Below are 72,089 nucleotides of genomic sequence, written 5' to 3'. Positions count from 1 at the left end.
CCTGGATCTATGAAGTGCTAGAAAAGCACTAGCCTGCTAAAATCTGGTTACTGTAGAAATCAGCCTGCTAAAAGTCTGGTTACTATAAATATCAATAGTTTAGTCTGCTTGTACCCTAGGGGGAGCAGTGGTACATTCTAGTGTTCAGAATTTATTGTATGTTTTGTAATTCAGACTTCTTTTTGTTTCTCTCTCTCTCTGCTGTAAAGTTAATATGTGTTAGTGCTTGTGCTCTGAAGGCCTCTTTGACACCTTAAAGAAGTGGTTCTCAACCTTGGGGTCCTGATCGCAGTTAGGGTTGCCTGGACCCTTCCCTGGGGTCGCCAGATCAGTGGCCACTATGGCAGCAGCCGACAGCGGTGGGCGGAGGCTGACGGCGGCAGTGGGAGGTGCTGCTGGCCCAGCACGGTGTGGTTGTAGCTGCCATCTGCAGTGTCCAGTGTCGCTGCCATGGCCATCCCCGAGCCTTGCCCTGCTGTGCCGTGTGGCCGCCTGCTGCTGGTGCATACCGTCTGCCCGCGCCGTGCCGCCGCCAAGCCTCACCCTCAGGCTGGCCTCTCCAGAGGCTCCTCTCAGTGCTGTGGTCCCTCCCTCGCCTGCCCCACCTGCGACACTCACCCACCTGCCGGCTGTTCCCCATGGCTGCCCCGATGGGTACCCTGTTACTTTGAAGCAGCCTGAAAAGTGGCGGTAGCGGGTGGAAGCAGATGGTGGTGGCTGGTGGTGGCGGCTGGTGGCAGAGGAACCATGGCAATGGCCACCTCCACACCGCCCTGACTGTTGTATGCCTGCACACACACGTGTGAATGCGCAGACACGCTCACACATGCACACTGCCCATGCATGTGTACATGCCGCCCCTGCCACCCCTGCCACTGCCGCAGTTGAGGTCTCCAAGACAAAGTGATTGAGAACCACTGCTTTAAAGGCAGTCAGATATTGTCTTTTTGTTTTGTTTTGCAAAATCCTGTCACAGTAAATTCATTAAAAGGACATTCCAAAGCTTGGATTAAATTATTTCTTGAACCCTGCCAACATCAAGGAATTACTTCTGCAGTTTGATACATTTTTAGGAATTCTCCTGCACTTCTGGCTCCAATACGTACTCATACTTAATCACAAAATATGCAGATGGCTGCAAGATAAATCTTTTTAGCCAGAAGTAGCCAAAGCAAGGTTTTTTTACTCTTGCACACACAAACATGACTAATGAGACTTCATCATAATCAACCTCCCAGCCCTGCTGCCTTTTCCTACCTTCATCTTTGGATGAAACTGCACCGTGCTTTGCTCTGTTGTTTTATTTATAATGGTTAGGATATTAGGATTTTTAGCATGGCCAATGTTTATTGATAAGTTAGTGACACTGGCTTTTAACACAGCTGAGTTGCCTTTGTGTGGTCTCTAGTAATTTACGCTTTGGATGCACAGCAGGCAGCAAAATCCCAAACATATCCAGTTGACAGATGAGCTTGATCCTTTGGTCTTAGGTAGGCAATGCAACAAGCTTTTACCCACAACACAGCACTGGCAAGCAAGGATGTAATGAACTGTATTAATCATAGAGAAAAAGAGGGATTGCTTCAGTAAGTTGTTTCCCCCCAAGCACAAATATTAGCTTTCCGGCATTACAATATTTTACAGAGGCTGTTTTCAAAGGCTGCAATGTGGCCTTCTGTCCAGAAAACTGGCTTTCCGTTGCTCCATCGTGGAAAAGATAAAGGCTCCTCAATACACCCTCCATCATAAACTCACGGTTTCAAAGGTTGCCAAGTTGAGGGAAGTGGGGGCCATGGAAGGTTGCCAAAGGTGAGATGCCCCCTCCAAGGAGCCTCCCAGACTACATATTCTTCCTCCTGTTCCCAACAACTCTGAAGAGTGTTTTCTATCTTCCATGTCTCTGCAGATCTCAACTTGGATGATCCCAGAACATCCCCCTCTCTTCACTCTTTTGAGCAGCACTTCTCTACTGATGGGGCCTTGCCAGGTATAAGAGCAAGTTCAAGGCATGAGGACTCCGATTTATTAAACAAAGAGAGGAAACATCCAAGTGGCAAGAGAAAAAACTGTTGTAAAAGGGCAGAAGTTCTCCTGGTTGTTCCCAACAAGTAGGGCCAAGCTGAGAATCAAAAGAGCTGTCAAGAAAACACTGAAGCGTCCTTAAAGTGGAGACATCATTAACCTCAATTCTACTTCCATATATGACTCTTCCATAGTTAATAACACCCTCCTTGGGTGAAAAATCATCTCCCATTGATGATAAAATTGTTTTTTTTTTAAAAAAGGATTCTGTCTTACTGCAGGCTACATGCTATCATAGATGACCCCTTTTCCATTTGTACTGAGAACTAATAAGTGGCCATCTTTTTTTACCCCATTCTTATTCCAAATGGAGACCCAAATATATTGTCACCTCTCCTCCATTTTAACCCACAACAACACTCTGATTAGGCTGAGAGCTTGTGACTGGCCCAAGGTCACCCAGGGAGCTTCTGTGGTAGAGATTCACATCTTGGTTTCTTGGCTCCTCTCATCCTCTAGCCACTGTGCAACACCAGCTCTTATTTTCAAGTACAAAATGGATCTTACTGTCACTGTGAGCTTTGGAAAGGAAAGGCATAGTTCCCCCTCCCAAAATAAATATGTTCTATTTCGTAGAATCAGCCATATATGCAGATCAGCAACAAATTCTTTGATCTTTTACAAGCACTCTCTCTTACACACTCACCACATGTACTTTCATTCCCTGCCTGGGACTTTGCTTTCGTACCTAAAGTTTACTCTGCTTGAAGAAATCATAAAAACACCATGAAGCTTTTCCTCACTATTGAAGAGTCCCTTTTACTTTTTGCTGTCCCTTACAAAACTGTCCTGATACATGTCCATGTACAGTAGAAGCAAAGACAAGAAAATCTTTTTTTTTTAAATCCATTATCAGTAAGGCAGGAGTGAAAAAGGCGTTGGGGTCAAACCATCAATTTCTTATTTATAACTTTAATAAATCCGCCACACTGTGGCCTATTATTCATAATATAGACGCACACAACCCCCCTTTTATAACATAAAACCAAATTACAAATTTGAGCTTCCTGGCCTTTAGAATTATAAAAGGGTACAAACACACATCAATGTATCATAAGCATTTAATAAAAACAGCTTGGGGCTTTTTGTGTTTTATATTTCATTATAAAATGGGGTACATCTGTAACAGATGGCCTTAAAATTTGATCAGAATGCCTTCAACAATGGCATTCCCCTCCCCCCACTATAAGGTAGACTGAAGTGAACTGGTTATAGCCATGATGGCATCTGGAAGGCATTTTGCTAACTGAAGCATCAGCCAAATATCACAGGAATGAAACATGTGGACTGAGTGTGTTAACTTCAGTTAAGTGACAAAGTAACTACCTTTCTGCATTAAAGTCCCCAAACTTCCCTTTGATGTACAGTCCTACCATTTGGAGGTGGAATGTGTTCACACGGCATGAATTTCTTTCTAAAACATTATTATAACTCCATCTGTGTTCCAGAACCTTAAGTAGGCTTGATTCCCTTTCAGAGTACAGGACAGGAGTAGCCTTTTAAAATTTGGCTGGAATACAACAATGTTTTCAGCACTCCTCATGTGAAAACGAACAGCCTGTTCACTTAGCGGGACTTTGGTCTGCCTAATTGGGAACAGGATCATCGACTGTTCAACTGTTGTGTCAAAGCCCAAGCTAAGTTCTCTTTGACCATCCTTCATACCTGTACAGGGAGCATGTGCTCAGAGTAATCTAGACAAGTAGGATTGCCAGTAAAAGTATGGTATTTTCTGGTCTGGGTACCTCTGGGAACCTCAGGCAGTCCACCCTGCTTGATTTACTTCACTTGGCGTCACCAGGCACAAGGACTGTAAACTCAGGACTTCAACAACATCTATGGCCCCTCTAGGAATCCATAATCACTCATTGCTATGCTTTCCAATTAAGCAAATGACTAAAGTGAGAAATTATAGATTAACTAGAACGGCCTTTCCTTCCCTCCTTCCTGTGCAGATGGATGAGTTATCAAGGTGATCTCAGGAGAGAAAGAAGGCCATGGAGGAAGGGGAATAAAATCACACTACACCAGTGTGGCTACTTGCTCTTTTTCTGGGTGGTTTCTGTGGCAGAGGCCATTTTATTCTTTTTCTGCTGCAGCCAGCTTGCTGTCTTCCCAGCAGGGCCCAAGTGCTAGAATAATAGCATGGAAACTGTAGAGAAGAATGGGATAGACATCATTGGAGAGCAGGGGTGGCCCACCTGTGTCTCTCCAGATGTCCATGGACTACAATTACTGTGGCAATTGTAGTCCATGAACTTCTGAAGAGGCACAGTTTGGCCACCACTTTTGGAGAGGATGGGCCATTTACTTCCATCTCTCCCTCTAGCAGTGGCTTTCAAAGCAGGAACCACCAGCCAACCAATGCCCTTGCTCACTTTCCAGACATGTAGTAAATGCTATATTGGAGAACGGTGGCCAGAAGAGCCACAAATGGCATGTCAAAGACTCCCAAACAATAAAGTGTATATTATATGGTACAATAAAGAAATCAGTCCATGGACTTTCATTGTCCATTGTCCTTTGAGTTTCAAAATATGTCCACTTATTTTCTGACCAGCATTCCCCCCACACTGTTTTTTTTTTTTTTTGCATGATATATATTTCCTGAACATCTATTTATGCAGCATAGAAAAATTATTTGAAACAGAACAATATGTGTTTTCTTATTTGGTTTAACCAAGTATAAAGTCAATAATAACTTCATTTTCTCTGTCCAATTGTAGGCTTGAAAATTTCCAGTATGGAGAATAAAAATATTTGAAGTTGAGTTAGTTGTAGGTACTCCAACAGCCAAACCAGTTTGGATAGTCACTAAACTAGATTATCACAGGTATCTTGCTGGTTTGGAAGGATTCATTAAATGTATACCCTTATGTCACGGTGGAGTTCACCATAGTCTCTCTTTCTCTCTGTATTATGTTCAGAGCTTAGCACTGCCTAGAAACATTATTGTAGTACTTAGAATACTCAGGAATAAATTTGCTGGTAGAAATAGGTAATTGCAAATTAGAGTGGATTCAAAGGCATTCAGCGGAACATGCATCAGTAATCTTATTCTATTTAACTCTTTCCAGAGGAGAAGAAGAAGAAGAAGAAGAGTTGGTTCTTATACGCTGCTTTTCTCTACCAAAAAGAGTCTCAAAGGGGCTAACAATCACCTTCCCTTTCCTCTCTCCACAACAGACACCCTTGTGAGGTGGGTGAGGCTGAGAGAGCCCTGATATTCCTTCTTGATCAGAGCAGTTTTCTCAGTGCTGTGGCAAGCCCAAGGTCACCCAGCTGGCTGCAGGTGGGGGAACATGGAATCAAACCCAGCTCACCAGATTAGAAGTCCACACTCCTAACCACTACACCAAGCTGGCTCTCAAGATTCAAATTTTTCTGACAATATACCATTTAATTCAAACAGCCCAGACTTGTGAAAATTACACAGAGGGACTAATTTCAATTAAATCCTCCGTAGACTGGTCCATTAAAAAATAGACTTACCATGCTTGTAGGTACATTCATTTTATCTCTTTTTTATTCATATACTAGTTCTTACATACATTTTCCAGGGATAATTATGAAGGGATTTAAAAAAATATATATAATCACTCAAAATAATTTGAATATAAAGGGAGGGGGGGGAACCACAGTGTGTACATGATTTAATCTTAATGGCTGTTTTTTTGAAAGCACACTGGGGGCTTCAAATGGACAGAAGGGGATAAATGCTAAGACTTTAACAAGCAAACTTCAAATGGCTCCAGATCTGTTCTGCTAACTGGGTTGGTATGTCACAGATGCCCATGTGCTGTTGACAAAAGCCAAAACATTTGCATTGAGCTAAGGAATAATAAACACAAATCCCAAATGAAGTGCATGACATAAGAGCACTTTGAAAAGGATTTTTGTAGAACCAGTTTATTTTAGCTGCACTTCTCCAAACACAGCCCTGCATCATTTGGAAAAGCAATTAAAAAGGTAACCTGCCATAGATCATAAGCCTTTGTTGTGAGCATCAATAGTCAGTTCACTCACTGTTATTTGAGTGTCTGACTTTTGGGATCTAACAGTTGTCTGAATGAGGAATGTTATCCCTTTTTTAACATTAATATTTTAACAAAGATTTATTGTTCTCATAAAGACAATGGAGAAAACAGATCATGGTGCAAAGCCTTCTGCTATATCTGTTCAAGTTGCATACCCATTAGAAGCCAAGATAAAACATTCATGAAAGTAGTGCTTTAGCATATATGTATTAATAAAACAACATGTTTTATCGTGTCTGATTTGAACATCATGTCAAGAAGTAAATTCTGCGTTGTCTAGCAGCAGGGGCACAAGCACCCCCACCCCAACTCCTTTTTATTGTCTAAGCACATGCTAAAATACTATTTTTTCTCATTATCATATGGTAATAGTTCACACATTTGCTACCTTGGCTTTTTCTTTATAAATCAACCAGTCTGTCAGTTTTATGGAGCTGTCTCTGTTCTCTGGGGCATACCTCCTTTCAATTTGCAAATCATTTCTGGTAGCAAACTGGTTGCACCCTTCAACACTAGCATTCTCAGAGGAAACTTCATTTTGCTGAAATCTTCCATCCTAATTTCTGTCAATTTCAGCATAAAATTGACAGAGACAATCGATGTAATTTTTTCTTACAAATTGTATAAGTTTTTTTCTTTTAGGTCATAATCCTTTAAACTGGAGTTGATTCCTCATTTGTTTCTTGAAATTCACTTTGAGCTAAGCTATATGTTTGGATTCTAACATTTATCGATTTACTGTATTTCTATAATTTTTTTCTTTGTTGCTCAAAGAGATTTACTGCAAAGCAAACAAAGTCCAGTCAGAAACTTGACATATTAATATCAATACAGTTAAACTTCCTTAAGATCCAGGAATACAATGGACACTAGCACAAATACCTGCACTGTGACCTTACTGGGTTCTGGCCTTCTTCCCCCTGCTCCCTGCTTGATCTTGAGATCCAGTGTAGTGAAGTAGGAGACTCTAATATCAAGAGCTGGGGTTGATTCCTGAGTCTGCCTCCATATGCAGCCAGCTGGAAAGGAAGGAAGGAAGGAAGGAAGGAAGGAAGGAAGGAAGGAAGGAAGGAAGGAAGGAAGGAAGGAAGGAAGGAAGGAAGGAAGGAAGGAAGGAAGGAAGGAAGGAAGGAAGGAAGGAAGGAAGGAAGGAAGAAAGAAAGAAAGAAAGAAAGAAAGAAAGAAAGAAAGAAAGAAAGAAAGAAAGAAAGAAAGAAAGAAAGAAAGAAAGAAAGAAAAAGGGGTGGGCTGCCACCTTCCTGCCCCCCCCCCACATCTCCCAAAGGCTAGGCTGCTTGGGGAAAGCCATAGGGCAGTGGTCCCCAATCCTTTTATCACTGGGGACCGGCCAACACTTGACAATTTTACTGAGGCCTGGGGGAGGTAATCTACTCCTCTCCTCTCAACCACTGCCATAACGCTCTCCGTTGCAAAGACATCTGTTTCTTACTCGTTTTGCTTGCATGTGGGTTCAATGTGCCTCACTATTTCTACAGTGGGGTTGAAGCGAGCTTTTTGCCTTTTGCCAAGGCACATCATCACCGCCTGAGCCCCTCCTCCGCTTGCTTTCCCGCCGCCGCCCCTGATTTCCCACTGCCCACTGGGGGGCACTGCCAGCAGCAGCTGCGCAGTGCCAGGCCAAGGGGGAGCCCCAGCCATGGCGGCCACTGGAGAGCACTAAAGGTAAGCTGGCAGCAGAGTGGCAGGGCAGCCCCCAAGGCAGCAGCTGGGGAGGAGGACGAGGAGGAGCCGCAGCCCAGTGCTGACTGATTCACGGACCGGTACCGGTGTTGGGACCGGGGGTTGGGGACCGCTGCCATAGGGATGGGCTGCCTTCTGCACACACACCCCATCTCCCAAAAGGCATGTCACATGTCACAAAGTCCAAGATGGATGGGGAAAGCCATAGAAGAGCTGCCTCTTTTTGACCTACCCCCACATCTCTCAAAGGCCAGAATGTTCATGGAAGGCCATAGCATTCTTCCCACCATCCCCAACCCTCAAAAGGCAGGCTGAGTAGGAAGGCCATGGGGGTGGGCTGCCTCATTACCACCCACCTCAGATCTCCCAGGTAGGGAAGGTTATGTGGGGGGTCTACATTCTGTCTGTCCCTTGGCATTCTGTTTTTGAAATACTAATTCTCTCTGCCTTCTCGTGTCACCTCATCTGTGCTTCTTTCCAGCAGGGAGCTAGAACCTGAGACCAAAACAGGAGGCAAAGGAATGAGTTGACTTCCCTTCCTCGCTTGGGGAAGATGAAGATTAGGAAGAGGCTGAGAATGGGGCAATTTACCAGCAGCAGGGCCTTTCAGAGAGGCTGGCTCCTCTTCTGTCTAGCAAGCAGCAGGAAGAAGAGGACAGATAAATGGGAGAGTGATCCTTCTCTATTTGTGGCACACCCCAAGGGAGGCCAATCAGATAGGCAGTGAGTTGTCTGCATGCAATTTGAACTGATTGGCCCTCATACAGACAATGCTCTCTCCTTATCTGCATACACTTTGAACTTATTGGCTCTCATTGAGACAGTGCTCACTCCCTAGTAGTAAAAGAGTTGGTTCTTATATGCCCCTTTTCTCTACCCAAAGGAGTCTCAAAATGGCTTACAGTCGCTTTCCCTTGCCTTTCCCCACAACAGACACCTTGTGAGGTGGGTGAGGCTGAGAGAACCCTGATATCACTGCTCGGTCAGAACAGCTTTATCAGTGCTGTGGCAAGCCCAAGGTCACCCAGATGGTTGCATGTGAAGGAGCGCAGAATCAAACCCAGTTTGCCAGATTAAAAGTCTGAAATCCTAACCACTACAGCAAACTGGCAACACCCCAGGAAGGGCCAGTCATTGCTCTCTCACTGTTTGCAATTTGAACTTATTGTCCAGCATGGCATAGTGATTAAGAGCAGTGAATTTTAATCTGGTGAACCAGGTTTGATTCCCCACTGATCCACATGCACCCAGTTGGGTGACCTTGGGCTCATCACAGCCCTGATATATCTTTCTGACTGAATAATAATATCAGGGCTCTCTCAGCCTCATCTACCAAGGGTGTCTGTTGTGGGGAGAGGAAAGGGAAGGTGACTGTAAGCCACTCTTAGACTCCTGGCAGAGAAAAGCAGCATATAAAAACCAACTCTTCTTCTCTTCTTCATTGGAACAGTGCTGTCTCCCTATCTGCATGCAATTTGAACTGATTGGACCTCATTGACACAGTGCTCTTTCTGTATCTGCATGCAATTTGAAATGATTGGCCCTCATTGGGACAGAGCTCTCTCCCTATTGGTGGCAAAACCCCACAGAGGGCCAATCAGGTAGGGAGTGAGTTGTCAATTTTAGCTTTATTATGTTTAGTGATGGCATCCTATACTGTTCAGAAGATATACCCCCAGCAAAAGGAGACTCTAGCATAACTATGTCCTAAGCCTATGGTAAGTCATAAAAAGATATATTAAAATGGTAGCAATGAAGCTGCTCATTTTGTCTGATTCTTTTGTGTGTAATCTTCATAGCCTTTATATCATTATTGGAAAAGGTGAATCACCTTTTCTAAGTCAGTGGCAATTCTAATACTGGGTGTGACAGTTCTTTTTCTTGAAAAGGAATGTCCAAAACTTCAGTGTTTTTACTTGAGGTTTTATGGCTGTCTTAATCTTCTAAATGAAATTAGTCAGCATGATGCATGCTACAGGAAGAGTTCCAAAGATGAGATGATACTAAGAGGACAGAAACAGCCCTTTCTAAAACTAGCTTCTTTTAAACAAACAAAATATGGAACTGATTCACATATTTAGAAATCACCACTGGACTTGGCTATTTTCATGACTCATTTCTTTCACTAACCACAGCCTCTGACCTTACAACAGCAAGCAGCCTGTAGGAAAACACAGGCTTGATGTAAGGGGGCATGCTGGAGCTCATGTGCCAAATCCCCCAGGGCCTGTTAACTATCTGCACACACAAAAAGTACTCCAGGCCAAATGAAGTTGTCAATTCCTAAACATAGTGAACAGAACCCAGGGACCACAAAGGCAATAGGCAATGGGGGGCAGGGAGAGAAGTTAGATTTAATTACTCTGAAAACAGTGCTAAGGCACCTTGTTATATGCAACCCTGCAGCAACTAGTCTTGAGTTGGGGGGGGGGGGATCTGCAATAGAATAGCTAGATTCAAGTCCAGTAGCACTTAAGAGGCCAACAAGATTTTCAGGGGATCAGCCTTCCAGAGTCAACATTCCTGGTTGTTGTGGGTTTCCCAGGCTACGTGATAATTTCAGTCCCTTTTTGCCAGTAATTGTGACCTTGGGGAAATGTCGGGCACAGCTTCAGCAGTGTAGAGACCGAACCTGGATCAAGTCAGAAGCATCACACTTGCAGCAGGCCTCCCCATGATGTCAATCCTCCTCCCTTGGGGCCAGGAATCACCTGCACTGTTGCAAGCACTGGCTCTGGAGCCATGGAACAAAGGGAAGCCCTCCCACCCCTGACACCTGAATGAAGCTCTGGGAAAGGCTACCCAATGCATTACCAGTGGTGCAAGAGAAAAGCTGGCTTCACAGCCCAGTGACATCTTCCACACATTCAGCAACAATTTATTAGATTTGGAGGTGACTAAAACCTGCTGCCAAACATTCTGTACCCACAAAAGATTGGCCAAGTGTTGCAACAAACCTAATTAAAGGCTGCTTCCAGGGCCCTGAGACTGAACATGAGACAACATCTGTGGGTGTTATGTCTCACAGCCTGGGAAATGATTGGCCATGCACGGCAGTGGGGCAAGTGATCAGGACTTTGGACTGGCTCTTTGAGCCTTTAAACAAATTGGAGACTCACTCACGCCAAGAGCAAATACAGACAATGACCGTTTATGCACTGGGAACTTCAGTGCCCCAGCTCTCATGCAGGAGCACAAATTGGAGTCGGATTAGGTGCCCCAGGCCAAGTATTCCCCCATGTGGGTGCAGGAAGAGGTGGGGCAACCTGCTATGACTAAAACTCCAGCCTGCAGCCTGGCATGAAACCTCCAGTGCATAAATGGTCAATGTCACACCCATCTCAGTTTCTGCCAAGGCTGTGCCACTGACTCAAACCTGCAGCCAATGTCCTATGCTCAGGAAGGATTAGCCATGCACTGCCATCTTGTTTCCAGCAGGGCAAGTAAGAGAATGGCTCAAAGTCCTACATCATCTACCACCAAATCCCCCATGGGAAAGAGCAAAACAAAAACAGTCCTTTCCTGGGAGTACAACCTTGGCAGAAGCCATCCTTCTCTGCCTCTTTCCTGTTGGGCAGCTGGTTTTATGTCAGCCAGAGCTTTGAGACAACCTTTCATTCACCTCACTGACAAGATGATCACAGTGCATGGTGTACTTTTTCTGGGAATATATTGATGACCTGGCAGCAGGTTCAAGACACCCCTTCTTTTTTTGTTTTGCTCTTTCCCATTGGGGATTGGGTAGTAGATGATGTAGGACTTTGAGCCAGTTCCACCTAATTCATTCCACTCTCTTGTTCAGGAGATATTCGTAGAATGTCACAGATCAAGCAACGGACCATTGGTAGACATGCTCTGAAGAATACGACCAGTAGTAAAGAACCCAGGACAACCGTTTTATCGATCAACCGTGCACATACAGTGATTAAAATGGGTACAAATAATGCTCCAAAGAGCAAAGCCACAGGAATAAATGCCTCCTTGTGGAAGGAAACATTGAATTATGCTGGAGTCTCCCATCAGGGTACATCCTGACAAGAAGTTAATTTATGCGTGTGGAAAACAGAACCACATTGAGACAGTCAGAGATAATCAAAGATGCTTTCATGTCTTTCTCTTTCTTCCTTTCTCTCTCATTCTTTTTGAGCCAAAAGACAACTGAAAAATTTTAAACTGTCAACTGGGGAATTTTATATGATTTCGGTGGAGCAAGACTACTGTTTGAAAACTGTAAATACACTGCTGTTTTCCACATCTGGATTTTTGGCTAGCATTGTTAAGAAACTGGCAAAGAGCACAAAAAAGTTCCCTGTGTCTGGAGACCACAGCAGCAGAAATGCCACGGAAATTAGTTTGATGGCTTTGAGGAGCTAAAATTAAACATTAATTTTATTCTAGGAGGGTGTGGTTACACACTTGAATCAATGGAAGTCACAAAAATCTGCAGATCAACACAAGGAAAAAATGAATACTGACAGAGAAAGACTCTATGCTGATCCTTATTTGGTGCCTGCTATATCTGTGAATCCTGAGCAGTGATTCCGTCTCAATTACTTCTCAAGCATCTCCCAGCTCTTGACAGAACCCAACTAACACCGGTGCCTTCTGTCATGAGCTTGGGTGTGATTTTGGATACTTTGCTTTCAATGGAGGCCCAGAGCATGAATGTCACTCACCTGACGTTTTCGCACTGTGCCAGGCATTACAGTTCACACCCTATCTCTCGGTGTCAGACTTAGCTAGGATGTTCCATGAAACAGTCACCTCTAGACTAGATTTCTTCAACTTGTTCTAAATAGGGTTTCCCTTGAGACTGTTCCAGAAACTCCAGCCAGTCCAAAATGCAGTAGGGCTGGTCCTCATGGGAACCCAACAGCGAACACACATCACACCAGTGCTCTTGTAGCTGCATTGGCTCCAGATTGGAGACCAGATCAGATTAAAGCTTTGGCATTAACTTTTAAAGTCCTAAATAGTCTTGGACTGGCATATTTCTGGGACCACCTATTTGTTATGATCATCAGACCAAAAGCTGCTCAGAATCCCCAGTCCAAAAGAAGTGAAACTGGCCTCAATCATGTCCAGGGTCTTTTCAACTTTGGTCCTGGCCTGGTGGAACACTCTGCCAAAGGAAATCAAGACCTTGCAGGATCTTAACTATTTATTTATTTATTTATTATTTATTTATTTATTTATCATACTTATATACCGCTTATATATGAGAATTCCTTACTGTGAAAGATTGTGCCCATGTACAAGGGGAAAGATAGAATCTACAGGGCATGTTCTACTTCGCTGTCCCTTCCATAAAGAGCCAAGGGCTAAGTTTATTCTCCCACTCCTGGATGAACTCCATGACTGCTCAGAAGAGACTTGCTTGGACAAATTATTAAATGGCAAAAACCTGTCTTTTTCAAGCTAAGTGGCAAAATTATGTGCTTATTTGAGCCAAGTCTAAAATGAATTCAAGCCTTGGAGGCCTACCATGAGAATAATAGGTTGAAAGAGTTTATTATTATTATTATTATTATTATTATTATTATTATTATTATTATTATTATTATTATTAGAGGAGGACACATCCAGGAAACTTCCCACAATAGTAAATCACCAGTACCTTAAGTCTGATATATGCGTCTGCCACCTTCATGGATTTCCATTTTGTGGTGTAGATGCAAGTAATTAGCTACCAGTAACAAGTTACTGATAGGACTCCAGATCAATGTACTTTAAAAGACAGCCTATGGCTCAACTTTAGACAGGGCTGCCAATCTCCAGATTTCCTGAAATTACCATTAATCTTTAAAGTAAAGTTCCCCTAGGTGTCCAACATCTACCCCTCAATCTCTAGGAATTTCCTAAGCCAGAGTTGGCAATATGCAATTTTTTTTTTTAATTAGAGGCCTTCATTGATCTCTTTCTTTGCTAAGTTACAATCTGTTCTTTGGAACATTTTTTTCCTCTAGCAATCTTTTCTTGCTTGGGGAAGATAAATGTTGTAGAAGGATTTCACATATAATGAAAAACAAACCTGTTATGCTGTGGCTTCATACAAAAAGATCTCAAGATAGTCCACTATTAATAACTGCAGGACATCAAGATAATCAGCTAATTAAAAAAGACAATAACATTCCCATGAGAAAAAAAAAACTATTCATTTCTACTATAGGGATTATTCATTGTGTCTGCTGAGATGGATAACAGAAGATCCTCACCGGATCCCTTACGCTATCAAAAAAAAAAAAAGGAAAGGAAAACTGTGTCTCTGCCCACAGTTAAACCCTCTCCACAAGCATTAGCAACTGATCACAATAGCATTAACCTAGTTGTGGCTTTTGGAAGGGTGTTGCAAGGTTGCCTTCTGGCCAGTGGCTATAAAAGGAGCAAAGGTATTCCTACCACAATGACTGATTTTAGCTCCCCCCCCCTTCAAGTTTCAGATGAACCCACAATTATTGCACCAACTAGGGGTCTAATTGTGAGGCCATGGTCACCCCAGGGGCCCTTGGACAAGTTCAAGTCATGTGATTTCTCTTTGGTTTTTGAGGTAGGGCTGGATGGATAGGGAGAAAGGAACTGAACATTTGTCTGTGGGGGCTAGGGCAGCACCTGTAGAAAGTATCTGAAATTCTAATAAAAGGTAAAGGTATCCCCTGTGCAAGCACTGAGTCATGTCTGACCCTTGGGGTGACGCCCTCTAGCGTTTTCATGGCGGACTCAATACGGGGTGGTTTGCCAGTGCCTTCCCCAGTCATTACCATTTACCCCCCAGCAAGCTGGGTACTCATTTTACCGACCTCGGAAGGATGGAAGGCTGAGTCAACCTTGAGCCAGCTGCTGGGATCGAACTCCCAGCCTCATGGTCAGAACTTCAGATAGCATGTCGCTGCCGTACCACTCTGCGCCACAAGAGGCTCTTCCCCAGTCATTACACAGTCCTAAAAAACATTGCACCCTTTTCGGTTTGCTGAATGGCTTGGGAAGGTATAACTCAGCCTAGGACTACTCCATAAGGAAGCAACTTGCAAGTGAGTGTCTCATATTTCTTGGAGTCCCTTCCTATCCATGCAGACCTTCACCAACACACACAGCTCCACTCAACTACTACAAAGATTGGCTATGTCACTAACATGCAAACAGTACCTAACTGCTCGCATGTGTGGGCAGATGACAAATTTCTCCCTTTTGACTCCAAGTCCAGAAGCATATTTCTGCTTCGGTGAGAACATTAATGACCAGTTGAGTGTGAAAGTGTGTGCGCCACAAGTGCATGATAGCCCTACAGAGTGAGAAGAAAGCTCTCTTTCACAAAGCTGGCGGTGGATTGCTTACCTAATATCCCCTTGTCGTTTTTCGCTTCCTTCTCAGAAGTCAGGCCAGCTGTCCCCCAGGCATAATGCAGGCATTGAGACAGATGGCTTGACTCTTTTGCAACATATGTGGACTGACCTGGGTGGTGTTCCAGGTCACCTGCATCGTCATACTGTGGAACGGCTTGTAATTCATGCACGTGGCCTGGCATCCATGAAAAAGAGCCCATTTTTATCTGGGACCTGGGAAGCCAACTGATAGGAAAGCATTCCAGTTTGCCTCTAATCATCCTTTTGCAATGTGCTGAGGAAATGGATATAGTGAGCATAAGGGCTGAGCAAACAGAGAGCCAGGTGTCAGGTGACATGAAGTTGGATATATCGCCTTGGCCTCTGAACTATTCCTGTGGCACAGAAACTTTGGGGCATAAAAATCCTCTTTGATGGAGCTTATTATATAAGCAACTCACTCATCCAGCCTTGTATATTTAAAACTTTAAAAGTTTTTTGAATACCCTCTTTGTCTAGCATTCATCTGAAATGGCATAGAATCACATTTGAGAAACTGAACATTAGGCAGGGGGAAATTGCATTTTGACATGAAGTTTTGAGGCCTAGCTAATATTGTCCTGATAGCAAGCAGCACCGGATAGGTCTCCTTTTTCAGGATTAGTAGGATTTCCATCATGGTGGTTATACAGGCATTTGTTGAACAGAACCGATGGATGTTCCTCAGATGTACTCAACTGGTGAAGATAACTCAGCATCTTAGCAACACGCTGGCTCAATTCATGCAACACATAGGATTCCATTCACAAACTCATATCCTGGTTTGTGAGGACATAAGGTTGGTTTCACTGTCTTGGGTCTTCAGCTTGAGAAGATATTGTCAAAAATATCTGCATTTGTACATCAAACAAGACCATAGTTAAGATTAACGGTTCCCAAAAAAGCAGCATCTGATCCTGGTTTGACAGACCTAACTAATGATATGTGGTAGAAGGGCCTCATTCAGATAATCACAATAGACAAAGTTAGTTTAATAAAGCCAAAGAAAGCCAGCTTGGTGTAGTGGTTAAGAGTGGTAACCTCTAATCTGGTTTGATTCCCCAGTCCTTCATATGCAGCCAGCTGGGTGACCTTGGGCCAGTTGCAGTTCTCTCAGAGCTTTCTCAGCCTCACCTACCTCACAGGGTGCCTGTTGTGGGGAGAGAAAAGATAGGCAATTGTAAGCTGTATTGAGACTTCTTTGGGTAATACAAGCCAGGTACAAAACACCAGCAAACCCCCTAAAAATGTCTCTACCGAGCTGCTATATAGTTGGCAGAAATATCTGATAGAGTTATGATCTCCTTTCAGACAAGATTTTTCATTGTCAGTAAACCTGTTTCCCCCCCTGCATTTGTTGATCACATCCTTATTTGTCTCTTGTACTATAGTCATCAATGAAGTTGCAGAGACAACTCAGATAAGATGTATCATTCATGTAATCAGTAAAAAGAAAAATCAAGTAACCACCAAACTTTTTCTCTAGTTTTCCCCAGACGGTTTCCAAGGAGGGGAAACAAGAAAGAAGGTTGCTCCTTAGGGTTTCATCAGGCGGAAGAGACTTGAGAACTGTCAATTCAAGCCACTCCCAGAACTGGACACAGAGGGTTGTGGTGGGGAGAGAGGTGTTATGCTTCTTTCTACAACCTTGTAGAGTTCCACGGAGAGTGGTGCTCTCCACCACATTGTTCAACATCTTTATGTGCCTTCTGGTGTGGTCAACTCGCGTTCCCGTCACCTGGCCCTGGAGAATCCTAATGACAATCCTGTCCTTTTGGCCATCTGCCACCCACTGTCCGCCTCGAAGGGCTTCGCCGTGGAGATGCTCAGCTGTCTCCTTCAGCCTGGAGAGTGCTTATTTTGATAGCATCGACACTGCTGGAGAAGGGCAGAGTCTGGGAACACATAATGTTTGGCTGAGACTGGATCAGGAAGCACAATTGCCCACCCTGGCAAGATGCAACTCACCATCTTTCCTGAGGCCAGGAACCTGGGCATGATTCTGGATGCCTCTCTATCACTGGAGGCACAAGTCATGAGAGTAGCCTACAGGCATTTTTCCACCTTCCATCAGGCAAGGCTACTAGCATGCTATCGGACCACAGATCACTTGGCCACAGTGATCCAGGCAACGATCACCTCCAGGATTGACTTCTGTAGCTGGCTGTATGCTGGCCTTCCCTTGTCCTTGACCCAGAAATTGCAGCTGGTGCAAAATGTAACTGTTAGGGTCCTCACAGGTACACCAATGCAGCCAGTGCTGAGGCAGCTGCATTGGTTGCGAGTTGCACCCGGATCAGGTTCAAGGTTTTGGTACTGACCTTTAAGGCCATCCATGGTCTGGGCCCCACATATTTGTGGGACTGCCTACCCTCCTATTCCCTCACTCTGTGGGTGAAAATTTGTTGGTGATTCCTGGCTCATGAGAGGTATGTCTGGCCTTGGCCCCGACCTGGTGAAATGAGCTCCTGGAAGAGCTGAGGGCCCTGTTGGAGCTTTCACAGTTCCACAGGGCCTGCAAGACAGAGTTCTTCAGCCAGGTCTTTGGGTGAGTCCAGGGCAACTAGACCTACCCCCCCCCCAGTTGGCTAGAACATCTGCTGCTCCCTGATTACCATATGATTACTAGCTATCCCTTGAGGCAGGGTTTTTTGGGAAGTTGCAGAGTAGAGGGGAAGGGAAGTTATTTTCACCACCAGGGAGGGATACTTTTATTTTATTGGGGTTTTATTGTGGGGTTTCTAAATGTGTGACCAGACACAAACCAGCTTGGCTAGTAGTGGTTAGGCTACAAATCAACTAACGAACTAATTAACTAATTAACTAATTAACTAATTAACTAACTAACTAACTAAACAAACAAACAAATAAACAAAACAAATAAACAAATAAACAAATAGCGAGTTTGGTGTCGTGGTTAGGAGTGAGGACTTCTAATCTGGCATGCTGGGTTTGATTCTGCGCTCCCCCACACGCAGCCAGCTGGGTGACCTTGGGCTTGCCAGGACACTGATTAAAACTGTTCTGACTGAGCACTGATATCAGGGGTCTCTCAACCTCACCTACCTTGCAGGGTGTCTGTTATCGGGAGAGGAAAGGGAAGGTGACTGTAAGCTGCTTTGAGCCTCCTTTGGGTAGAGAAAAGCGGCATATAAGAACCAACTCTTCTTATATAATAAACAAACAAACAAGCAAACAAACAAATAAAACTGCTGGGGCAAAATTAGCTATCCCCTGGGGCAAAATTAGCTCTCCTCTTTATATATCTTTCTGCATCCATATGATCAAAATTAAATGTAAAGTGATGGTCTTTTTGAAGGTTATCAAAGTGCAGTGCCTTATTTACACATTGGATGACATAGATATCACTCATATGGTCAAAGTAAGCTGAGAGCTGGTCATATCTGAAAGACCTCCTCTCATGCTACAACAGTGATTCTCAACCTTCCTAATGCCACAACCCTTTATTACAGTTCCTCATGTTGTGCTGACTCCCAAACATAAAATTGTGCAAGTGTTCTTTCACAGAAATTAAACCGAAACTGACCAATGGCATGAAGATCCATTGTTCATGATTGTATATAAATTTGTCTTTTTCTGGAGTTTCTCAGTTAAGTATTGCCTCTTGTCCCACCATGCTGATCTTGCTTTTTTTCCGCTGCTCCAGACAGATGAACACTCTATCTCGATCTACCCTGCAAGGCTGTTGTGTGGATAGTACTGTCAGCAGAATTGCCTGCCCATGTTCAATTCTGGCAGGATACACAGGAGTTGGGGGCTGATGACCAGCTCCCATGGGAAGTCAGCACCTCTCCCAAGAGCCAGTATGGTGTAGTGGTTCAGAATGCTGGCCTGGAGCACTGAGTTTGATTCCCCATTCCTCCATACAAATCCTGATGGGTCAGTCACAGTGATCTCAGAACTCTCTCAGCCCAACCTACCTCACAAGGTCCTCTTGTGGGGAGAAGAAGAGAATGTGATTGGAAGCTGTATTGAGGCTCCCTAAGTGGAGTATAAGGGAAGGGGGGGGGAACCCTACTTTCCTTCCAAAGTGTCTTCCTCATATTACCATTTCATGGCTTCTTAAGTGTATCAGCTGAATAAATTCATTTTCTCTGTAGCAGTTTGTTGCCTGATCTAATTTAATGAACTCTTAACTGAAATATTTTGGCAACAGCTGCAATGTTTGCTGATTCAGCTCTGGCTCCTAAAGAAATGTGTGGGGCTGACCCACACAGACAAGGAAATTGATGGCTCTTGATGAACATATTTATTTGCTTGTTTGTTTGTAATGTAATTTCTATCCCGCCTCTCCCAACAAAGTCAACTCGTGGCACGATGACTAAAAGATAACATCATGTTCTAGCGCATCAGCCAACATCTTGTTTCTACAAACTGAAATCCTTGGACTCTGTTATTAGAACTATTAAAACCAAATTGTCATATCATGTGTGTGTGATGGCCTCATAACATAACTGTTTGGGGGTAATAAAACTTCAACCGAGCATTAAACAGAATTTCTTGAAACCTCTCTCCAGCGTCTTTACACAAAAAAACAAGAATTGGATCCTTATATCAGGAGAGAATGAAAGGCAAGCTGGAAGAGGCTGTTAACCTTCTAACATGTTGGCTTTAAATGGATCTTCTTACTTTCCCCATTTCAAGATGCATTCCAAGTGCAGAATGCTGTGGCTAGGCTGCTCATTGGGGCAAACTACTTAGGCGCTTGTGACCCTGATACTACAGCAATTACACTGGCTATTGATCCACTCCCAATTCTATATGGCTTGGGACCAGGAAATCTGAATGTCTTCTCCCATACATGCCTGCCCAGGAATTAACATCAGAGACAGAGGTGCTCCTAACTTTCCCACCCATTAAAGAAGCTGATCTGGTGATCAGGCAAGAGAAGACCTTTTCAGTCAGAGCCCCACAATTAAACAAAAACCTCCCCAGAGAGGTGTACCTGTCTCCTTCACTTTTGATCATCAGGAGGCCAAGGATGTGGGGTTGCCAGTTTTGGGTCAGGTATTACATGGCAATTTAGGGAGTGTAACCTGAGGAGGGTGGGGTTTGGGGAGGGGAGGGCTACTATGGGGTCTAATGGCATAGAGTCCACCTTCCAAAGTGGTCATTTTATCCAGGTAAGTTGATCTCTGTTGCCTGGAGATCAGTTGTAATCCCAGAAGATTTCCAGTCACAACCTAGAGGTTGGCAATTCTAAGATGTTGAGATTTTATTTAGAACCTAACTGAGGTTTTAAACTGTCATCTTTTATGGGCTATATAACAACTATTTATATCATAAACCACCTGAATGCCACAATGTATGAAGTTGGTAATAAATGTTTAAAATAAATAAAATAAGATACAGATGGATTGGCAGAGTATGGTGAAGTATTTAGATAGTTGGCATTAAGAAACCTGGTTCAAACTATCCTAGCCGCCTCAGAGGATTGTTGTGAAGATAAAACAGGAACGGGGAAAGTATATAAACTACTCCAAGCTCTTTGGATGAAGAATGGATGACGAAAGCCAGGTTTAGACTTCTGCACACATTTGGATAATGCACTTTCAATCAACTTCCAAAGTTCCAATGCATTGAAGTGCATTGTCAAATGTATGCATAAAGGGGGAGATCTGGCTTCAGATCCCCGTTCTGCCAGTCACAGCATAAACCTACCTTGTGGAGTTGTTGTAAGGATAAATGGAGAAGAGAGAGAGAGTCCTGTATCCTGGCCTGAGTTCTTGAAGAAATGGTAGATTTAAAAAGTTTAGACAGTTTTTCTTCTGTAGAGAGAGAAAAAATAACAATCAGCAGATTTTGAGCAAAAGAGCATCAGTTGGCAGAAAGATTAAGATGCTCCCTTCCGGCCTCCCTTACCTAAAATTAAAAATAGAGGGGAGGGATGAAACTTGGAATTCTATGAAATATTTGGTTTGGTCCTGTTACAAAGAAGTAAATTTTAGTCATTTTTAAACTTTATCTTATATTACATTTGGAATTGCTCTTCAGTGTTTTGTTCAGTTGTTCAAAACTCAACGTTAGGGTGAGTTCCCCCAGGCAATATTTCTCAGTAAACCAGTTACTCTGAAGCCTCCCCCACTCAGTGGCAATCTGATGCCTACCCTAGATTTGTTTGTTTCCAAGGTTTTCTGATTTTTTGTCCTCTGCTAGACCTCTCCAGGTGTGAATGTATCAGCAAGCTGATGCTCAATCTTTCACAAATGTGAAAATACTTTCTTGTACCTTACTGCACATGGGACAGAACTAACTTTTTCAGCATTTGTAGAGAAAACAATTATGTGAAAGGCATCTAAATAAGCATATGCACATTTTCTCATTTTTTCCTCTAATTCCTCTCCACAGATGACAATGAGAAGAAAAATTAAGGCACCAATAACAGGACGTCAAGTTAGGACTTGGCCTCCTGTGACTGGCTGACATTTTTTGTCTCATTGGTTCGAAAGCCACTCATCAGCCAATCAAAATTAGATTTCAATCCACCCAAAGAACACACATTTTAACGTGTTACTTAAAGAGAACTTCAAGTTTTCACATTACCATCTTCTTCTCCAGTTCCTTCAGACGGCACTCCTCTCCTTTTCTGTTCCCTCCTCCTCTTTATTTCTTGCAAACAGTATCCACCAAGCTTCACAGCTATTGCCTGCTAGCTTTCTCTCCCACTGTCTTTCCTTGCTCTACCACCTGTTGGAAAAAGCAATGTCTGGTGTACAAAGAAGACAAGACGACTCTGCAGGGAGCAGCAATAAGACAATTAATGAGGTTTTGTTTTATCAATTTTCAGTGTGCTTGCTTCCGGTTTCTTCAGCACTTTTACACTGTTTATGTGCAAACTGGCGAAAAACAAGATTAGTTAAATGGTAATACTTCTACTGAAGGTCAGTAGTATGAAAGATGTGTGTTTGGCAGGATGGTTCATCCCAAGCATGAAAAACCCTTGAGCTTTTGGACTGAAACATTTCTGTTCATGAAATCTGATAGTATTGCTACCTTCTTCCCACAGATATAACCCTTTGGAAAGCTGATAGAGAATATCAGAAAATGTATTTTCATTCTCTGAAAATTTCTACAGTTCTGAGCATGAAGGCTATTTTAAAGCACATATTCCTCTTTTTCTGTTCAGTCTTGTGTTAGAATTTCAATGCATGCACTATTGTAAGGATTTTTTTTAATGTAGGTTCTAAAACTAAATTTCCTCACCACCGTCTGCTCTCTCATTAGAAACAGACTGAGGAGGGAGACTAAGGATGAAAATAAGAAAGGTCTTGACCTTGATCCATTGTCAATCGCAAGCCACAGTTTTTAAGTTGCCCATTTGGGTCTTTTGCATGTATTAAATTAGCTTAAAATAGTACAGGGCTTCGTTTAACGAAATAGTTATTTTTCATTCCAATACATCTCCAGCTATGAAAACAATCTTTGTTTCTTTTGCAACTATAGCTGGTCAATGACCTTGTACTATAGATCTGAATTTTGAATCCTTAAAAAAACACATCACCGATTGGATGCGAATCAAGTACAAACTTCCAGCTTACTTTGGAGAAGGATTTACAGATGTTCTCCTTGGTCCCTGAAAGCATCTTGAACTCTATTATATATCTTACAAAAGCAAGTGAATATTGGCTTAAAGTCTGGAGTGGAGGAAATCTAAATTACATAATTCTGTTGAGATTTTCCTTCTAGCAATGCAGAGCCGCATGCCACTCATATGTCTTCATTGGTCCCTCCTGGCTGCAATGCAAATTTGAGCTGAGGTTGTATATGGGACCTAATTTGTTCCAACCTGATTTGTGATTATGTACCAGGCTATCTCATTGCTCATTAAATATCATCTAAACTGCCTTTATTGTTGTCCTCTCATCCTTATCCATTGGTTCCTATATATATTTAAAACAGACTATCAAGATCTAGGGAGGAAGCTCAAGCAAATGGGGGCACAAGTGGTATTCTCTTCAATCTTGCCTGTCAAGGGAAGAGGAATGTGTTGAGAGAGGAAGATAATGGAGGTGAATCAGTGGCTGCATAGTTGGTGCCAGCAGGAGAGATTTGGTTTCTGGGACCATGGGATAGGCTTTCTTGAGGAAGGCCTACTAGCACCTGATTGACTGCACTCATAGAAGTTGGGGAAGAATGTGTTTGGCAGGAACCTGGGAAGATTCATCAGGAGAGCTTTAAACTGAAGCCACAAGGGGAAGGAGACGTTCAACATAGGGAGTGTAAGGAAGGAGACTGATGGGGGCAGACCAACCAGGAAGGCCAGCTCATAGGGAACCAAAAGTAAAAGGATTCAGATGCCTTTATACTAACGCCCAAAGCATGGGCAATAAGAAGGAAGAGCTGGAACTTCTCATGCAACAACAACATTGTAACAGTCCTTAGCCCTATGCAATACATTTTATTACTACTCCTATGACAAGTGTTATCTAAGAAAGCAATGGGACTTACTCCTAGGAAATATTCTTAGATTGCACAGCTAAGCATGCTATATATACTACCAACACCAAAGCATGTATGTTCTTCATCTTATATCATGGACCATTATATAAAAAACATAAAAGTACAGATTAAAATCAATAAGTTATAAAATAGATTCAAAGTTAGGTAAGTAGAACAAACGGACATAAATATATGATAAAAGTTCCAATATATATCAACAGTCAGACCAGCCAGACCCGGACAACCTGCTGTTGAAGACCTTTCTTGTTATGTTTTAGATTGTCCTCTCTATTTGGAGCCAAGGACTGAATTTATAATTAGATTTCTGTTGGGCCAAAATTTTTATACTGACACAGATAAACTGGTCTTTCTGTTATTGGATACTAATCCTTTGATTTGTTATAATATTTCATTGTTGGTACTGACTGCAAGGAAAACTTACACCATCAAGAGAGTTAATATTTTTAACCTTTTAGTGTTTGGTATTTACTGGGATCTGATTTAATTCCATTTCTTTGATTACACTGATTGTTTTATCAGATATTGTTTTCAACTGTATGTGCTGTATATTATTGTAATGACCTTTGGGAAGAAACAATAAAATCTATTCATTCATATTTTCTTCATAATAGTTACAATCTTCAAAGAGATAAAAAAACAACTCTAAGTTTTTCAGGTAAACAGGAACTTTAATTATATTTAATGGTTTCTTTTAGATTATAGCCTAAACTCACAGAGCAGGGGAGGTATGGGTCTCATAGTGCCAGGTAGCCTGAGGTGGGACCAAGGGAGACCCCAGGGTTTACACTGCTAGGTGGCCAAGGGAACTGGGCACTTCCTCTTGGAATATTTCTCTACAGTGGGAATCCAGCAGCAAGGAGACCCATGTTCCTGGTGGGGGAGGTGAGTGAGCCCCAGGGTGTCACTGGATATTTCTCTTGGGTAGGATCCCAGCAACAAGGGGACCTGTGTTCCCAGCAGGTGTCATTGTAGTCCTGGTTTTTGTGGTCAGCCAACTGCAAGTCAGGCTCCCTCTCTCATGCTGTGCCAACACTTCTGTGGAGTTAATAACAAAGTTGTGGCTTTGTTTAAGCTAACAAAAATGTGTGCACTTCTTTTCTGAGCCCAAGGTGCCCTCCTGCAAGTATAATCACTTTGATGATACAATCTCTTTCCTAAATCCGGAGCAGTGTGCACACGTGTACTTTGTCTAGGGACTTAAAGTGCAATCCTAAACAGGTCTAACATTTTGAAAAAAGATCCCTTAGCCATGTAGATAATTATAGAGAATTTGCAGTTATGCTAATTCCTTTTGTATCAACAAAAATGTTCACAAACTTGCCACCTTCCACAAAATAGCAGAATTTGTGGTTTTCATTTTTGGATTAGAACATTTCAGGATCTGTTTTTTTCTATTCACAGGCCTCTGAATCATGGCAACAATCCATATATTATTTTGAGTTTCATTATGAAAAATGAATTTTCTGGAGGAAGGGAGACGTTTCCTGATGAATTTTGTTTTCTAATTTGATTTATTCATGAATGGAATATATTTTACATGCAAAACACTGAAACACAAAGAATGGTCTTTCAAAGACTTTCCATAGCAAAGAAGGTCCGTATGATAACAATATTTGTAAGACTAATTATACAAAAAAAACCCTCTGTTTTAGTTTTCTGATTAAAATTGATTCATATGATGCCCTGTTTAAACAAGACCCGTCTCAGTTACAAGCTAGGATAGTTGTGGGTTGGGCAGCAGAGTAGACCACATCTTTAAACCATTATGAAGTCTTATTTTGTGAATATTCCTTGAATTGTTGGAAGTTGTCTGGAGGACCACACAAAGTCTGATGTTCAAAAGATTGGAGAGATCTTAATGGGCTGAGATTTTTAGCTACTCTAAACTTTGAAGGTTTGCAGCAGCCTCTGGCCATTAATCTCCTCCTATTTATTGGGAGACAATATAGCATTCTCAATGACTAAATTGAAATTTAATAAGTCACTTTGGAGTTAAGCTTCAGGATCACATTAGACAGTTTATTACATTTTTTGTATTAAATGCTTAAATATTTGTTTAAACAATTATTTCTGAAACATCAGTCATCATCAATGTGGCTCCTGGTGGTGAGAATGGGTTTGCCACCCAGGGTGTTTTCTTGCTTATTTCAGACAATATTTTTTGACTACCACCATGGATGTTGTAAGAAATATGAGGCATGTGTTGAGTTGGGTTTCACTCCAGAATAGGTCACAAAAATGAGCCAAGACATTTTAAAGTTCCTATCTATTTCAGAAAATGATAATGTTTAAAACAAGGTCCAAGAAATGCTGCTGCAAACAAATTGGCAAGTATCCTTTTTGGATGTGCCAAATTTCTAGGTTGCTGTTCTACCAGGAAATAGTATCAAAAAGCAAGACATAAAAGGAAGATGAATGGAGCCATTAAAAGAAAGCATTCAGGTAAACTAGTTGAGGGGAAATACAGAGCCAGTGAAATGACCTAATAAACAGAGGATCAACATCTCTTAGATGGGAATTTATAGAAGAAAGAAGTCAATCAAAAGAACATCTCACACAGAATTACTCTGTATGGGTTTCTGTTTTTTGTTTAATCCTAGTTTTGAAAGTCTTAAGGGAACTATAGCTAAAGGTCAGAGGAGAAAAAGGTGAGAGGCAAGGCCATAAGTTAAAAACCTAATGGATCTCAACTTAGTTACATGAGCAGAAAAAAAAGAGAAAAATCCCCCCCCCTTATCTGCTGAGGCAAGAACCAAATCAAAAGTAGAAAGGCTATTGATCCAGTTTTAAAAATTCCCTGATAGTCAGCAGTCTCACAGAGAATCAACCTGCCAGGAAAGTAATAGGAAATAATATACCAGAATATATGAAATACTGAAGTAAATTGCATTGGGGAACAAATTTGTTAAAAGGCTTATGCCTCACCCTCACAGCAATCAGATATCCCCAATATACCTCCAATCGCTTCCAGTTTGCTTCTAAGCACAATTCAAATGGCTAGTTTTATTATATAGAATTGAGGCTTTTGAACTCTGGTGCTGGAGAAGACTCTTGCGAGTCCCTTGGACTGCAAGGCGAACAAACCGATCAGTCCTAGAGGAGATCAACCCTGACTGCTCTTTAGAAGGCCAGATCCTGAAGATGAAACTCAAATACTTTGGCCACCTCATGAGAAGGAAGGACTCCCTGGAGAAGAGCCTAATGCTGGGAGCGATCGAGGGCAAAAGAAGAAGGGGACGACAGAGAATGAGGTGGCTGGATGGAGTCACTGAAGCAGTAGGTGCAAACTTAAATGGACTCCGGGGAATGGTAGAGGACAGGAAGGCCTGGAGGATCATTGTCCATGGGGTCGCGATGGGTCGGACACGACTTCGCACATAACAACAACAAAATTATATAGAAGAAGAAGCGTTGGTTTTTATACTCCAGTTTACACTGCCTGAAGGAGTCTCAAAGCGGCTTACAATTGCCTTCCCTTCCTCTCCTCACAGCTTTATCAGTGCTATGGGGAGCCCAAGTTCACCCAGCTGACTGCATGTGGAAGAGGAACGAGGAATCCAACCCAGCTCACCGGATTAGAAGCCACCACTTTTAACCACTGAACAATCTGAGAACAACATATCTGATCCAAAGACTGTCATCCTAAAAATGAACCAGGGAGTTAGAGAGAGAGCAGGCTAAGTCCGTCATTTTTACCTGAATTTTTAAAGACAATTAGGAAGTGTATATTATGACAAACTCGATCAATATAACGCAGTCCTGGTGTGCCACATCTGTGCCAGGGTGTCTGCTAGTTTCAGTCATGTGTATAGAATATTTTGCAATGAATCCTGTCATCAAATTCTAAGGCAGGCTTTCTCAACCAGGGTTTCATGAAACCCTGGGGTTACTTGATGGCCCTAGAAGGGTTTCCTGAACAGGTGGGAATTAATTAATTATAGATAGAGATAGAGATAGAGATAGAGATAGAGATAGAGATAGAGATAGAGATAGAGATAGAGATAGAGATAGAGATAGAGATAGAGATAGAGATAGAGATAGAGATAGAGATAGATATGAGCCTCTTGTGGTGCAGAGTGGTAAGGCAGCAGACATGCAGTCTGAAAGCTCTGCCCATGAGGCTGGGAGTTCAATCCCAGCAGCCAGATCAAGGTTGACTCAGCCTTCCATCCTTCCCAGATTGGTAAAATGAGTACCCAACTTGCTGGGGGATAAATGGTAATGACTGGGGAAAGCACTGGCAAACCACCCCGTATTGAGTCTGCCATGAAAACACTAGAGGGCGTCACCCCAAGGGTCAGAGATGACTTGGTACTTGCACAGGGGATACCTTTACCTTTACCTTTACTATATATATATATATATATATATATATATATATATATGTATGTATGTATGTATGTATGTATGTATGTATGTATGTATGTATGTATGTATGTATGTATGTATGTATGTATGTATGTGTGTGTGTATATATATATATATATATATATATGTATGTATGTATGTGTGTGTGTGTGTGTGTATATATATATATATATATGGTTATGTCAACCCCCTACTCACCAAATGGCTAATAATGGACCTGGTGGGGGTGAGAAGCAAAGGGGTCCCAGGTGGGCATTTACACAGATATCATTCCCCTCTCATATTTTGCACAATCACAGCACTTCTGTGGTTTTTCAAAGCCTGAAAAATGTTCAAGGGTTTCTCAATGGTGAAAATTTGAGAATGGCTGCTCTAAGGAATAACACCAAGAAACAAGCAGCCATGCTGAAATGGTGGCATGTTGTTTGAACTATACTTTCCATCCCATATGCCAGGGGTAGTCAACCTGTGGTCCTCCAGATGTTCATGGACTACAATTCCCATGAGTCCATGCCAGCATTTTCTGGCATGGGCTCATGGGAATTGTAGTCCATGGACATCTGGAGGACCACAGGTTGACAACTCCTGCCATATGCCATAGAATTTATGACCCAAATTTGAAAATCTGAAAACTAGTAGTGAAGAATTGTGTATTCTTGGAGGAAAAAGACCAGGCTTCATTCTTCCATGATCAAGAGACATGTTTCAGTTTCTTGGAATGTTTCCATACTTGGGATATCGTTTAGATTTGCATTTTTAAAGACTCAAGTTTTTTCTTTGCTTCCACACTGAAATTTGCCTCTTTATACACAGTTTTTCCTATCGTGTTTTTCATGTGTTTAACAGGGTCTAACTGAAAACAGCAGAAGCAGGGGGAAACCCAATTCCTTTTATTTCTGCAATTGGTAGCCTCAAATTAGACCCTGTTAAACACACGGAAAATACGAAAAATGGTTTTCTGGGGGCGAGTGAGGAGGTTGATTCTCTGGGAGACTGCTGACTATCATGTCTCTTTGCGGCTCCTGATTCGCTCCTCAGAGTTTTTATCCTGGACAGAGCCCGCCCTAACTCCTCCCCAACAGCCCTTACTCTTTTATTTAATCTGCTCCGCAGGAGCGGATTAAAGATGAGGTCCCTTCCGTCTTCAAACTCCATCTTCTTCAGGCTTCACTCTCCAAAGCTCCACGCATTTCCATCCTATTTCCTTCCCACCAAACAGTCAATTTACGTTTATCTGAACCTCTTAAACTTCCCCCTTCCCCACAGTCTCTACCTAGGAAAACTGTGGCCAAATTTTGTGGTGCTGCTAACTGGGTGTGACCCACTTGCATGGGAGGGAACCCTCACTTTCCACTCTATCCCCCTCCATACAAGGTCTTTCCCTTCCCCTGACAACCCCCATATCCTCTCCTCTTTCCCTGCCTCATTCTCTCCTTCTCAGCCATTCACCAACCTACCTTTCTTTCATCTTTAACTATATTTATTTTTTCACATAATTTTTATCCCAACTTCCTCCACAATGGGGACCAAAAAGAACAGACTGCACCAGTCATCATGTCACCAGTCATCATGTCACCTCTTCTTCTAATTTTTTTCTAATACAATCTAACAGCAGACTCCCCAAAACACCTTTGAGTTGATGAGTTAAGAATGAAGTTTATTGCTATTGTAAGGGTACGTCTGAATAAGTGCATGGCTGACAGTATCTGCATATATGTGTACACAACTGAATGGATTTCTAGATCCCTGTGTGGCAGTAAGGACCTGCTCCTGATGGTTGAAGAAGCATGACCTCCTCAGCCCATTGAATTTTCAGCCATATAAAAAAGTGTTAGTTTTTTTTTTATTATTCTCTCTTCTGAAATATTGGGACTTCAAAATATAAATAATGCCACAATTGTTTTCTCAATTGCTTTTGACTTTTTAATGTGATTTCTTAATCATTTAACTTTTTAATGTCATGCCCTTCATTTGTTATCACCAGCATATGAAAAGAATGATGAATATTTGGCGACATGTATAATCACAAGTTCAAGGAATTCAGCAGGGAAAAGTGTTTGGGAGCCATCCAGGATTACAGTCTTTTCAAGCTGTAAATACTTGAAGTAATGGCTTTGTTAAAGTGGGCCAAGTCTTGTCAAGAAGGGAGTTGGCTCCTTGGCTAATGATTCTTCCTATGGAGATATAACTCTTTGTCAGCTGCATCTGTACACATGCAGGCACACCCAAACACAGCCAGATGACTCCTGTCATCATTCGGAACTGATGCACTTAACAAGCAAGCAAGTTATATCTCATTCCTTTTTGTACCAACACTTAATATGACAGTTCAGAGCACATCGAGTGGGGAGCAATAGTTATAGAACTGACGCATCTGGCTATGTTTTCCAATTTGGATTATGCTTTCATAGGAGCCACATTTATTGCCAAGTAAAGGAACTGTATTGTATGCAGATAAAAAGCTTTGGAGAGGTTAGTATGATCAGGCAGAATTTCTGTAATGATCTGATTCCCTTTGCTTCTCAAAACAAAAGGGTACATTTCAGCACAAGTTCCAGGCAGCATAAGGATGTACATGAATCACGCTGATTTCAGATTTGCCCTGTTTTCTTGATGCATGTGCAGACCTTATTTGATATGACAATCTATGCAAATCCATTTCAGAAAGCTTAATATCTGTTCCTCTCCTCAGAACATACTAGGAGTTTCTGCAGGATTAGCATGTCAACTATGGCCATCTACAAGTTGTCTCACACCATAAACCAGAACATGCTCTCAAGCACAATAGCATGTTCTCCTTCACTAACAAAAGTCAGATGTTCCCTCTCTTTGTAATGGATGGTAGGTAACCTTGCTGGAGAGGAGAACTATTTCTGTTTTCTTCTCTTTTTTTGTGAGTTGGATCCTGCTAGTCAGAAAGGATGCTGACAAATTCATGGCAAACATATTTAGTGGAGGACTATGCCATTTTCAACAACTGCAGTCAGTTCTATGACCAGTCATGACCCAAACCTTAAACCTTCCTTCCTTCCTTCCTTCCTTCCTTCCTTCCTTCCTTCCTTCCTTCCTTCCTTCCTTCCTTCCTATTTAAAACATTGACTGCCACTCCAGGTCCAAGCTGGCTCATGGCAGTTTACAATGAAACCCCAGTAAAATAACAATAAAATAGGATCCCTGGCAGCATAATTCCTCTGCCCTCCCTCCCAACCCACCAGTTTGCTATGGGCCAAAGTTGCCAGTCCCCTGCATTCCCTGCTCAGCTGGCCTTGGGGGGAGGAGACAGCTTGTCTTGGAGCCATCAATTTGAACAGCATGTTGAACAGTTTTGCAGCTTCACAGTAGCTCTGGTTGTTAAATGATACAATGGGATGAAAACTTGTTGAGCTGTGTAAAAATGCACATGTCTAGTTGATCCAGACAGATGAATATCCAGTACCATCACTCAGACAAAGGCTGATGAGCACCAAATAGTAAGACTCTAATTGAAACAATTGGCAGCAAAGACAGTGAGGCAGCAGTGATGGGAAGGAGGAGGGGTGGTTTGTGTGAGGCAAACAAATTTAGAAATAGAGTCAAGTTGCTCATAAGCAACCCAAACTGCTTGCCGAACAATCGCCAACTACTGCAATAAGCAAAAAGAACATGAGATGAACAGTGGATGCTCAGGCATCCCTATAGTTACACACAGCCCCGAGTAACTTTAGCATACCAGAATAGATGCTTCACAAAATGATGGGGCATTGCTGCAGTCCTGCTTCTCCAAAGGGAGAAAGAATCTTAACATAAAGTAATAATAATGCAGCTGGTAATTATGCCGTGCATTCCTGATTTCTCCAGAAATTGTCACAATCATCTTGGAAAATAGGCTAGTTTTATGATCACTCATTATTACATGTATCATAAATCGTATCAAAGACATTGGCAGCTTGCATAACACTTGTAACTGAAAACTGCCAGAATTGTTTGTGCTGCAGCAACCGTGTGGTTGTACAGACCATCAACACAAATGTATTTCTCACCTCTCAATTCTCACTTATTAGAAGGTTGCTTAGTAGGTCAGTCTCTGTCTTTGATAGCAAGTCATGAACCATGGCCTGTCCCTCTTTTCAAAAGCACATGTGCCAGGCTCAGTCTTTTCTACTAGTGCACTGCACATAAGCAATCACACCAATAATGAGATTTGATCTCTGTCTTTTTATTACATTACAGGCTGCAGCAATCAATCACAGTTGGGTTGGGAGGGGGGGAGGAAACACACTGATTTGAGCATATTTCCATTCTTCTGTATCATAATGAAAGCAAACCACACTCTAAATGATAAGTCTTGCACTTTGATATTTGAGGGGAGTAGGGAGGTCAAGAAACATTTGTAATTCATCTTTTCTGACAAATTATGAGCCATTTTTCTTTTGATGCTACTGAAAGACTTTTGGATGCAAGTGAAATATTGCATGATGAAGTAGCATCCCAGTAGATATAACCTACTCCCCCTTTGGCAACCCACAGAAATTAAAAAAAATACATGTCAAAAACAGGAATCCTGGAAACTATACTAAGTTACAGATGTAATCCTGATAAGCTAATCATTACTGAGTTAATTAAAGGAGAGATGCCTTAAAGATAAATCACGGTTCCTTTATGGAAATAAGAGTTGACTTGGATGCAGTTGAAATGCAAATAGGACCTAATTCGACTTCCATGTATTTATGTGCAATCAGTATGGGGTGGAAATTGATACTCATTCCATTTAAACATAACTGTAATCACTGTATAAATAGAAAACCATTGGAAGAACCATAGCTTAGTGACAGAGCACTTGATTTGTATGTGATAGGCCCCCAAATGAACTCTCTGGCAATGGGGTTGATAGGGAGCTGACTCTGGGTCTTTAAAAAGTGTCTGATGCTGGTGAAGGCTAGCTCTGTAGTCTTCAACCTTTCCATAGAAGAGATCTCCTGAGCTGCAAGGACATTAGAAACATAAGAGCCCTGCTGGATCAGACTAGTGGTCCTCCTAGTCTTACACAGTGGTAGCTGTCTCTCTGGAGGGCCAGCTACCAGGCATAGAAGAAGAAGAAGAAGAAGAGTTGGTTCTTATATGCCGCTTTTCCCTACCCGAAGGAGGCTCAAAGCGGCTTACAGTCGCCTTCCCATTCCTCCCCCCACAACAGACACCCTGTGGGGTGGGTGAGGCTGAGAGAGCCCTGATATCACTGCCCGGTCAGAACAGTTTTATCAGTGCCGTGGCGAGCCCAAGGTCACCCAGCTGGCTGCATGTGGGGGAGTGCAGAATCGAACCTGGCTTGCCAGATTAGAAGTCTGCACTCCTAACCACTACACCAAACTGGCATAGAGGCCAAAACCTTCCCTTGATGTTCTTACTATTATTGGTATTCAGAACTTTACTCCCTTGGAATATTTAGGTTACCTTTAGAAGATGATGAGTTGGTTTTTATACCCTGCTTTTCACTGTCCTAAGGAGTCTCAAAGTGGCTTCCCTTTCTCATCACACAACAAACATCCTGTGAGGTAGATGAGGCTGAAAGAGCTCTGAGGGAGACTGCTCTATGAGAACAGCTCTGACAGGACTGTGACAAGCCCAAAGTCACCCAGCTGGCAGAATGTGGAGGAGTGGGGCTAGTACCTATTGAGTCAATATTTTCTTTGACCTAACCACCACAATCCCAAGTTTACTCTCAGTTGCAGAAAGTTCAAACCCTATCAGCATACACGGCAGGAAACCACTTGATGAGGGATGGGCACAATCCAGAAAAATGCTGTTCAGTTCATGATTCATAGCTGAATCATGAACCAATCCCACAACCAGGAGGCTCATTTACAAACTGAATGGGTTCATGCAGTTTGTGGCCCTGCAATTCCCATTAAGAGGGACTGGAGTCCCTTTAAACAGGGTTTGCAGAAATTGTGTTTTGAACTATCTTGTGTAATCCCTTTAAAGTTTAAAGAGACTGCAAAACAGCATGAAAAATAGCACAGCTGGAAGGTGCTCCTTGCCATGCAGCTATTTTTTTAATGTCTTCTGCAGTCCCTTTAAACTTTAAAAGGACTTTAAAACAATGGCCAACAGAAAGGTGGAAAATCCCCTGAGAAGGGACTTCCCTCCCCACCATCCTGCAGTGGGGGCCCCCTGCCCCAAATCCCCTCCCCCAGCCACTGCTGCTGCTTACCTGTGCTCCCGGGGCTTCCGGCCCTGTATTGCTTGTGCAGGGCCATTGCGCCGGCATAGTTGGTGCCGCCGAGCATAATGGGTCAAGAAGGGGAAAGCAGCCTGAAATATCTCTGAGCCATTTAAGCCTAGCTGCTCTCAGGTACTCAGTTGTTTCTTGTGAAGAGCCATCATCACTGATATAAAAAACTAATGAAATGACAGAGATTATCATTGATACAAACAGGAAAGTGGAGGAAATAGAGGAAGATCTGGTGAATATAAAATATGCAAGTAAAGATTTCAGACTTGGAACAAGGCATAAGACAGATTGCAGAAGGTTTTAAGATGGTTAATAGAAAAATAATTCAATTAGAAGAATGAATTGAGGAACTGGAGAAAGAAAAATGGAATGCAGAACTGTTTTCCATCTGTTACAGGAAAGTGAGTTTCATGCTTTCCAGGGAGATGTGATGGAGTTGCAATGGGATGGATTGAAAACTTAACTATTAGTATTTAGGGAGATTGTCCAATCAGTCTGCATAACTATTGTACCTGCTTGCCTACATATTTTATATTCTTATGTATGCTTCCTGTGTGTAACTCTACCATCTGATAAATAACTTAAGGCAACCCTATGAATTAATGACCTTGAAAACATCCTATCCTTAATGGTCTTGCTGAGGAGTCCTTGGTTGAATAAATCCATCTCATGTTTGACCTTCTTTTCCTTCGCTTTCAGCTTTTCTAGGTATTACTGCTTTTTCCTTTGGCCCTTTGTATCTCATAATGACCCATTATGCACGGGGGTTTTAGCGCACATTCGGGGTGGAATGGCAGCGACTAAAATCACGGATAACGCACGGAGCCGGCTGCAACCGGCTGCAGCTTCGGTGCATGCCGCCAAAAAAGCCGTGTCAGTGAAACGCGGAAGAAAGCGCAGCTTCCGGGTGAGCGGGGCGCAACCAGAAGCAGCGCCTGGATCGGCGCGTGCATAATCGGTTACTCTGGGGTTTGCCGCCGTCGCGCCCCGCCCCGTGTATAACCGGTATGCGTCGCGACTTCCCCCTCCGCGTTTTCCATGTGACCCGAAATCGCCGTTTCGGCGGCCGTGCATAATGGGCCAATGTGACCAAAGTACAATACTGCTCAGTTTAATCATTTTAGCTGCTCTGGAGTGTTCAAGCCTGGTTAAATCTAGAACCCACATTTTTTTGGTGGTGTCCACAGTATCTGGAAAATTCTCCTCCAAATGAATTTTAAATGAACCCACTTCTTCCTGTCAGCTTTATTAATTTCCCAGCTTTTCCCATCTATGTGTAGTAATGGGGAATACTACAGCAGGTATTATCTTCAACTTGGTTACCAGCTACAGATCCTTAAACTGAATAATTTTTTATAGCTTCTTCGTGTCCACTCTTAATCTTTTTTCTATTTTCTTGGTTGCAGTTTCTCTTCTGGTTTATGATGCAGCCAAGGAAAAGCAAATATTGAACAATGTCAATTACTTTAATGTAACCCTTAAAGTTGAGTAATACCCCAATCCTTAACACTATTTTGCTCCTTATATTTGGGAAACAGCCTCCTGGGAGGAGACTGTCCAGGCCCCTGTCCATCCAGGTCCACCCTGATTGACCCTCCCCCTCCAGCTCACAGCCTCCCTTCTTGCCTGCTGCCTCCAGACAGGGCTTTGCCGCCGAATGAGAAGCTGGGCTGCAGAGATGCTGCCGATGGCCTGCAAAGCTCGCAGAGATGGCAACAGAGCTTTGCCACCGAAGAGAGGCTGCCCCTGGGGGGGAGGAATGTAAATTGAACATTTCCAGTCAGTGGGACATTGTTTTGCTTTCTATATTTGTTGCCACATATTCTTATTAAGATTTTGATGGACTCCATTTCTGTATCTTGGAATAGCCCTATTAATATTCCACCTACTCCTGGTGATGTGTTTCTCTCAATTACTTTTGGTGCAGCTTTTTCACTTTATGAAACTTTCGTTCTACTTCAAAAAATTATTTTGGAAGGAGTTTGCCATACTTTCTTCTGTATAGTTCTTCAGTGTATATCTCCCATCTTTTAAAAACAATTTTGTCCTGTTCACCTAATATTTTTCCATGTTGATCTTTCAGCATACCTAACTGTGCTTTAAATTTCCCTTTGATTTCTTGATCTTTCTTTCGTCTTGCTCTATTCTATTTCTGGTTATTATAATATTTCTCTTTGTCCCTATGTGCAAGTCACTGGAATGTTGCATTTAGACCATTAATCCTATATCTATCACATTTTCCTTTTGTTTTTCATGTACCCTTAACAATTTTAAAAATGTCATCAATCAATGTTTTTCTGTTCTTTTGGCCACAGGAATAATCCCTGTGTATTCATCCTTGATAATATCTGTGGTTTCAACCCATAGTTTTTTCTGGTTCATGTTCACTTGAACTTAGTAAATGTGTTCTTTACATGGTCTTTACACTCTTCAGGAATGTTGCTTACATTGGCATTATGAATGTTTTGGTGTTTTTCTTCAATTCTAATTCTCAATATTAACAATTAATGGTCTGGACCACCGTCAGCTCTTAATGTGGTTTTAACAGAGATAATAGCGCTTCTCAATCTTTGGCTTCCAAGTATGTAATCTATTTGATTTCTATATTAGCCATCTGGTGATGTTCATGTATACAAGTGTTCAGTTGCTTGAAACATGTGTTTGCAATAAATATGGTGTCTTTACAGAATTCTGTGAGTTATTCTCCTTCATTTCATACTCCTAACTCAAATCTTCCAGCAATATTTGATTCTGTATCGTTTCCTACTTTTGCTTTCCAGTCACCTATGATTACCATCACATCTTGGTTAGATATATGATCAATTTCTTCCTGAGCACTTAAATAAAACCTTTCAATTTCTTCTTCATCAGCACCTGTAGTTAGAGCATAAACTTGAGTGACAGTTATGTTGATAGGCTGTCCATGAAGTCTGATTGGTGTTACCCGATTGTTAGAGTAGCTGATTGAATGTCGGCTGACCGAGGGTTTATGTCTTCCTGCACTATAATCTTTTTAAAAATCAAATTGGATTGTCTTTTCAACATAAGGGAAGATCAGTAGTAGTTTACCATTGCTTTGTTATGTGAAGTCCTTACCAGTGTTAGCTTAAGTGGTCTTTAACAAGGACTGTACAGTGTCATGACAAGATCATGTCAGTGTTTTAAACAGAGGTCCCAAAGAGTCCTGTACGTGCACATCTGTTTTAATTACCATTGAACATTTGTACCACAGAATTCATCACACATGGAATTTCATTTTGTAGGGTTAATGCAATCTGCTCCAAACATTGTAATAATTTTTCCATTTGGCATTATTACATTGTTTTTCATTAGGATCACAGACATTGCTTGCCAGCAACAGTTGGCAATGATTAGCAGTTTTATTTATTGCAAATTGTGAATTGTATGAGTACCCAGTGATTTGCTCAACCAATAATATTTTGGACAAATTGAAACCCTTGTGAATCCCAGAGGGTGTCTGATGGAGGCTGGTGGAAAGCAGAGCTACTGAGCATTGGCTGTGACCCATTTAAGTCATGGGAGAACTTTCTAGCGTTCTACCTCCAAACTTGGTTTTAAGAACAAAACAAAACAAAACTATACAGGTTTACTTCAAGTTTTGTCCTCATTTTTAGTTATGATCTTCTTTTTCCTTTTCCCCAAATCTATTCATCCTATGCTTTTGTGGCACCTAAATCAATGGGGAGGAGCCATGGCTCAGAGGTAGAGTGTCTGCTTGGCATGCAGTAGGATTCAAGTTCAATCCTTGGCATCTCCAGTTAAAAATATCCATAGGCAATGTGAAAGACATCAACCCCAGAGCCCCTGTAAAACTGTTGTCAATCTCAGACAATACTGACCTTGATAGACCAATGCTTTGATTCAGTATAAGACCATTTAAGACCATTAGTCTATCTAGCTTACTACTGCCAGTTCTGATAGGCAGCAGCTCATTCCAATCTCAGGCACAAAAAGGCTTTTCCCAAGTCCAACTACCCAAGATCCTTACACTGGATTGAAACGGGCACCTACTGCATGCCAAGTATGTTTTATGCCACTGAATCTCAGGCATAGAAAGGCCTTTCCTAAGCCCAGCTACCCAAGATTCTTGCACTGGAGATACCAAAGACTGAACCTGGCACTATACATGACAAGTATGTGCTCTGCCATAGAATCACAGCCCTCTTTGACTTCATATCTCTATAGCCACTCTAAAACAATGACCTCATAGGGTAAGGTAGAGATAGACAAAACAGGATATATATCCCAGGGTCAAAGCAAAAGATGAGTGAGCAGTTAATGCCTCCAGTGCTAAGTGAGTGATGAGTGACTGACAAGGGAATTCAGGAAATCTGACTGCATAGTGACAACAGCCCCAATAGTGGTGATCAATGAGTCTTCAAAGACATGGTGCCTGCACATGCACACCCTTGACAAATGCCATTTAACTTAACCTTCAGGGAAGGTGTTGGCATATTTGTCAGGCTGACAACTCTTCTGACACAACTTGATCCTATGTAGACTCCCGCCCTGTCCCAAAACGCAGCCCAGCACACACAAAAGCTCTGCCCAACAGTTTCTTCCTTTTTCTAAAGATTGTAGACATGTATTAGAAAACCTTTTAAGGACAGCCTGAATCTGGTGACATGAGATCTGACTTACAAAAGTTTATGCCACAATGATGTAGATGTTTAAGTCACTACAAGACTTTATTATTTCAGTTGCAACTGCCCTCTCTGGTATTTCGCACAGCCCAGAATCTCAATCAGAGAAAAAGGAAATCATTCTAATTATTATAAAAACACAGTAGCTCTAAGCAGTGGCCCCAATCTCACCTCTACCACAAACTGACTAGCATGATTCAGACATGCTGAACCACCTGAGAATGAAGCTTTTTGCTAAGAAGTTTTGCTAAGACTAGTGAAAGCTGCAATTGTTCCCTTCTTTACAACTGGATTTTTAAAATTTCGGTGCTTGTCTGAAACTGCTTTTTAGGTCTTTGCATGTGTGTAGATGTTCTTCCTCACCCTGAGACAATGCTTTGTGCACAGCTGTTCTGCTTGAACCAACATAGATTCAGGTAGCCATGTTGTTCTGAAGTAGCATCTTGAAGGTGCCACTGGACTCAAACTTTAAGATCAACAAAATTTGATTCAAGGTATGAACTCAGTTGAACCACAGGATTAGTTGCATGATTACTTCCCTGACCTTCCTTAATTTATGAGCTCAAAGGTCAAGAAAGCAGAAGACTAACATTGAAACAAATTTAGGAAGCAAGGAGATTGGTGAAAGGTCAAAGGTTGGGTCAAAAGGTCAAATGGAGATGACAGCAATATTCTTCATGACAAATAATCCAGACATCAGTCTCAGTAACAAAGCCTCTTTTCCTTGCAGATCAGCTTGTCCTTGACAGCAACAAGAGCTACTTTGCTCAGGAAAATAGATTGATATTCCTTTTTTATTTCAATAATAAATGTTCCTGAATGTCAAATCTGGGTTGGGGCATGGAAAGTTCAGATCAGCCACATTCTGACAGTGTTAGGCAAGAGTAAAAAAGACAAAACAAAACACATACACACACAGACACAAACATGATTGATGCTTAGTTTGTATGTTTTTTAAAAATATATGAAGTGAGGATTCAAGTCCTTTAGATGGTAAATATCTCAGCCAAAGATTTATGTCATAATTAACTGTCCAAGCAGAAAAACAACCTATTATGCAAAATCTTCTGCGGGGAGCACAGTTTGAGGACAGGGACAGGGTCAGAGCACGGTCCCAATTGTTATAGGTAGTCAAAAGGGTCCAGCACAGAGAGAATGTATACTTGAGACACTACTCTTTCTCCTTCATTTAACAAGAGTGACAATTTGGCCTATGTTGATCGAATTACTACAGTTCTTACAAAGTAATAGTTATAGAAAATGAACTCAAAATACAAAATGGACTTTTGCTTTGTTTTGCAATTTAAACATCTTGCTAGATAGTCTATCTACTCAGTATGATTTTATTCCAACCTTTCCCCAGGAAGTTCAGGATAACCTAATCCAGGGATAGTCAAACTGTGGCCCTCCAGATGTTCATGGACTACAATTCCCATGAGCCCCTGCCAGCAAATGCTGGGAATTGTAGTCCATGGACATCTGGAGGGCCGCAGTTTGACTACCCGTGACTTAATCCATTCTCTGCTCCACAGTTTACCCTCATGACAATAGCCTCATAGAATCGTAGAGTTGGAAGAGACCTCCAGGGTCATCTAGTCCAACCCTTTGCAGAATGCAAGAAACTCACAACTGCTTGCCCACCCATAGTGACCTTGATTCCATGCACAGATGATGCCCCCACCAGAAAAAACAAAAAACAAACCAGCATCCCTCACCAGTCTGATCTGGAAGAAATGTGCCGTCCAACCCCAAAGTGGCAATTGACATTTCCCTGGGCATGCAAAAAAGGGTCACAAGAGCCAAGCACCAACACAATCCCTTCTCCCGACCCACTCACAATCTGCCTAAGTTCACAGAATCGGCATTTCTGTCTGACGGGTATAAACACTGATTGCACAGTATAAACAAAAGGTAACAATGCAGTTAAAATTAATCATTTTCACATCCTGTTGGAATAAATGGGACTCATTGATTGCTCATTACTGCTAAGTGAAGTCCAGCTGGTATCAAAAGTGTCCAACTAATATTGTTTGAATCAAAACCACAACAGATTGGTGCAGGAGTCAGTTCAAACACAAAGATTAGAGGAAACTAGTGTTGACAACTAGCTCAGGGAAAAATATCTGTCCCTTGAACAGAATTTTCATACTGGAAATGAGCATTTGGGCATTGGAGATAACAGCAGGGATAGGCATGAGCCAAACCATGAAGTAAAATTTGCAGTGAATTTTGCCCTGTTCGTGGTTCATGAGCTGACATTTGTGGTGGGTCTACCATCACACATTTCCACAAACTTTTAAAGTAGCTGGTGGCAGTTAATTGCAAAATCAGCTGAGTGGTAGGGAGCAGCTGAGTGGCAGGGAAAGCCAGCTTCGTGTAGTGGTTAGGAGCATGGACTTCTAATCTGGCAAGCCGGGTTTGATTCCTTGCTCCTCCATGTGCAGCCAGCTGGGTGACCTTGGGCTCTCCACAGCTCTGATAAAGCTGTTCTGACTGAGCAGTAATATCAGGGTTCTCTCACCTCACAGGGTGTCTGTTGTAGGGAGAGGAAAGGGAAGGTGACTGTAAGTCGCTTTGAGACTCCTTTGAGTAGAGAAAAGCAGCATATAAGAACCAACTCTTCTTCTTCTTCTTCTTCTTCTTCTTCTTCTTCGCTGTTTTTTGGGTTTTCTGCAAGCCACATTTTAAAAGGATTGCAGTCTTTTCCAGTGGAGTTTGCAGGACCATGCACCATTCTGGTTAGCAAATGAACCTCCCAGTTCAATTTGGTTTGTGGTTTGCGGTTCTATAGTAAACAGATTCCAATTCTGGCTGTTTTTGAGGGACTGGAAATTTTTCTTCAGGCCTTTTCACCATGTCAGGGAATACCAACAATTGTGAAATCCTGAAATTAAAACTGATCTCCAGACCACAGAGATTAGTTCACCAGGATGAAATGACATAATACCCTGTATTATATAATACCCTTATCAGTTCTTTTCCCCCATCCACCACTCTCCCAAGTCTACCCCCTCCCCCCCCCCAATGTCCACGAGTATTCAAACCTGGAGCTGGCAATCCTAGAACCCCCAGAGAGAGAGATGGAAATCAGGGCACTGAGAGTTTCAGTGTTTCGTCTGTGTTTGCAGAGCCTTGCTGTTAATGATGCAATAGCATTAAATTGTTACCAGCCCTCACTTTGAAAAAACAAAATGACCTCTTGTAGATTTGCTTGCTACAACTGCTTGCTTCATTGCCTTTGGAGGGCTGCTGGCTATGTTATGCTACTAGAATTTGCATTACACTCCACCCATGTGAGTGGAAGTTGAAGGAAACGGTTGAGGAATTTGGAATGTTGACAGGAAATGAAAAAGAAGTCTGAGTCTTTGCAGATGGCTGGCAAGAAGCAGCTTTAGAAGACAAGAGACTTTTGCTCTTGAGGCTCTGCTTTGAAGACCAACCCCATCCCTCAGAGGCTAGAACTGACTTGAAGAGCTGAGCATTTCCATGAAAAAAAGTCTCCTATTCCTCTCTTGCCAACAACATCTGATACTAAAAAACACAGAATTAACATTTTTGGGAGTATGGCATTTACTTCTATTCCACCCTTCCTGCAAGGAGCTCTGAACATGTTTTCCCTTCTTCATTTTATCTTCATAGCTAGCCTGTGGGGTAGGAGAAACTGAGAAACTGTAACAGATTCAGATCGCCCTGTGAGTTTCTTAGCCAAGGCTCCGTGGTCCAAATCCATTGGTCTCTTTTGTGCCGTAGTATCCCACTGGCACAATGGGATATTACAGCCCTGTGAATTTCCTTGTCCCTCCAAATGGCAGCCAGTGAAGGAGTGGTGATGAAAATGTACTTGGTGGAGATGTCACTCACCACAGTTAGGGTTACCAGTCTCAGAATTGCAAGTGGTGGGAGACCTGGGGGTGGGGACATGGGAGGCACTATGACAGGTACTTCCAGATAAAACCACAGAGTTTCTGCTGATGCATAGGGCCGTTCCACATTCGTCCAAAATAGCACAATGGTTACTAATTGAAATCGCTACAGTTTTGCCATTATGCACAATGTTGTTGACAATCTGCAACACTCCTGAAACCGATCCGCAAAAAGCGCTTCATTGTCGCGCTTTCAGGGAAATCCCAAAAAGTGGATTCACCCTCCGGAAAGTGCTACACTCCTGCAACCAATCTGCAACACTAGCGGGAAAGTTCTGTCCATTACCATTGTTGCGGTTTCTGCAAAGTCCCTCCCCCTGGCTCTCTCCTCTGATCTTCCGGCGAAGCGATCGCCATTTTTTTGCTTCGAGCTAGCGGAGATCAATGCACTGGCAAGCCTTCGTTTACCCAGTGAGGCTTCCCCGGCTTCAGTCCCTCTGTTTAAAGTCACCAAGCACAAGCATCGCAGAGGCCCGTTTGCTGGTTTATTTTCACTTTATATTTCACACTGTTTTCGGCCGAAAATTGCGCCCATGAGGGGGGGGATTTTTTTTTCACTCGGGGGGAGCGTGGCAACGATGAAACAGCAGCTCAAACATCACCTGCTAGCTGAATGGGTCTCTCTGTTGCAACGAATCAACGCATATTCATTGCAACAGGTGTGGGTTTTTTTTTTAAACCTTCCTTAAAGGGAAAGGGGCTGTTTGGGAGCATGATAACGGCCGCCCATTGGCTGCTTGATGGCCAGGGGCAGGACACAGCTCAGCAATAGCACTTCCTTTCTAGTGATTTTTGCCGAGACCGGAACCCTGTGGGAAATGATAGAAACGCAACTGGATTCCACTACAAAGGCAGGTATGTGTTACGCCGAATTCCACTATTTAAAATGGCGATTTTTCGTTCAGCAAACAATTTGCTACATGGATCCCGGTGCGGAATGGCCCATAGAGTTTCCCTGGGAAGTAATGTAGCAAGACAGGCTAGATCCATCATTTTTGTTTCTTTATTTTCTTCCACTCCCCTTTGGAGTGGTGGTCGGCAACTACAGTGGTCAGTGGGAGGCCTCTGGCCATAGCAAGAGGCCTGGCAGCCCCACAGCACAGCATATCTTAGCATTCTAAACATTACTAAAGAGAAAAGGAATAAAGGCAGGGCTACTGCATACAGCAGCAGCCATGCCCCTCCTCTGAAATCAAGGTTCAGTGTGAGATTCTGAGCAACTCTTGTATGTAGCTGTGAAATTTGTAAAATAAGCAAATGTGACAAAAACACTAATTATCTGTCTGTTATCCCATTCATACTCAAAAGAACTCAAAGTAGCATATATAAATCTTTCTATTTATTTACCTATTTATTGAATGGCTCATTTATTTGAAAAAAACTATGCTCCCTTTCTATCCAATCAGGTCCCCAAGGTGGCTGACAAAACATTAGAAGAATTAAAAACAATATTAATGATATATTTTTTAAAATTGGTAGAAACACACAGAGAAGCAGGACCAATCACTATTATTGGAGGTATGCCAAAGAAAATAAAAAGTCTCTGCCCTCTGGTAGAAGATTCTGAAAGAGGGAAACAGACAAATCTCCCAGGGGAGAGCATTCTAAAGTATTGATGCTACAACCAAGAATGTGCTGGATTGCCACCCATCTAGCCACATTTGGTTGGAGAATACAAAGCAGGGCCCACAGAGATCATCTGAGCGAGCAGGTAGGATAATCTGGGAGGAAAAAATGCCTTAAGGTATGATGATCTCAGGCTGTGCAGAGCTTTAGAGGTCAACACTAGCACCTTAAATTGAGCCTGATAGCAAACTGGAAGCCTATGTAGGTGGAGCAAGACTGGAGTCAATTGGCCCCAACAGCCCATTCCAGTCAACATTCTGACCACCAAATTCTGCACCAACTGTAGCTTCCAGGCCGTATTCAAGGGCAACCAACCCCATGTATGGCACATGAATGTAATCTAATCTAGATGTTACTAGGGTGTGCACCACAATGGCAAGATCTTTTCAGCCCAGGAAAGGCTGCAGCTGGCTCACCAGCCAAAGCTGGTGAAAGATATCCCTGGCCATGGTTGCTACATGTTTACCCAATAAGAAGCCTGAGTCTGGGAGTACCCCAGGCTATGAACCTGATCCTTTAGGGGAAATGCAGCCCCATTCAGAACTGGGAGAAACCTTTTCCTGGGCCAGACCTTCTCCTCCACTAGTAACATCTCCATTTCCTCTGTTTTATCTCACCTCAGTTATAGCCTCAGTTAACAATGCAAAAACAATGGCAAAGGTCATTACAACGTACGTTCATCAATAAGATGAAACCAAAGGCATAAGGCAGAAATGAAGAAGAATATATTCCTGCCATAACTTTTCTGAAATGCTATGTGAACTTAAGTCAAGCAGACAGATTTACTTCACTGAAATCTGTTCAATTTTTCCCCCTTTCCTTTTTGTTTTTGTTTGGTTGTTACAGGCTTTTGACCAGATGTATGATGACTAAAGATGAACTTTGGCTATTGACATTTGGAAGAAATACTAGTCCCAGAGATCTTTTGCTCTGTGTCAAAACTGGTGTGGGGAGTGGAGAATAACATGGTTTACCTGGTTATCAGCACTGTATGTTTTTGAAGTCTGCACTGGCTGACAGGCTTTGAGGTGCTTGCCAAGGCATTCTGTGATATTCTTGGCTGTAAGTGAGAGTTTCTCAGGTACTTGGCTAGACCATGGAGCCCACTGAAAAATGAAAAGAGGCTGGCTCCAGACGTTATAAACGAGAGGCATGCATTGTTTGCAATTCATTTTGGAGAAACTTTAAAGGGCCCCTTTACTCGCAGCTGCTAGCCCATGGAAGCCACTCTCTCACATGTCTGGGAAATATGAGTAAATTATTAGGCAGCTGGTATGGGGAAGTTGAAGAACAATAAAGGTTCATTCTGGCTACAACTCTTCATGTGCATGCACACTTCATCAGATACATTGAAGCCGTTTTCCTCAAGCCTTATGTATAGGCGGAGAAGGGATGTGGAGAGGGGGGTTGTTGTTGTTAGAAAGGGATAGTTAGAGTTAAAAAGAACAAGCAACTAGGCAATAGGTATTGCTGAGATTGGTTGCTGCTGGTCTAGGTACTATTGTCAGGTGAAAGGAAGGCCCCCAGTTTGAGCAGCAATCCACGTAAATATCTACAAGTGATCTACTGGCCAAAGGGCAAAGCTCCTCTAGAGCAGATGCGTCCCTCTCAAAAAGGTTTAATTTTATTTGGGGAAGTGTATGACTTGCATTATCATTCTGGAAATCCATTTGGGAGAGTTCAGGAATACTGGCACCTGAATAACATGCCCTTTCAAAAAGCAAAACTATCTGTAAACCGCCCGTGGCGCCGCGGGAGCCACGGACTAAATAAAACAGTAAGGGGTCCTGGGGCGGGATGAGTCCGGGATGAGGAAGGGTCCAGATTGGACCCTTCCTCATGACAGACAATCGGAGGTCCCTCCGATTCCCAGCCCCAGGAACTGCGAGCCGCGCGCAGCGCGGCTCGCAGTTGCTCCCAGCCTGACGCGGCGAGAGGCGCAAAGCGCCTCTCGCCGTGTCAGGCCACCGCCTGAGGGAGCCCCCGGCAGTCGCGCGGAGCGCGGCTGCCGGGGGCTCCCTGTCCGGCAGCCTGACGCCGCGAAGCGCCTCTCGCCGCGTCCGCGTGGCCCGATCCGCGGGGGTGGCTTCCGGCCGCGGCCTGACCCGCGGGCGTGGCTTCTGGCCGCGGCCCGACCCGCGGGCGTGGCTTCCGGCCGCAGCCCGACCCGCGGGCGTGGCTTCCGGGCGCGGCCTGATCCGCGGGGGTGGCTTCCAGCCGCGGCCCGACCCGCGGGCGTGGCTTCCGGCCTCGGCCCGACCCGACCCGCGGGTGTGGCTTCCGGGCAAGGCCCGACCCGCGGGCGTGGCTTCCGGGCGCGGCCCGACCCGCGGGCGCGGCTTCCGGGCGCGGCCCGACCCGCGGGCGCGGCTTCCGGGCGCGGCCCGACCCGCGGGCGCGGCTTCCGGGTGCGGCTCGATGTGCGGGCGCGGCCCGCAAGCGCGGCCAGAAGCGTGGGCGTGGCCCGATGTCCTGCCGGTCCCCAGCCTAATAAAGGTTGGGGACCACTGCCTTAGCTGATGAGTCGCTGGAGGTTTCGTCTGCCTAGCCGATCAATTCGCTTACTCAAGCATCCCAGGGTAAGCAATTCTCTTAGTAAAGCATTCCCCTCCAGGAAAAGGCTAGCGCCCATTGTATTCCCACATACAATGGGCTTTGCCTCTAGTATATATATATTAGTGTATGTCACACACACTGAGGCAGAAGGAGCAGTGAAAGAGGAGGGAGATAGAGAAAAGAGAGCACACCTCAGGTGGGCGGCAGCACTGATGGCAGCCTTTTAAATATCCTTTACACTTTAAAGACCCACTGTAATAGACCTGGTCTGCTGCCTATTGGATGGGGGGGGGGTGGTAAACCTGTTGCTTGTACTCAGAGGCCAGGTTTACCGCAGGGAAGTTTAAAGGATATTTAAAGGCCATGACATGCTCTCTGTCCTTCCTTCCCTTGGGGATCCTGTTTCCTCTGCTTCCATAAAGCACCACCATTTTCAGTGGAATGTACTCTTGCCGTCCAGAGGCCAGATCTACTGCAGGGGATATTTAAAGTTTATAGAGCATTTAAAGAACCAGTCTGCATCAGCAGTGCAATTCAGCTAGGGCATACTCTCTCTCCCTCACACACACACCTTTCTTGACACTACTTCTGCCATTCCTGTGCACAAAATACTCCCAAATATTCAGGAGACAGATTTGTTATTCCTAAACTTTCTGGATCGCTTTGGGTTCTTTCAGATATCCCTGAGCCTAAACATAAAATGGAATTTTTGGAATACTTTATGGTTAGGGAATATCTGAAATCTTGGAAGGATCAGTTTGGAGAAAGAAGGAATCTAGATGGGGGAGGACAAATTTGTTAAATCTCTACAGATTTGAATGGTCATCTGAGACCAAAAACTAGCATGTCAGGGGGAAAGCTAATCTAATACCTTCCCCTTAATGGATGGGAGAGGAGTTCTCCTAGCCATTAGCGGTACAGAAGGGGAGTGCCTGCACAACCATCTTCCAGATCCATGCCAAGTTCCTATGTCATTGATTGGGGTGACAACATATCTTGAACCATCTCTACACATAGTCTTTACTCAAGAAGGTGAACGGAACTCATTTTGGAATACCACCACCTGCCCTATTAGACCCATAGCTCTCCCATTCTTCAGTAATTCTCCAGTGGTTCATAGAAATGTGAGAAGCATGAGGCAAAGGAGGTAGGTGTCCAACACATAACCATGCATAATCATACGAGATCTGTTATGGCTCTTCTATGAAACAGCTCACAAGTGGTAGTTCTCATCTCTGTTGTGCAAAACTCCACAACCCCAGGGAGTAAGTGTGCAGTTACTCAATTTAAGTGCCTATATTTGCCCTCTGTGTCTCCTGTTCTTTCACCTTCCATTAGCTTATTCTTTTCTCTGCTGAAATGGGGAGGAAGTGGTCCAATGAGATATGCTTCAGAAAGTTCTGAGACCAAAAGGTTCACAAGAGTGAGAACAGAGGGAGAGCCGATGTTACTGCTAATAGTTTGGTGAATGAAACATTTGTAATTTTAACATCCTGTGTGAAGGTGCAAATTACAGAATGACAAAGCAACCCATTGAGCTGTTCAAAGGTCAGCATCATTTCATTCGATACTTCTTGTGTTCAGAGATCTTGTCCGTTCAGGAGTTTTTAGGGATGACGTTCTGTCTGAAGTTGCTGGAATAAATGCTTTACAATGCAAAGCAGCATTGCATCATTCAGACTGGAAGCCAAAATGGGCACCTTTAAAACTCCACTTTCAGGACCACAGAAGTGGCATCACTTAATTTTTAAAGTTTCTGTAGCCATTAGTTAAATAGAGAAGCACATGGCAAACTGGATTTCACTCTTCGAAGATGCTGAAGAAACTGAAACATGCACACACATATTTCTGCTCTTTTAGACTGTGACCAGGCAGTGTTGTGTTTAATAGGAAGTCTAGCAGTGCCTGGGGATTTGATTTCCTAGTTCCTGAAATTAAGCAATTTTATCTACTGCAATAGAGAGTGCTGCAGAATTTGCATTCTTTCAGAGCATATTTGACAGCTGAAACTATTGTAATAAATCATCATCATCCATTTTGCAGGGATGAAGGTACTGACTCAACAGTGATGTAATGGCAGAGGTCACCACAAAACAATGAAATGTTCAAACCTTAGATTAGCAATAGTACAAACTTTAGGAACTACTTCTTCATAGTTCCATTCTTGGTTGTACAGTCAAGAGACTTTCACATGAGAAGGTGGTGCCCATCCTGGAATTGTAAATAAGCTTTTGAACATAGAGGTCAGCAATCAGCAGGCCAGATGTCCCAAGGATAATGCTTCCTAAGTGCATGCATGGAATAAGAGCTGTTTTTGTAGCCTGCTTTTTTACTACCTGAAGGAGTCTCAAAGCAGCTTACACCGCCTACCCTTCCTCTTCCCACAACAGACACACAACAGACACCCTGTGGGGTAGGTAAGGCCGAGAGAACTCAGAGAAAACTGTGACTGGCCCAAGATCACCCAGCTGGCTGCATGTGGAAGAGTGGGGAATCAAACCCAGCTCTCCAGATTAGAAGCCGCCACTCTTAACCACTACACCAAGCTGGCTCTCAAAGCCTTTGAATGTTAGCCTCTCATATTCAACCTATTGGTTGCTGTAGTGGTAATGAGACTACTTATCCATGCAGCCTTGGGTTTGATTACTAGTGGCTTGTCTGACATTGGCCACCAGGGCCTTGATTGTTTACATCAGGGGTCCTCAAACTTTTAAAACAGGGGGCCAGTTCACTGTCCCTCACACCGTTGGAGGGCCGGACTATAGTTTTTTTTTTTTTAAACCTGAACAATTCCTATGTATACTGCACATATCTTATTTTGAAGTAAAAAACAAAACAAAACGGGAACAAATACAATATTTAAAATGAAGAACAAGTAAAGTTAAATCAACAAACTTGCCAGTATTTTAATGGGAACTATGGGCCTGCTTTTGGCTAATGAGATGGTCAATGTCCGGTTCCATATTTGTCACTGCTAGTCGTAACAAGTGATGCAAGTGTGCATCAGTTAGTCTGGATCTGGTTGGAGATTTCAGATGTTTCATTCTGGAAAAAGTCTGTTCACAGACATAAGGGCTGCCAAAGATGGTTCCCATTTTGAGTGCATGGTTCCTGAGATTAGGATATGTCTCAGAGGGGAGAGATGCATAAAAATTAAGAAGGCTGCTTGATTTGAATGCATCTTTCAGAGAGTCACAATTCTGCAGATCAGCCAGTTCCATTTGGTAAATTGTATCCACATTTTCAATATCAATAGAAAATGGGTTACAGAAAAGCTGTATGTCCTGTTCATGACTGTAGGCCACTTTGAGCCTCCTTTGGATAGAGAAAAGCGGCATAGAAGAACCAACTCTTCTTCTTCAGTAATCTCAGGGCTCTCTCAGCCTCCCCTCCCTCACAGGGTGTCTGTTGTGGGGAAGGGAAGGGGATCGTAAGCCGCTTCAGACTCCTTCAGGTAGAGAAAAGCGGCATATAAGAGCCAACTCTTCTTCTTCTACTGTCAATTAAATTTGGTTTCCTACTCCTTCACTGTCTGCAGAGCTGGATTAAGTTCCCATGCAATAACACTGAGCACTGACCATTTTCATTTCCTCTGAGCACTGACAATTTGCATTATCATTGTGATGCCACCCACCTAGAAACCACCCCAACCAACTAACCAACTTCAAAAAAAGGCTCTCCTAATGTAAAAAAAAATCCTAATTGTTTTAACGTGATGGGGGGGCGGGTCTCTCTTCAGAGGAAGGCGGCTGACAATGGAGAGCTTTGCAAAAAATATCCGACAGGAAGATGGGGGGGGGGGTAAAGATTAAAATCCTTGCAAGAGCAGAGTTTTTCTAGGGCAGCCGCTGTGCGCTGCAGACCCTGCGCTGCTTTGTAAACCTCATTTTCCTGTTGCCACTCTAAGCTCAAGCCAACTAACCAACTGAAGAAAAAAGGCTCTCCTAACTTTAAAAAAGGCTCCTAACGTAAAAAGAAATCCTAGCTTGTTTTTAACCTCGATCAGGCAGCCGCTGGCTTTGTACACTCGTTATCCCTCCAATCACGCCAGAGACTGAGAGGAAGAATGAAGAGACGGAGAAAAGGTGGGAAGTCAGAGAGTGCAGCTCAAATTTCACACATGCGCACTGCAGGGAGTCGGCTGCTAAGTGACAGGCAGCTGGAAGGAAGAACACCCGGCGGGCCAGATAAAAATCGTCCGCGGGCCGGATTTGGCCCGCGGGCTGTAGTTTGAGGACCCCTGGTTTACATCCTGCCTCTGGCTCTGTGGAATGGGCTCCCTGACAAGATGGGAGGGTCCTCCTCTTTTAGGAGGAGCTGCAAGGTCTAACTATTTTCCAGGATTTAAGGGGGAGGGATTTGGGCCTTGATGTTTTAGCTTTGGTTCTAGCTGGAGCTGTTTTAACTATAGTAAGTCCTCTTGAAGCAAGAAGAAAGGAAGGATAAACAAACCTGATTTGGCCTCATTCTGGCTACAGCTCCACTGGAAGGAAGTTCTGAAAGAGAGGGCAGAAGGTTCAAAGATGAGATGGCTGAAGAAAAGTGCAGAGCAATCAAACCAAGAGGTTTGGGGATCTATAAAATATGCTCATGGAGAAAACATTGAAAAAGCTGAGCATTTGTAACCTGGAGAAGAGTAGAGATATCAAATCACGGTTCGGAAATTCCTGGATATTTGGGTGATGGCAACCTGGGCAGAATGTAATGTCATATAGTCCATACTCCAAAGCAGCCCTTTTTTTCCCTCTGTAATCTGTGGATAAATTGTAATTCCAGAAGATCTTTGGGCACCACCTGGAGGTTGGAAACCCTAGAATACAGTACAGGGAGACATAATTGCACTGAAGGGCTGTCACATTGGCAAAACAAAGACATCTATACTCCAGAAAGGGATCAAAAAGGATTCAAGTTTCAAGAGGGTAGATTGTGGGAGACTATGAGGAGACGCTCTCTAACATTAAGCACAGTTCAGCAATAGAAACAACAATGGGAGGGGATCTTTTTCTTGTTGGGGGGCCTTTAAGGAGATGCTCAACACAAGGATGTTTGAGTGATGGATTTCATGCATGGAGCTGGGGAATTGGACTAGTATGGCCTAGAGGTCCCCTGGTAACTGCAAGACTCCAAAGCCTTTCAAACAAAATGAAAGCAGACACCTGACTGAAGGCAGGTGGGAGACCAGAGGCTGAGGGAAAGTGCATGTGGGAAGGTAGGGAGCAACGCAGCCAGTTCTTTCGCTCCAGACATATTGTTTCTGTGTATCAATATATTTAACTAGCAGATCATTAGAACTATGCTAAGTGCACAAGCTAATAAATGCATGTTCTAGTCTGACATAAGCGGAAATATCTGTGTGCAATTGAGAAGGGGAAATGAAAAACAACCAAGAGCCAACTCCAGTCAAGATTAAGCACTTATAACTATCTCTGATTTCAATTTTAACTGTAGTCTTAATTCACCCTTTGAAATCACAAGGATATATAAATGCTCAACTTTGGCTGGATCATGCCCCAATCATAAACCTTCTATAAGAGCAGTCCCACAGGGATTCTGCTCCAGACTGCTTAATAGCCAAGGCTGATCATACTTCAACAATAACTCACTTTGAAAAATGGAGGATTTTGTTCAGTCTTGAAGTTCCACTGCTGAGCTGGGACAAAGCAGGGAAGAGAATTCTCTTCCTGTCAGATGTTATTAGGCAAGTGCTTCAAATCAGGAAGGTCTGTCTGTCATTCATATCAAGAGGATACAAAAAAGCATATGTATGACTGCCACTGAGCTGCAGAGGTGAATGGCCAATGCAGAGCTGGTTTGCTGTCTTCTTCTAATTAACTTAAAGGAGGAAGAGAAAGGAGGTATGCACATTCCTACCTTTTGAAGGGAGACAGCCATGTGTTGTGGAAACATCACTGAGAACTGCACTGGAGAATTTGTGCTGGACTGCAGGCTGGAGTTTGCACCAGGGCAGGTTGCCCAGCCTCTTCCTGCTCATGCACAGGGAAGCATTTGGCCTGGTCACCTCATCAGCCCCAGATTTGTTGTCCTGCATGGTAGGCAGGGCAGCTAAGTTCCCAGTATGGGAATGGTCTGAGATGACCATCACAAACAGGAGGAAGGCTTGACTTCTGCTGCATGACCCAGCTGGGACTGCCATTGAAGACAGTTCAGAAGCTCTAATTAGTCCAGAATGCATCAGCAATATTGTTGGCTGGGGTGTAATCCTAGAAACATTTCAGTCCTGTGTTGACAGATCTTCAATTGCTACCTAGATGCTTCTGGATACAATGCTGATTGTGACCTCTAAAAGCCTTATGACTTACATTTTGGGTAGTTAAGAGTCTACTTATCCCCAGATAGTCATGCCTGGACAGTGGGGAAGATGAGGTCACATACCATCAATGGACTTCCAGCAAAAGTCTACTCCCCCTCCTCTACTAACATTGTTGCTCCTGAGAGTCCTCTTTGATATCATTGGGGTCTGCAGTTGGATGAAGGAATTAGTAGAAATCAGTGTTTCTGAAGTTTTTGAAATTGTATGGTTAGATACAAGCCATTGTCACCTTCATCTGAGAACCTTGTTCATCTCCCTGTTTCTTGTGAGGTAAGGTCATACAAGACAAGGTGTACTGTAGTGATTAGATAGCTGGACTGAAAGTCTCATGTTTACACTCACAGGATGGTACTGTGTGACCATGGTTTAGTCAGTAGCTTTCTCAGCCTAATTTGCCTAGCAGGGTTGTCGTAAGGAAACAACACTATGCAACTGATTGGAGTTCTTTGAGGATGGCTGAGATAAAAAATGTACTCTTAGAAAGAGCCCTTTCATTAACTGACCCCTCCAGCTATGGCATCCCCAACCCCGTTCCCTTTCCTGGTGGCTCTGTTGGGTGTGTTTAGTCACAGGAGCAAAACTTAAAAAAAAAAAATTAAACTGGCTTTTCATTACACAGTATGTTTTGAAGAGCTGGTTTTTTTGTACCCTACTTTTCACTACCTGAAGGATTCTCCAAGTGACTTAAGATCACATACCTTTCCTCATACTAAGACAGGGCCATGTGTGCCTGAGGTATTCTGGGGCCTATCAAGTCTCTTGCTTGTGAGGGCAGTGAAAGAAACAGGAACTTGCTGCCCTGATTCATTCTGTTTATGGGAAGCGACCTGCAATTTAGGCTCCCAACCACTGCAAAGAGGGTCTGCTCTAAGCCTATCCGCATCACCCCCATTTATGTTCAAAATCACCACCTGGCACATGAACATAAATCTGCAGGTGATGTCTGCCTTACTGTCTGCCTGGAAATTCTCTCAGTTTGGAAAAAAGCCAGCAAGTCAGGCACAATGAAAATCCTCTCTTTTCAAATATAGTTTTATTCAAGTTGATATAGCAGGGCCATTACATTACATTCTTCTCCAGAGACAGAATCTGCATTCTCAGAGCTGTTTGTAGCTGAAAAGCTCCCTCTGCTGATTTACAAAGGCCAATAGTTAGAAAGAACTGTGCTTGCTTAAAAATAATGCATTCCTAGTTTTATCAAGGGTAGTCTCTGTCTAGTACCTTTCCCTGCTACACCTTTTGCATATTTTGTGCCATTTAGCAATAGATTCTGTAGCATGCCTGCTATCATTCCCCATAACTGCCTGTCTAACTAGCAAATGAAGATGCATGTTTTTAAAGTGATCCCTGACAGCTCCCAAATGAAATTAAACATTATATGAAAAAAGATCTGAAGAAGAAAAGCTAGTTGCATCATACAGTGCCTGAAGGAGTCCCAAAGAGACTTACAAACATTTTTCCCTTCCTCTCCCCACAACAGACATCCTGTGAGGTAGGTGGGGTTGAGAACATCTGTGGGAACAGCTCTAAGAGAACTGCAGCTAACCCAAGGTCATCCAGCTGGAGGAGTAGGGACTCAAACCTGGTACTCCAGATTTGAGCCCACTGGTCTTAACCACCATACCATGCTATCAGAATCCTTTAGAATTAAAAAGAAGGGCTGAAGATGGAGGAGGAGGAGGAGGAGTTGGTTCTTATATTGCCACTTTTCTCTACCTGAAGGAGGCTCAAAGCAGCTTACAGTCGCCTTCCCTTTCCTCCCCCCACAACAGACACCCTGTGAGGTGGGTGAGGCTGAGAGAGCCCTGATATCAGTCAGAACAACATTATCAGCACCATGGCGAGCCCAAGGTCATCCAGCTTCATGTGGGGGAATGCAGAATCAAACTCAGCATGCCAGATTAGAAGTCCTAACCACTACACAAAGCTAGTGTAACACCATGATTACATTAGATGCTAAGATATAACTTTTAAAATATGGCTTTATCATGTCTGGCAGGCTGTTTGGACTCGTTGCTGTCTGTTAAGCAACTGGTTGCCAAGGGGGTTTCAGTGAAATTGGGGGAGGGGTAGTGAGGAGGCTATAAAATGGAAGAACTTCTAGTTTTGCTGTAGTCCGTACTAAGTCGATCTTTGTGGCTTGTTGTTGTTGTTGTTGTTGTTGTTGTTGTTGTTGTTGTTAGGTGCGAAGTCATGTCCAACCCATTGCGACCCCATGGACAATGATCCTCCAGGCCTTCCTGTCCTCTACCATTCCCCGGAGTCCATTTAAGTTTGCACCGACTGCTTCAGTGACTCCATCCAGCCACCTCATTCTCTGTCGTCCCCTTCTTCTTTTGCCCTCGATCGTTCCCAGCATTAGGCTCTTCTCCAGGGAGTCCTTCCTTCTCATGAGGTGATATTTCTTCCTGCAATCTTGATCCTTCTTTGTGGCTAGTAGCAATAAATCTGAACACAGAGTCAGGTAGCTGAGCATCAACAGCTAATACTGAGCTCTTCAGCTGTGGTAAACTTGTTCTCTTTGACTATTCTCTCCTCACTCTGGCCTGTAAAAAAGGTCAGGAAGGAATTCCCCCCCCCCCTGATAATGGGAGGAAGAAGAGCACACCACATGTTAACCAGGCACCTAGCTGCCAGTGGAATAAGAGAGCTCAGAAGCATCTGGAAAAAGTAACGAGGGCCTAGTGATCACTGGGGTTGGTATGGCATTCTGTCTCAGGGTATTGCCATACTGAAGTGGATGAGAGCATCCACAATTGAACTATATTTCATTATTCCATATAAGCTGCTGAAGAAAGCCTACTGGATCAAAAGGAAGGGTGGAAACAGACAAATGTATTTTACATAGGAAATCATTTTCCTTAGAGCCTGTTGAAAAGCTATGGCAATATATTTTAGATTGCTTTTTCCTCACAGTATTCCCATAGGATCTACCATTACATTACATCAAGGAGAAACTGAGATGTCCATCTCTCCATTCTGTTTGAGATGCTGCTGGTTATTATTTGTAAAGCAGTTACCATACCTATTCCGCATCAGTGATGTTACACTGGGCTGCCACCAGGTGTTTTCAACAGGACAGTTTGCCCCTCCTCTTCCCGAATGCAGACGGGGAAGCATTTTCCCTGCTGGACCCGCTCCACCCCAGATTAGTGCCTCCAGACAAGGCAGCTGAGGCAGAGAGTTTCCAGAGTGCTTTGCAGTGGTGTGGGATGTTTTTATTTTCAAGAAGGTGGGGTGGCATTACAACGCCATCCCACCTTCTTGGAAAAAATTGCCCCGGTCAGCTCTGCAGCACTGCACAGCACCACAGATCTGACTGGGGTATTTCCAGGAAGTCATTGGTTGGGGGAGGAGCTGGGCCTGGACAGTCTGACTCTTCCCTGCCAGACAGACCTTGTCTGACATAGGGCCTGAAGGTACCTGTGGCAAGGAAGGGAACGCAGGAAGAATCTGCGTTCCCTTGCCCCAGGTCAACTGTGGGCCTAAATTGATGGGCCTGGAAGAGGGGATTAGCCCCACAACCAGACAAGCACTGGCCTGGGCCTTAGTAATCATGCAGAAAAGGTACTAGCTACACACCTCTCCCATCTGATCCCAGTATAATCCCAGACCCCCTCTCAGATCATCCCAGCAGCATCTACTGTACACATCCCCATTCAGGCAAGTGAAATTTTCTGCAGCCTAGTCTTAGGATCTTTCTTTTTCATGTCTGTACTTCCTCTGGAGCAACCCACCTAAGTCTGTTATGGAAGTTCCCTCTCTTTTAGGTTTTCGGAAGTTCCACAAGATTGATAAGTTTAAAGTAGGAATTTGAGGATGAGATGTTTGTGTGGTTTTTATCTGATTTGAGAATGTAGGTTTCATTATGGTTTGGCATTTTTACATTTTTATGTGCTATACTGGGTTCTATGTTGGGAGAAACATGAATTAGAAATGTCTAAAGTTCAGTACATTACTTAAGACATTTTAGACCCTGTCCCCCCCCCATAGGGAAGCCAAGGGGGTTACAACATTGTTCTCCTTGCCTCCATTTCACCCCATCAACAACCCTCTGACGTTGGTTAGCTTTAGAACTCCTAAATTCAAGTTGAAAGTTTCAAGCTGCAACCCAAAGAACTCTCTTTTCTTGTACCCCTAACCTGTCAAGTAAGAATGCAATGAGCTCAGATGGCATTCATTTACCACTGTCATGCAGCCATTCTTGACTTTTGTCTCAGGTTAAGGATACACACCCTGGCAAAACAAGTTTGCTCTGAATTTGCAGCCTGTGGGGAGCTGCAAAGGAAGGTGGAGCCCTGGCTTTTCCCACTCGGCCCCTTCCTCTGTCTCTTGTGCCCACTATTTCTTCCCACAGAGGGTTCTGTCCCCACAGCTGTGCAGGGATCTTACCACCCAAGTATATGAGTCACAGCCAAAATTTAGGGAAGGGGGACATGAAAACATTCCTGTATCATTATATAGTTGAGAAGACATAGTAAGAAGGTGCTAAAGGCAGAACAGGATTACATCCTATAATACCCAAGCTTCACACATTCCAACATGCTCATTAAAAGTCCAGCTTAAAAGCTGATGCAAATTATCTTTCTGCCAAGCAACAAGCTGTTGAAGGCATCAGGCATTCAGAAGTTCTCATAAGTGCAGCCAGGGCTGTTAAAATTTCCATTGTAATGTATGGGGGATAAAGTAATGATGATAATCCCAACTTTTTCTTGGCACATCCCAAGAAAAGAGTGGTTTGGTGAGCAGTTTGGAAGTTTTGGTTTTTGTTTTTGCTTTAAAATGAAGAACTGCTACTAATGGTAATGGTAACAACTGTTAACAAGAGAACTTTTCCATAGCTTTTTGAGAATCTTAAGTGTATGGAAGAAAGCATAAGAAGAGTTGGCATAAATGACTATTGATGCTAGTAAGAAACAATGGAACCTATTAATTCACTCACTCACTCACTCACTCACTCACTCACTCACATTGTATATACTGCCCCTCACTATGAGTCTCACTATCAAGAAAACAGATCTCCCAGTTACTAGGTAGGCAAGCCACAGTTTAACTCCTGAGATACACCCCTTTATTAAGCACAAACCTTTCACATATTGATTGCTATTAGCACTTGCTTAACCAACCACTCATTAAGTTTGCAAACTTTTCCAGTAATGAAGCCCACTCAGAAGACAGTTATATATTTCTTTCATTTCCTACACTGATGTCAAACAAGCTTGTAAAAACACAATTCCCAGGAGCCATATCATATTGGTTTTCCCAGTAATTGTGTTACAGTTTGCAGTGGTCACATGGTGAAATGGCACAATAGATGCTGCCTGACATCAATGGTTGTGAAAGGGTGGCATTTGCCTCCACCCTTCTGTAATATGTTGTGCTCTTACCTGTAGGCCAGCATGTCCACGTAAAACATATGTCCTGGGCCTAGTTAACATAATTCTAGAAGACACAGGGCAATCAAGAACTCTATAACCACTGTAGTACAGAGCAGCCAACCAGCTAAAACTGAAGTACACTCTTTTTTTTTTAAGGTAAACCTATCACCGCAATCCTCATTGGAGATACAATGTGTTGTGCCGACGAGCAGTTATGTATCTCGCCTCATTTTTTCACTTCCCGCTGATGCCTATGAACTCTAAGTTATTCATCTATGCATCCAAATAGTGATCAGAGCCAATGATTACCACATTGGTTTTATATGTGTAGATTAGTCCTAATTTTTTAAGGCAATTTTATTTGCTCTTGGCTTAGTATCCAAATTACTTTTACTGATTAATATATATTTTAAAGGAATAGCATTTACTCATACTAAAAAGTTAATGGTCCTTTCTTTCTCCAGCTGTTCCTTTTCCATCTCTTTTTGGATGATTCAATCTAGATAACTTCCCAGAACAAGAGATAGGCTGGTAGTTGGCATATAATGGACATGTACATTTTATTAACCAGATTTTGCACATGATATTGTTTTATTAGCATTTAAGAAATTTGTTTAGCTCATCTGATTACTCTTTAAAAGTAAGTCTGCAGGCTAGTTTTCGTTTTAAAAAAAATTCCCTCCCATATGTTAGAGTATTTTAATAGGTCTCCACTGGCAAGAGATGCATTACTAATCTATCGTTTCAAAGCCGTGCAAGTTATTTCCCCTAAGGAAGGGAGACTAATTAGATCCCAAAAGGGAGCTCTAACAGGCAAAAATCTCATCCAACTAAGAATGTTGTTCAAGTGGAAAAACTTTCTTGCCTCATATTGAAGAGGTATCAAAAATTTGTTTGAAACCTTAAGTATGCCTAATCTTTAATGTGAAACAGAAAACTCCCATCCATATGCTCTTACAGAAACTGCTTTGAACAAACATCAGGCAACATTGAGAAATTCCCCAAAATTCTATCTTGCTAAAGAAAAAGAAAAATCCAGGTTGTGGAATCCAAAAAATTATTAATTTGTACCTGTTTTGATAATTTTACAGTTGTAACAACATAATAATATACCTTATAGGATTTGTTGCAGATATTTTCCAGTACTTATTGTTCATACTTGTAATCTGTTTAAACGGGAGTTTTTTCATCAGGCTGAGGTTTTTTCATCAGGTTGAGGTCGACCAGATCCAGTGGCTTCAACTGGGCCCCTGAGCCTCCTTTCCATGAACTTCAATGTCCATGAACTTCAATGTTTTGAACCAACCAACTACAGGTGCATTGTATGTTCCGGTTATGAATTTACTGTTCTCACTGTTTATTATTGTTCTACTGTTATTTATGGCTCTCAGTTTCTCTGCATTGTTCATTTTCCTATGTTTTGTGTGAACCTCCCTGAGCCTATGGGGAGGCAGGTATATAAATGCAATAAATAAATACATTAAATAAGACAGGTCTTCCCTCAGTTTCTTTCACTGAAAATAAGTGACCACCCCAAGTGTTTAATTTTGGCTTAATTGCAACTTTTATTCTTAGGAATTGTGAGGCTCTTAGAAAATACAGATTCTTAACAAAGTGAAGGTGGAGTCAAGAAAATATTCTCCATTTGGTGGGGCTATTTGATTCTTCTTACTGAAAGTCAAAATATGGATGGGCCACTTAAGTCTGGGGAAAATTCCCTAAACTGAAGAAAGGCTTCAAACTTGGCTCAATGGATATAGGTACGATTTGACCCAATGAGTGCGGCAGAGTTTGATCCCGAACTCCAACAGAGGGGCACAGGATGGCATTTTCAATGGATCTAATTCATTGTTGTGAGTTACAAAATCAATGTAAGAAAATCCCTGGAGGATTTCTGTATAGTTTCTGTTTCCATCCAACATTACCCAACACAACATCTGAACTGCTCAGATGTTGACATCTCACCAGACATTCAAACAATATCAAAAAGTGTGGCCCAATTTCTAAATGGCATAAGTGTTGGTGGACTTGAGTTAAAAGATGGTCCAGCAAATTTACTGAGATGGATGGTCCAGAAGCAGATGAGTCCCTGAATAGTGAAAAAGCAAACCTGCTTTGCCATTCTCTGACAAATGTCAAGGGTTGTGCCAAAAATGAGTTGTATGTATCCCTGGAAGCAAAACTGCATGATTCTTTAATGCCTTTACTTTTCAGATGTATTTCAAGTAGTGGACATCAAAGGTGGACCATTCTAAACAATGGATTTTGTCCTTTTAAACATATGAGCCACCCTCTTTCATTCCTCACTTAGCAGAAAGCTGAGCTCCTTCTTTAACTTTTATTTCTATACCAAAGCTAACTTGAACTTTGGAACGTTAAGAGCATTTATTACCTCTAAGAAACTATGTTTTATGGCCCATTCTGCTTAGGTCAATTTTTCTATCACAGATCCTTAGATTTAAGATTTCTTAGAGCTATCAGATTGCATCCAGAGTTGAAAAAGCCACACAATTATTGAGTGTTATACGTTAATGGGAATTCAAATGGCAACTGTTAACAGTCTGGCAACACCAGGATAGGGGTGTGGGTCCCCCCCTTCCTTTCCATGAGTCATAAAAAGAAAGAATCTCAGTTACCTTTCCTTTACTTCCAGCATGGCCGTTTATGTATGGGTCAGTTTATTATTACAAGGGGAATCTCCATGTAAACTCAGAAGTTTTGCTTGCACAGATTTACCAAAGAAGAAAAAATAAACAGCTGCAATTTACAGGGGTCTAACTAGCTATATATAGCCTCCAAGATACTTCAAAGAAAATAATGTCAAATTAATTCCTCATCAGGATCAGCAAGACATCCAGAGGTCATTTCAGAGTATAAAATCAGTGTTAATGAGCTGATTATTTAAAAGCCCTTCGTGAATGACTTTAACTTTCTAACAAGAAGGAAAATATCTTGTTTGACTTGCTTTTTGTCCCATTTTCCAATGAATAAAAGCCTTATTGGTAGGGTTTCAAATGGGCTTTGTCTCAAGGCATCATCAAGAAGCATGTATTATCATCCTTGTTTCTACAGTTGTTTTCCAAAATGATTTACAGTCCTCATAGAACAGCATCCCTGGGAAACCATAAACAGGAGACTGGGGAACTGAGGCTTAGGTAGTATCGACTCATTCACAGCTGCATGGTTACCCCTTGATAGCTGTGACATGTTTTACACATATGCATGGACAAATTTTTGCATCAGGAGAATAGTGCTAAGAAAGAATTTGGAGCCAATAACAAGCACAATCACACTTTTTTATAGTATAGTGTTTTAACAGTGTGCATCACTAACAACTGAGTCTGCTATGAAACCGCTAGAAGGCGTCACCCCAAGGGTCAGACATGACCCAGTGCTTGCACAGGGGATACCTTTACCTTTATCACTAACAGAGGGGAATAAAGATGAACCCAAGAAACTGAAAGGTAAGGCCACCTTCACATAGTAGCTAATTCCATAACTGATTTTAGAAAGAGTGAAACAGGGCAGAGTGAACCCACAGAATAACAGAACAGGAAAACCTTACCTGGAATAGTGTAACCAAGGCTACATGTGTATATTTCTTTAAAATGGGGAATCTGCCAATTCAGCTATATGGTGAAGAAAACAGGGGACTCAATATGCCCTCCATTGGTCAGTGTATCTTGTGTGGAGCAAGTGTAGTGTAATGGTTAAGAGAGGCAGACTCTAATCTGGAGAATCAGGTTGATTCTCCATCCTTCCACATGAAGCCAGCTGGGTGATCCTGGGTCAGTCACAGTTCTCTCAACCCTACCTACCTCATAAGGTGTATATTGTGGGGAGAGGAAGGGAAGGCAATAGTTAGCCACTTTGAGACTCCTTTGGGTAGTGAAAAGTGGAGAATGAAAACCAACTCCTCTTCCATTCCCCCTTCAGAAATGCTGTCAGTGGTATTCCAGCTTTTAAAGAATTGGGCTGGGGTGTTATTTACAGAGCACTCAATAAAACACCCAATTCCCAGATATCCAAGGAGGTTTGCCAGCCCAAGACATTAGTTGAAAGCATGGGAAGTAGAAACCAATTTCCATGCTAAGATAACTCCAAGCTAGATCAGAATGTGTGTCTCTACACAATATCTAGAAGGAATAGTCCCAAACATATATTTAAATACATGGTTGAACTAAGAAGTTTGATAAATGATACTTCCAAATATAGTGGAGAAAAGTCTCAGGGAATTCAGAAGGTGAGCTTTAACATGAGTTCTGTTAAGCAAGCCCAATTTTTATCAGCTTCATAAAAAATAAAATGTGTCCCATTTCAACTAGCTCTGCCAAAATCTCCTTTTAAAGTAACTCTGGGGTCGGGTATTAGCAAGCTGAGCAAAACTATCTCAGTCTGTATATATGTATCAGCATCTGGGGAGAGCTTATATATTAAGACTGGTGATGACAGATTCTTAAAACGAAATTCACATGGTAGTTAGATAAAAGGAAAGAAGAGGATATAGTTGTGAGCAAATTTCTGCCTAAACTCTGAAGACAGAAGTCATCCCTCCCATATGTGGGTCTGACAGCTTTGTTTTACACTTATTTTTCAAGTTTAGGTAAACTTTCATCTTATTGCATCCCTTGTTAATATGATAAATACAAACCTACCAGCACACATCGTACCATTTCCCCCCTCTTTTATTCAAAGACAAAGCAGAAGCTTTCCTTTGGCAAAAGGGATCTTCCTCCAATTTAAGTAGTTCTTCTGCCAGTGGAAGGGCCATTTAAATTGGAGACAGACTCCTTATGTTGGCAAAAGGCTTCAGACTTTGCGGAGCAAAATGTAGGGTACAGGCCAAAATTAGTACTTCCCCTACAGTGGAAATGGCAAGATAAACCACATTTTAACTTCTGGATCCTGTAGGCAGGAAACTGGTTGTATAATCTTAAATTTCCTTTTCTTTCACTTATAAATTATACTTTGACTTGGTCTTTCATGGAGTTGGGACTGGTAAAACACTAGCTTGACATGAAGAAGATCTCAGGTTCAGTAGCCAGTGAATAGAATCAGGTAGTAGGTGAGCTGTGCACCCCCACTCCTGTTGGGCCCATCAGGCTGCTTCTGCCTTTTTGCCTGGAGCCCTGCCCATCCTGCAGCAGCTGCTGTTGCCTTTTGTCCAGTGAGTGGGGGCTTCCTCTGGCCTCCCTTGCTGCCTCTGTGCCACATCAACTTAGAGAGCAGAAATGTGCATTGTTTAGATATACAGTTGAATAATGTGAGACCCAGTTGAAGAATGAAAAAGGCGTACTTTTGAATTTTAACATCAAAAGGTCTATCTGGGTAAGATGAAACTTCCTGAAACCGGGCCTACATTTGCAGAAGAATGAGATAGTAATAATAGGTAGAGAATGGACTGTACTGCTTCAGCTTGCAAGAGAAGGATCTGATTTTTTAATGTTGTCCTTCAGTAATCATGCTCTCAAAATGGAAAACTAAAACAGTACGTGAAGAGCTAGGATATAACTAAGACTGACAGTCTCCAGGTGGGCTTACAGCCTCAAGGTCTGCAAATTTTGGAGCATCTCATGAGATCACCTCCAATGTTCCCTGGCAGTGATGTCAATATACCAGCATGTCAATCCAAAGCCCCTGGATACAGTTGAGGGTTGCCAGCTGCAGTCTGGCAACTACAGCTGGCAACAAGGAATACTCCTCAAATTTTAACACCGTTGCAGTCCTGCATGCTCTGTTTTTCCCTCTGCACTGTTGCTGAAAATCAGTGCAAAGATCTTTTAAGACTTCAGTAGGAGTTTAATTAAATTCCTGAACTGAATTTCAAAGAGGAAGGCACAGAGTTCAATAGTTCTCTGTGAACACTTTGCCTTGCTGACTGGCTTAAAAAGAGCAACAAGAAACCATGATGGATCTCATAGACCCTCCTCTACCGTGACAAGCCAGGCATCCATGTATATTGAGGAGTGCTTCAACACAGCAGGGCAGAGCTCAACTTTTAACATGGTTTAATACATCAGTTTGAAATACAGTAAGGAAATCTCTCCTGACATTTTTACGAATGAAGACTTTTGTTGGGTTTCAGCTTCGAGACATTATTTATGGGCTTCTAATGCTTTGGGGAAGCTGATTGGAGCAGGTATCCTTTTAAAAAATACATCGCGAGCCCATGACCAGCAAGATTTTTGGAATGTGACACTTCCTTAAATTACAGTCTTGATCAGAAATAATGTTCCACCTTCCAAGATGTATTTCCTTTAAATAGATTATTTTTTTTATTTTTATGTGGGATATCTTGGAAACTATCATTGAAAAGTCTTAGGAATAATAGTCATTGGTGTCAGTTCATTCAACTCCTGTCGAGCTTTCAGTTTGAAGGAGGAGGCAGTGGGTGAGCTAATACCCATTGCTGGACCTGGTGGGCTGAGTGGGACTTGCAAACATGGGCTTGTAGTGTCGTAATACCAGGGCTGCTCAATTATGCCAGTCCCCCTTGCACCTTCCTTGTGGATAGCGATAATGGAAACCAAAGTTTGATATGCTGTCTGTTTTTACCCCAGCATCTCAAGCTTATTTTCATGTAGGTCTTGTCCAACTCTGTCACCCCTGGACCTGGTAGTGCCTCCAACTTTAAAAATACATAGCTAAAAGGAGGGAGGGGGTAGTATTTTACAACATGTTTTGATTCTGTGGTTCTTATTATGCTGGTGGAACTTGCTGTCCATTACTGGCTGCTGAACTGTCTGGATCAGGATGCATGTTCTCCCTCAAACTCATGCAAACTGTATCTACTTTCCACCCGTCACTTTCACAGAGACGTGTTTTTAAAGCTTTAAATAGTAAAGGGTCATCTTTGGACATGCAAGTCATCAGGTTGGTTCCAACCATCCTCCAAGAAGACTTCATCCAGGCAAAGGAATCTTCCAATTAAAGAACCATTTTTGGAAGAAACCACCTAGGGCTGAAAGAACACTTCGATTATGGCTCAGTGGAGTGGTAGGATAAGGATATGATCCACCTAGTGCTCCTGGTACACAATCCTGCATTGACAACTAAAAAGAAAGAGACAATCATCATGACCTTATAAAACAAGGAGCTAATTCATAGCTGTAAAGCTGCCGGGTGTGGCATTAGATCCAGACATCAAACAGTAACACTGAGGGGGTACAGAGGGGGAATTTGATCAAAACAAGCTTGCCAGATAATTGTGTTCATGTTCTCAGCACCCCTATTCGATATGACATATTATCTATGATTATATTTTTCGTATTTGCATTAACACTCAACTGGCTCATTAACTGTGTTAGAGCACGGTAAGGTAGGTGCTAAATCAAACTGATGGATTTCAGTTCTGAATTGTCTATTGCTCAGTGGTGCAAAATTCTTTGAGGCACTCAGAAAAGGAGCCTTTCTGACATTAAAGACATTTACAAAATATTCAGAAGGAGAAGGAAGGAAAGGACTGTTGGGGTTATTTAACACATGTCATGAGTCCTCTGTGAACATGACAAAGATGTTTTCATCCTGGTATATTCAACAGGGAGCCCTGACTGACCAAAGCTTTCTACTGAGTGTACTTGAGGAGGAAAGCCCTCCTTTGACTTTCTTTAATGTGCAGAATGGCTGCTAGTGAAATTAACAGGAGATTCTCTTGTGCTGCTTCTTTGATGTACAACCACATTGCAAATCTGCCACAGAAATCTCTATGAAAAAATGACTGTTGGCTGATCATACTTTCCCACGAGAGCTCCATCAATGGTTTCTAGAAATTACAAACCAGCATTTCCTGTGACATTTCTAGTCTTATCTAATACAACTTTGGATCATTCATATCAGTTCTTAACCTTATTTCAAAGTAATTAGATGCTATATAGCATAAATCATACACAATTTCACAGCAGTAATATTAGAAATCTAAAACTGCCTTGTGAGAATTCTTTTTTATTATTTTTCTTTCCTTTCTCTCCCCACCCTCCCCCACTTTATTTTGGGAGTGCAATAATTTCAGTGTGAATATCTGCAAGGATTTTTTATAATATAAATATACTTGCTGTGGAAATAGGTTGGCTGCACTGGAATAGGTTTGAACTGGTACTTTTTAAGTTTGCACTTCTCCATATGGTTGTTGGGAATAAGTTCAGTATGAGTTACTTCTGAGCAACCATGCATAAAATCAGGCAGTCATTGTATTTGAATGGTAGTTATTTTACAACATAAAGCTTATTTGATATTTCCTAAGAAAACGTTAATCAGGAGAAATTATGGAGCTACTTTGAAATAAAGACTCGGTTTCTTATTTTTAGACAAGCCATATATGGCTTTTCCATAGGGGTGTCCATTAAGTAAAGAGGTATTTTTTTTTGCCTTTGCACCAATTAGCAAATTTATATATTGTTTAAATTCATTTGCAGACTGAACAGTCCCAAAAGCTCACTACAAATGTACTTCAGAGATTAAGTTTCAGAGTCCTTTTCCTGATTGAATTGCAAGTTATCAGTTACTGCTAGAATGAAAAAAACAGATTTATTCACTCTAGAATCAGTAATACTTGAGGATTCAAACAGTACACAACAGGGGTGTGTCACCTCCACCATATTCACCATAGTTCAGCTGTAATGGAGGTAGAAGAGCAGCCCAGAAGCAGGATCCTAAGAATATCCTCTTCCTAAGAGGGCAATCCTTTTGAGAATCTGGAGACTGGTAGTTTGAAAAATGGAAGTCCACCAGTAAGCCCTCACACCCCGCTAGGATACCTGCTGGCAAGACATCTTTTTGGACCAGATATTAGGCAGATGTTATTTTCATCTACTGCAATCTCATTCCCATGGATGTACACTGAAAGCAAAACAGTATTTTTTTTCATTCTGACTCTTCTAAGGCAATTTGATTTTAATCGATTACTCACTGACAACCCCCCCTAAAAATTATATCTAAATCCAAGATATCCAGAGGGTCTGGCCATGTATGACCTTCACCTCTTCTCCCCCCCCCCCTCCTTTGTTTGCTGGAAGATAGCATCTTAGGAAACTGACATTACTGGGGGGGAGTACACTCAGGTAAAAATGATTGCCTGCCACTGGTGTAAAACCACTGAAAAAGCTCTAGACTCTCTTCCTAACTGATAAAAGAATCCTACAGATAAAAAGTGGTGTCTCCACTCCCTGCCTCAGCAATGAATCAACTGAAGTTGATTATTCTGTCAATCAAAGCTTGCTGCCCTAAACATTGTATTCAAAGGATACAAATAGCAGACCTTATTAAAATTTACCTCAAGCAGAGAAAAGATGAAGAGAGCTGGGTTTTATACCCTGCTTTTCACTTCCTAAGGGGGTCCTAAAACAGTTACAAACACCTTTCCCTTCCTCTCCCCACAACAGACACTCTGCAAGAACAACCCTAAGAGAACTGTGATTAGCACAAAATCACCTAGAGGCCTTCCTATGCATCACAACCATCAACACATTCTGTACCAAGCTCCTAAGCTTGCTGATAGGTAAAGGTAAAGGTAAAGGTGCAAGCACCGAGTCATGCCTGACCCTTGGGGTGACGCCCTCTAACGTTTTCATGGCAGACTCAATACGGGGTAGTTTGCCAGTGCCTTCCCCAGTCATTACTGTTTACCCCCAGCAAGCTGGGTACTCATTTTACTGAACTCGGATGGAAGGCTGAGTCAACTTTGAGCCGGCTGCTGGGATCGAACTCCCAGCCTCATGGTCAGAGATTCAGACAGCATGTCGCTGCCTTACCACTCTGCGCCACAACAGGCTCTTAAGCTTGCTGATAGCAGTCCACAAAGAGGTTAGAGAGCAGAAGAGGGGCCAAAATGTACGGGTCATCTATGCACAAGACTCATATTTAAACAATTGTATGACCCTCTACAACTGATTATGCCTTTTGTGCCACAGGTAAGATTCAGGCTGCATAAGTACTTTTTCATGAAAGCAAATAAAAGTCAATGCCAATGAGGAGAACAGTACTGCTTGCCAAACTGTTTCTAAAGCCAGTCAAAGGCTCAAAGGTAGGGCTACCAACCCCCAGGAAGAACCTGGAGTTCTCCTGGAAGTACAACTGATCTTCAGACTATAGAGATCATTTCCCCTGGAGAAAACTGAAGATTCAGAGAGTGAAATCTATGCCGTAACATCCATGGAGAGGTCCCTCACTTCTCTAAACTCCTTCTCAGGCTCTAAAATGGGCTCCAAACCAGAGAAGCTAACCCTAAGAAAGGTCAGTGTCACTCTTCCAGAAAGCAGAAACATCTTTCAAGTTTAGTATAGAGCAATAAGCCTGTACAAGTCTGGGCAAACTCAAAAGGTCTTTATATATTTTTTGAAGCTAGGCAATCCAGGAAGAAAAATAATTGTATGTCGTTATGGTCAAAGAAGCAGAAAACCAAAATGTAATTAAATCATTGACAATCTGAATTTCATTGGCACGAAGGGAGCATATAAATATTCTTTAATGATCTACATTACCTTTCCTCATCCTGATATGCTACTTTTATTTCTCTACGAATTATGGTAGCTGCTTAGATCTGACAGCATTAATAGATCTCAAGATAGAAAGCCTGTTTGCATTTGAGACTCAGGAGCCAAGTTCTGAAAGATGTTTGGCTGTACTCTTACGATCAACACCGCCTGAGGCTAGTAGAACTCACATACCAAGCGATACCATTTGGTCAGCCACTACCACAATCGTGATAGAACACAACCGTTTAAAAGTCTGCTTTAAAGCTGCAAATACAATCCACAAACTAATGCAGGGCTTTTACCCCTTTGCACTTCTATCCTTCCTCCACAGAGATCCAGTGTGGCAAAGAACACCTGCTGTGGGTTTGTGGGGAGTCTTTTTCTAGCAACCCAGATCCAACTGCCTTGTTTGTTTTTCCAGAGGAAACCCATAGTTTGGAGTCCCAGCAAAGCCAGCTCCGCATGACTTTTACAGTATGCACTGCATGACACAATAAAATGTCTGGGAATACAATCCAAGGGTATGGGCTTGCAGCAGCTTGTGAAAACAGTTTATCAGGGTCAGGCCAAGGACTGCATTAGCAACCATGAAATGCTAATGGGGGGTGGGGTTGGAATTTATGCAGGATTGTTTACTCAATACTTGCCTCAGAGTCAGTGATCATAACTTGGCGAGGAAGCAATTCAGCAATTACTGTCCGACTGAACCAAAACTAATTTTACTGCTTTAACAACATAAAATGCATCATTTAAAAAATGTACTTTGCATTAAAAATTGCAGTATTTGGCATGTCTACAGAATTTAAAAGTTAGTTATTTGTTTTCTACTGGTAAAAATGCAAATATACCCAATACTTGAAAGAAAGCTGGTGGATCCTGTGCTACCTTTGCCTTATTTTTTGCCGTCTGAAAAGTAGAAAAAGCCAACGTTAGAACCAAAAAAAAGGCTTTATGTTAAATAATATAAAATATGTTATCAAAATCACAGTAATTATATAGAATTCACAATGAACTGAAACTCTTCGCTTACAATAATTACAGCTAGATGCTGTCTTCTTTCTGTGGCTGCTGGTTAGAGAACTCAGTCCTTAATGAACATTTCAGAGTTTTCCTCTAAGCCTATTGTGTAGTTTCTGCCCCACCTCCTTCTCAGCTTTATTTTTTTTTTGGCCAATAAAGCAGCACAATAAGCTACTTGTTACCCAGTGAGTATATTTTACCCAGTCTGTTAGTATATGTGCCACTTTGATTCAAAGAAGTGGTGACAAGGTCATTCACAAGGGAAGAGTCAGGTACAAAAGACAATAGAATACATGCTACAGCTGAGAAGCAATGAAAGACCTGCATGCTCCCCTCATGAAGATTAGATGTCGTTCTAAGTACAACAAAGTATAGAATTATTGAATCATAGAGTTGGAAGGGGCCATCTAGTCCAATCCCCTTCCCAATGCAGAATCAGCATCTAGGACAGGTATCAGTTCAGGATAGGTATCTGTCCAGCCACTGCTTGAAGACAGCCAGTGAGGGGGAGCCCACTACGTAGTGTGTTTTTTGGTGTTTTTTCTATTTTTTAAAATCTTTCTATCTTTATTTCCCCCTAATAAAAGAGTGTTCCAGTTTAACATCTGACTAGTTATTTCGAGTTTCTCTAAAGGAACGATCCCTGTAAACATTGGTGGAGATCTACCCCCTCTCACTATATCTCTGGAAGCTAATTCCCCAACCAAACTAATTTACGAGACCTCCTATTAGGGTAACAATACTACAATAAGAACTGAACAGAAATCTCCAAGGATAGCTCCATGTGTCACTGACATACTTTACAGCATGGGCACTGGGGAGCTGAGGCTGATATCCATGCCAAATTATTTGAGAGTTTTTATGACGTGAAGAAGCATCTGCAGGGGTTTAGCTGTAATTCAAGAATATTTCACTTACTGCCTAAATTACCTTTGAACTACCTTAGCCTCAAGAGGGGGATCAATATTTACTGAACTCCCTCACCTCCTAATTCTCCCATACTATACCAGTTAATACGTAAGGGAGGAAAGTTTCTGACATGATGGATCTTTTTTTAAAAAAACAACAACACACCTCTCTTGTGTTGCTAGCACTGTATTTTGCAAAGTCACCAAAGTCACTCTCAATATTAATGAAACAGAGTAAGAAAAGTTTTCTTTAAAAATCCTTAAAATCAATAAAATAAATAGTTGTGGGCAAGAAAAGATGGCATTCTCTGAAATACAAGTACAGTCAGAAGGCCTCACAACTTATAAAGTATTTCTATAATATTCTTATACCTGAAGAAAGAGCAACATGGTTTTATTCAAGATATAATCTTCCATGTGCAAGCACACTTCTTCAGGTATAAGAATATTATAGACATATCTGTCAATATTCCAGCAGAACCAGAGCTCTCCCCATCAGTCCCTGAAAGTTGACAATGCCACCAACCTCCAAAATAATGATCAGGCTATTGCCAGACAGGATGTGAACCTAGGCCCCTTGTCCCTCAGGGCATGCCTCTCACTGCAGGAGCAATGGCAGCAGAAGGCCCAGTCAGGCTGAGGTGGCCCAAAGGAGGCTAAGTGCTCCACTGGCTGTCTACAACCCCATCCCAGGGCCAGGTTGTGAGAAGAATAATTGTTCACAGAATCCTGGCCAAAACCCAGAACAGACAGGAGCTCAACAGCTGCCAGATTTCAGTGGAGCCTGATTACACCCCAGCCTATTTAGGCTGAGGCTGGGCAAGTCTGCCTTGCTGAATCAATTAGTCCACTAGGTACAATCCCCATACTCCAGCTCCCTACCTCTGGCTCCAGTCTAGGCTCATTAGTCTTGTGATTCAAGTCTAGGAACACTATCCCAGAGGAAAACTGGTGAAGCCTGCCTGCAGAACACAGAGGT

Source organism: Paroedura picta, chromosome 5 (assembly GCF_049243985.1).
Source record: "Paroedura picta isolate Pp20150507F chromosome 5, Ppicta_v3.0, whole genome shotgun sequence".
Taxonomy (NCBI): domain Eukaryota; kingdom Metazoa; phylum Chordata; class Lepidosauria; order Squamata; family Gekkonidae; genus Paroedura; species Paroedura picta.
The sequence above is the reverse complement of the archived record's forward strand: the minus strand, read 5'-3'. Positions refer to the sequence as shown.